This window comes from Mauremys reevesii, linkage group 3 (assembly GCF_016161935.1).
Source record: "Mauremys reevesii isolate NIE-2019 linkage group 3, ASM1616193v1, whole genome shotgun sequence".
NCBI lineage: Eukaryota > Metazoa > Chordata > Testudines > Geoemydidae > Mauremys > Mauremys reevesii.
Genome location: NC_052625.1, coordinates 148,414,014 through 148,486,102, shown reverse-complemented (window position 1 = coordinate 148,486,102; position 72,089 = coordinate 148,414,014). Strand labels below are relative to the sequence as shown.

General features: G+C 41.8%; 1 protein-coding gene across 2 annotated transcripts; it reads left to right on the top strand.

The window, feature by feature from the left end:
- The first annotated feature begins 14,594 nt into the window (after window positions 1-14,594).
- Window positions 14,595-66,950, top strand: SH3BGRL2 (SH3 domain binding glutamate rich protein like 2). 2 transcript variants are annotated; one of them, XM_039528520.1, is made up of 6 exons: window positions 14,595-15,080; window positions 16,276-16,380; window positions 16,690-16,770; window positions 39,968-40,153; window positions 63,373-63,453; window positions 64,990-66,950. In XM_039528520.1, exons 1-6 carry the CDS (start codon window positions 15,036-15,038, stop codon window positions 65,002-65,004), a joined length of 513 nt encoding a protein of 170 aa, XP_039384454.1. In that variant the 5' UTR covers window positions 14,595-15,035; the 3' UTR covers window positions 65,005-66,950. The 2 variants fall into 2 exon arrangements, with proteins under 2 accessions (XP_039384454.1, XP_039384455.1); XM_039528521.1 differs by lacking the exon at window positions 16,690-16,770 and having other exon boundaries at window positions 14,624-15,080; window positions 64,990-66,949.
- The last annotated feature ends 5,139 nt before the right edge of the window (window positions 66,951-72,089 follow it).

Genomic DNA, 72,089 nt, shown 5'->3' with positions numbered 1-72,089 from the left:
TTATGCAGGGGATGAGCAAACAAATGGGTTCAGGAGGCCTAGAGCCTGGGGAGAGAAGGAGACTGCCACCCGGATGTTGGGTGGCAGGGGGGACACAGGCCCACCCACTCAACTGCGTTCCAGCCCGGCTCCTCAGGGTACTCGGCGAGCGGTAGGCTTGGCAGCTCCTCTGGGTAGCTTGCCACAGGCAGGCTTAACAGCTTCTCTGGGGTTTGGTCGGCATCAAGCCTCGGCTGGTCTGGCCATTCCTCGGGTTGATCGCAGACTGCAGAAGTCTCCCCACTGGGAGCTAGGCCACAGGCGTCTGGCTTCTCTGGTGGCTGGGCCTCTAGTGAGCTCTGGGGTTGGGCTTTTGTACTTCCTGTCCTGTGCCCTGACCTCTGAGGGGTGGGCGCAAGCTCCACTGGCTCCGCCCACTTTGGTGTCCGGAGGGGATCATCCCTCTCTGGGGCGGCGGAGAACCAGACCACCTCCCTACAGGTGGTGATGGGGAACATACGATTACTTGATAGTATCCCCTTACATTTGATCTTCTTTCATGAAGCTAGCTGGCTATTGCCTTTCCAGAAGACTGTGTTTCCTGTCTTCCATCTTGTGGCTCTAACCAAAAGAAAAGTAATTCATTGATCTGGTTCTCACAAAAAAGTTCATTCATGGGCAGTTACTCTAAGCCAAATCATATTGCGCTCCTGGAGAAACAGATGGAGGTTTTGGGGAGTTGGAATTCTGCTTAGAAGTACAACTTCCATATTACAGTTTTTCAGATAGGTCACTTAAGAACCAGTTTAGGAAATAATTTTGTATATCAATGAATGTTACCAATATTATTTAGAACACATACATCTCTCTCTTCCAAAATACCACTAACTGGAACATACGTGGGTGCTCCAACTGTCCCCACAAACTGCTCCGCTCGCTGCTGTGCTCTACAATATAGCTTCAGGCTCCCCCACTAGTTAGCACAGCACTCAGTGCTCTCAGCTCAGCAATTATAGCTCTTTAGTGATTTCAGCTCATAGTAGGGGAGCCCCAGTGCTGGTGCACCATTAGCCCAAAGTGAGTTCAGCTCAGTAACCTGTAACTAGATTCTTAAGGGAATAAAAAATTAGCTCTGATATTCAACAGTGGAGAGAGGAGGAGGTGCAATTGGTGCTTCTGGCTTACACAAGGGGCCCACACCACCAGGTACAGATACCTGTCCTCAGCCTCTTTCCATTCACTGGGTTTTGGAACCCATGTCCCTTGTCTAGCGAGTGCTACTTAGTTGATGGTGAGACTCTCTGTCACAAAACAGTTTCATAGTTCCTCAGTTACATAATCAGGGTGACAACACTTTATTCCTCCTGCCCCAATAACAAGAAATTTGGGGATCCCACAGCTGTGAAAGTAACCATTTTAGGCTGCCGTGGGCTATGCTAGGCGGGGTGGGTGTGCCTATGCAAACACGATCAGCCTCTAAAATTCTTTTCCACACTCACCATAATTCACCACCAGATGTCAGGGTAGAGCTCATCCTGACTCTGCTTACATGTGCATATGATGTGTTTATGAGAATAAACTTGTCCTTTCTCCATTGGGAGCGTGGAAGCTAGGAGAGGTATGAAGAATGGAAAAAATCATTTTACACTTCCTCATATACTGGCGCTTGTCTGCATCCCAAAAAATGTCAAGTATTGGGAATGCATCAGGAAAAAAACTTTTCAGCATGGGTCAAAAACTAATTTTCAATTTAGTATTTCATGCTTTTTAAGTTGTCAACTAACCAACACAGAAAATGACTTCCATCACATCTCACATAGTATCTGTAACAAAAACCATAGGGCCAGATATTACCCTGGATTGAAGTCAAAGAGAGCCACATATCTGTCACCAAGGGTGGAATTTGGCCTTTGGTAACTGAAATGGTTCCAATTTCCACCTCTCCAACTTTTGTCCTATGAGGGAAAATTGAAAAAATTGGGTTTGTTTAGTCTGGAAAAGAGAAGACTGAGAGGGGACATAACAGTTTTCAAGTATGTAAAAGGTTGTTACAAGGAGGAGGAAGAAAAAATGTTTTTCTTAACCTCTGAGGATAGGACAAGAAGCAATGGGCTTAAATTGCAAGGGAAGTTTAGGTTGGACATTAGGAAAAACTTGCTAACTGTCAGGGTGGTAAGCACTAGAATACATTGCATAGGGAGGTTGTGGAATCTCCATTACTGGAGATTTTTAAGAGCAGGTTACACAAACACCTGCCAGGAATGGTCTAGATAATACTTAGACCTAACACAAGTGCAAGGGACTGTTAGATAACCTCTCAAGGTCTCTTCCAGTTCTATGATTCTATGATTATTGCTATTTTCTAAGACAAAAGACTCCATAACATATTTTTTCATGGCTTATCCTTCTCTTGATCAATTAATGGCTGAATAAAGTAAGTTATGATTCAGTGGAGCTACATATTAGGTATATTGCTCTTATAATTTTAATTTGTCTGGCTTTTGCATTTATTTCTACTTTCTACACAACCACTCATATCTATATTGAGTAACCATGTGATTTTTTTTTTGCTTAACAAAAGTCCATCTTCACTCATTTCTCCCCCTCAAAAACACAGATACCGTCTTGTTACCCACATTTGTGACATCATGTATACATTTGTCTGGCAAACTCTTTTTTGGGAGGGAGATCATTTTCTTCTATCTGCCCTATATATAAAGCACCTAAGAAACTTCTGAACTCTGTAATAATAATAAATAATGTAGACTTATCAGATTCCTTGGCATGAGCATTTTACAAAAGTTGCCAATATTTATTCAGCTAAGTTTCTTGTTCTGTATAAGATGACTCACTTGTCCACATTATACATATGTTATTGCTGACTCACTTCTTATGTGACTCATGGAAGAAATTAGTCTTCTGTAGTGGCTTGACAGCAGAATTGGGAGGGCATTCCATGTGCAGAGGGAAGCATGGAAAAAAGATGGCTGGGAGAGAAGCGGACAAATGGAGTATCAAAACATGCATCATTTGCAGAGTGGAAAGGGGCTGGGGAGATATGATTTAGTAAGAATAGATTTTAGCATGACTTCTAGCTGGATGACTGTGGTATCTTGAAACAAGATGTTAGTTCATAATTTAGAGTTCATTTGGGCCTGTAAATGGGGGGATGATATTGTTCTGATTCTCCACTGTTAACTTTATTCATCATTCCTTCTCCAGTGACATTGCTTAATAAGAGCTGCAGAAGTGAGGAGTTTCCACCAAACAGTCTTTATTATTAAAAGAACTTGATTTTGCAGTAATCATCACAAATAACTTCAGTGCCAGAGAAGTGTCAGTGACACAGGGAGTAGTGGCACTGCATGAGGGTAGAATCTGAAGACTGAATTGTATGGGCTAAACTGGGAGTTGGGCATTTTGTATAGTGTGCAGCTGAAAATATAGAACCCATTGAATATCTTTAAAAAAACACAAAAATAAGAGGGTAGGCTTTGAGGAGCAGGTATCTGTGTAAGCGCTGCAGTGGATTTTTAAACAGAAGAGTGCAAATTGAACTCCTAAGCTTCAGCAGTATGTACATTTAAGGAAGTATGAATAATTAAAAGCATGCAATGTCTGAATAATGCTTTCCTTTCCAGTTTCATTTATTACAAATCAAATGCCGGGGATTTGTCAGACTGTGAACATATTTGGAAAATGTTTTCATTGTTGTCTTTTTTAAAAGTCCTTAGTATGAAGAGTTTACAGATTGGGAAAAGGCAACCATGGCTACCCACTGCTAACCATAGCTTCAGCTAAAGGGCAGCAGCTGGAAAGGGCAAAATTTTTATATTAAGTGGTGGGTCCAGATAGACCAGTTCTCTTCCAGATTCTTTTAATTTAATGGTAAACACTAAATTTTATAATTACAGGAGGACACTGAGTGGTGGTCATTAATGGCCATAAATAAGATTGTTCACCGCAGTTGGTCTATGGCTTTGTGCACATTAATAGCCAGTAACGCATATTGTGGGGGTGTTATTACTTAAGTATACTTTTAAAAAATGCATAAGCTCTTGTATTGGTGTAAGTACAACAACACTCTTCTCTAAGCCAATCAGAGAACATTTATTCTGTAATAGCAGAGTAAACAATTACCACTGAATTTCATTGACATCCCTCATGTTAAATGGACACCCATCAGTTGTGCGGCACAATAGAAATAAAATGAATGGAATGAAACATTGTCATGGGATCTGGGACACCTGCTTTAAAAACAAATGCTAAAATTACTTTTGATAAGTGTTTTGGCATTATCGAGAGATGTACTGTACTTATTTAGATTTGAACACAGTAGCTTAAAAGAAGGCCTATCCCTGGCTCCATGTGCTTTTGCCATCAGTTAAAAACATAATACAAATTATAGCAAAACCAAAACATCAGCACCTTTCTCCCCTTCCCCACATGCTGCCAGTCTCCCTCAAAATTATTCCATCTCCAACTGCCTCAGCCCTTCACAACTGCTTCCTCAAATGTCTTGTCTTTTGCAGTAGGCCCAGGTGATAGACAGGTTCAGGGTATTTCAGACCAAAGCAGGGGAAATTTTATCTTGGGACAATGGACATTATCGCTAACACTGGACTGTGGGAAAGGTTATGAAGTGTTTGGAACGTAACTCTCTGGTTATAGTCTGAGCTGCCCTGAAGAACAGAATCCTCGATGAAGCTGAGTTTGCTATTGGAGGATTCCAGTGTATTATATAAAAACTTCAGTGCTTTCTTGCAAATTGTAGGATGATCTTGAATGATGAGTTGTTTGACCTGTTGTGTGTGCAACAATGAAGTTGGGATATTGTGCACAATACATGGCTGCACCATTTAATAAGTGAACCCTGAGTCTCCTGAAGAGATTAAACTTAAATCTTAAAATATACTGTGTCTTCTGGGAAGTGTATTCACCGTCAGCTCCAAAATCTGCATCTTATCCACTTCTAATAATGTGCACTCTCTCTTTCTAGCTAATATTATCTAGGTGCCATTATTAGATAATTGAATGAATGTAATAATTTACCATACATCATCCCCAACCCTCTTAATATGGTTTAGTGCCTTTAGTTTATCCCTCCATTTTCTTGGATTGAGAGGCGGGGAGTAGTCCTCCATATCCCTGCTGGAGCCATACAGGTCCTTTTTCTTTGTTTCTTATCTATTTCACTCTGTGAGGTCCAGCATTGTAGCCATATTTCCACCCAAAGAAGACTGGTCAGGATGCTCACCGCCCATTAAGGCCCCTCTTAAATGTACAAATACTATTTCTGCGGGTTAATGCAAGCCACTCCTTTCCAACCAAGGTGGAGCGCACAGCCTCCTTTTTATAGTCATCCATCTTACTCAGCCCTAGGATAGAGGTTTGATTTCTGCAGGTTTTTGGTTTATTATTTCTTCACAAAGATCAGACAAACATAAGATTTGGAAAGAAGAGGTGCAACAATTAGAGGTGTCAAGAAAACAAAATATGAAAGCAATATACAAAAAAGGGTTACATTGTATGGAAACAGATTAGGCCAACAAAACTGGTGGTAAAAAAGGATGTCAATGAATTGACAACAAATGCCAAAGAGGTGCTGGTATTATAGATGGGGCATTTTGACAAAGTGCTGAATCCTGTCTTTCATCCAGATGCAAGCATTCTAGACATTCTAGATGAACAGGGAAGCTTGCAAGGCAGAATGGATATCAGCACTGAACCACCGTCTGAAGAAAAAATAGAAAGAGCAGGGAAGTGGTAAAAAATTGGGAAAGCTGAAGGATTAGACAATATAACAGCTGAGCTGCTAAAAGTCTCCAGGACAAGTGCTATCAAAGTAACAGGAAAAAATATACAAGAAGATATGTCAAGAGGAGGTATCAAATGACTGGCTAAAGGCAATAGTTGTACCAATCTTGAAGAAAGGAAACCATGCTGATCCAAATAATTATAGAGGTATAAGCTTATTGCCAGTATGATGAAAGTAATTGTCAGCAGATTAAGGTCAGTTTTAGAGGAAGAGTGCAACTTCTGACCAGGCCAAAGTCGCATTTATCAGATATGCACATTCTGACAGTTAATGGAGAAAAAAGCAAGAATGGGGATTAAAGATATTTACTGTTTTCATTGACTTTATGAAGGCATTTGATTCGGTTTGGAGGGAAGCATTATGGAAAGAAGCAAAATCATATGGCTTTCCAGATAAGATAATTGTAATTACAAAAGTTATGTACAAAGATTCCTGCAACTGCCATAAAAACTGGTGGAAAATAAAGCAACTGTTTCAAGTCAAAGTTTTGTGAAAGACCAGGGGACATGGAATCGCCATCACTTTTAATCATGTTCTGAAACTGGACCTTAAGAATGTTAGACAAGTTGGAAGGTGTGACATTGGATGATCTAGAATTAGGCTCCTTGGTTTATGCAGATAACATTGTACAGCTAGGACGCACATTTGAATTAATGATGATAGTATTCACTAGCTTGGGAAATTGGTGTTGTCTATTTGGATTTCAATAAATGCCAAGAAGATGAAGTGGTTGCATCTTGGAAAAGAGACAATAGGTAAAGTATTGAAATGCAGCAGCAAGGAAGTTGTGAGGAAGGGATAGCTCAGTGGTTTGAGCATAGGCCTACTAATCCTTCAGGAGGCCATTTAAGGATCAAGGGCAAAAATCTGCCTGGGGATTAGTCCTACCTTGAGCAGGGGGTTGGACTAGATGACCTCTTGAGGTCCCTTCCAACCCTGATATTCTGTGATTCTAAATTGTAAAACAAGCAGACTCTTACATGTACCTAGGAAGTTTCAGCAGTGCCAACAATTGCTTCAAGAAAAAGGTTAAAAGGAGATACACCTTAGCCACCAGTGCTGCACAGAAACTGATGAAATTATAGACTGATAAAAACGTTACATTTGGCACCAAAATGAAAATTTATCAAAACAGTGTACTAACAGTATTGCTGTATGGTCTGGAAGCAGTTGCATTACATGAAATAGACATCAGAATGCTGGAGTCAGTAGAGATGAGAGTTCCTCAAAAATGGCAGGCATAAGGTGGAATGATTTTAAAACAAATGAAGAAGTTAGGAGAGTGGGATGTGAAATCAAGATATAGGATTGGCTACAACAAAAAAGATTAAGATGGTGAAGACACTGCAGACAAACAGATGATAGGATGCCAAAGAAAATAATGCAAACACAGCTAAGGCCAATCAGACTAGTGACTGACCACTGATTAGATGGCAGGACACCATATGCAGGACATGACCAGGCTGGGTTTAAGGGAAGAACAAGCTATGGACAGGAACGAAAGGTGACGGTGTTCTGCTCCAGGTTTCTGCAAAGATGTTTTGGGATGAAGAGAGAGAGATTTCTTCATTTCCCCTTCTCTACAGCATTGGCCTGTACAAACAATCTTCAATTTCAACTGGAATTGGCTCATCAGCTACACATCTGCACACACACTTCTACCATCCTGTTTCCCAGCTATTTATTTTTATGCCCTCTATTACATATGTAGCAGCATAGTTTTGTTTAATCTTCCATAAAGTACTGGTGTAACAATGAATTATTTTTACCATTAAACCTTTTTTAAAAAAATCATAGTTTACATTTTCAACTTGTCTCAGAATGCAAGTGTTTCAGGCTTCCCTGTAAACATGAAAAACTGCTCATAAATCATTTGAACAATATTTTCTTTTATGGCAAGTTTCTTACATTCAACCAAATGTTTCTGCCATTTGGTTTCCAAGCATCTAAAGTTGTACAATGGAAATGGAATGAGAGTCTGGCTACAGGAGTGGCTTCAGAACCTGACTTTAAGGGCTAGTCCTGTAAAGGGTCTGCATTTATATGATTTCTTGGCAGGGCCGGTGCAAGCACTAGGCAAACTAGGCGGCCGCCTAGGGTGCTGAGATTTGGGGGGCGCGAAAAGCAGTGCCTAAAAATAGGACCAGACAGCAATCAAGACGCAGGCTGCAGATCGCAGACTATAGGGAGGTGATAAGAATCACGCTCCCAATGAATTGCTCTCTGACTCCTGCCATTTAGAAAGCCAGCGAAATCTTTTGATTGTGAATCGATAATTGTACAGATTGCTGTGTTGGTAGGTACATTATTACAGTACTAGCTCCTCCATCTTGTAGATTGCACAGCAGCAGCCAGACGGAGAGTGGAGCAGCTTGCGGTGGGAAGTGTAAGACCCCCCGCTGGGGCTGAGGTGTGCTGTCAGTGTGGTGCAAGCAGGGCCAGCTTGCACATGGCATGCTCCTTGGAGAGCTGGCTGTAGGTTTTCCGGGGCAGAGGCTCTGCTCCCTGGGGAGAGAAGAGAGGGAGGCCAAGGCTGGCAGCTCTGCGGGCTCTGTTGCGTGGATGGGGTGGGTAAGCCGCTTTAACCCACCTCCCTGCGCCCCAGCCTTCTACCCTCCCAACCCTGCTTTGGTGTGAGGGCCGCGCACTCTCTGCCTTCACAGTCCTGCCTGCCCCACGCCCCCCTGCTGGAGCGAGAGCCCAGCATTCAACTCCCCAGCCCGGGCGCAGGACAGACTCGTGAAGGCCAGGGCCGGCTCTAGGTTTTCTGCTGCTCCAAGCAAAAAAAAAGCCGCCCCCACCCCAGCTTTTCTTTTGGCTTTTACACATGTTTGCACTTTGCAGTTTTGTTTTGACTGTTTAAAATTTAAAAAAATTGAAAACATTTATAGTTAGTGAAATAAAACAATTTCCTACTAGTGTAATTTTAACATTTAATTTTAACAAAAACCTCCCACCTGGCCCAACTCTTACCTTGTTGTGGATCTGGCCCGAAGTGAATTCATCTCCCAACACCACCGCTCCCAGGGCCAGGGGTTGGGGCTGCTACTGGATCCCAGCCCCGCTCATCCTTGGTCTTCGCCTTGGCCCTGGCATGAGCTGGTCTCAGCCCGGGCTGCCGCTCTGCTCCCCTTTCCCTTCCCCTGGCAGGAGGTGGCGCAGAGGGGAGGAGGAGGAGGCAGCGGCGGGGACAAGCCGAGGAGGAGCGGCCTGCCCGGGCGCCATGTTCCCCCCCGTCCTCTGCAGCTGGAGCAGGGCTGTGCTACCGGCTCCCGCCTGGGGAGTGGGGGTAGCCGCTGACTGTGGGAGAGCAGCGGGGACAAGCTGAGGAGGAGCGGCCCATCCTCTGCAGCCAGAGAAGGGCCGCGCTACCGGCTCCTGCCGCTCTTCCGTGGTCAGCGCCTCCCCCCCCCCACCCCGGCAGGAGCCAGTAGTGCAGCCCTGCCCCAGCTGCAGAGGACGGGCCGCTCCTCAGCTTGCAGCGGTGGGGACAAGCTGAGGAGGAGCAGCCCATCCTCTGCAGCCGGGGCAGGGCCATGCTACCGGCTCCCGCCTGAGGGGTCGGGGGTGGCCGCTGCCTGCGGGAGAGCGACGGGGACACGTTCCCCACTTAGCCGGCTCCCTGCCCTGCCGCACTGGGTGGCAGAACAATGGGCTGGTTACCACCCCCTGGGGCAGTCAGGATCCAGCCCAGGATGCTGCTTCAGGTATGAGCTGGGGCAACAGCATTATGTCGCCCCATATATTTTGCCACCCTAGGCACCTGCTTGTTTAGCTGGTGCCTAGAGCCACCCCTGGTGAAGGCAAAGCAGGCGACATGCTCCCATTGCCCTGTTGCAAGTGCACTTGGCCCGCTGCTGCTGCATGCCAGGGACTGGAGAGGATAGTGCCCATTTCACCTTAAGACTCTTTGAATCCTACCTCGCCCACCGCCTCCCTCCACACCCAAACCTGGTCTGCTTCCCTTTCCCTCCCCAGCCAAACCCGAACCCCCTCTGACTGAACCCGGTCTGCCTCCCTTCCCCGTGGAAAAATAAATTCTAAATTATAACGTGTTACTCTGTGACAGGGTATTGTGTATAATGTATGTGATTTATTTTAAGATCCATGCTATGTTGTGCAAAGTGAATACAATAACAATGTCAGCACTGTCAGGTTATTCATTTATTTTCATTAAATATGTAGACTAAATAATTAAATTAATAAATTTTCAAGCTGAACATGTATTAATTATAATGAACAATGCCACATTATGTAGTATTCATTTTTTAAAGTTTTTAATAAGTGATACTGGGGAGGGGGGCGCGCAAGGTGGAAGTTTCGCCTAGGGCGCAAAATATCCTTGCACCGGCCCTGTTTCTTGGTATAAAATTTCATGTCTGCTAGATTTTTCTCTCTAGAGAATTCATAGTATCTCTGTATAGTGTACACACAGGCTAAATACAGATCTACAAGATTATGTGTCTGTAATTTCTCAGTATAAAATTTCTTATACTTAACCATTGGGAGTTGAATGTTCTTGGTCCCTTGCAGGATTGGATGTTTCATATGCATGGACTTTAAAGAGAAATGAAAAGCAATCTGGATTTGCAATAGTTTTCAACCTATGGCTTGTAAAATTTTATACTGAGAAATTATAGACACAAGCCCTGTGAGTGGGCCCAAGCTAATAGAAACTGATTGCAAAAATCGAGAATGTGACAATAGAAACACATTGAAATGAGGCATGCTCTTGATCAGAAGAGAGCAAAACATGGGAGAGATATTCCAGTGTGTATATTACAAAACTTTCAGGGCTAGTGATGCAGATGGATAATAAGAGAGAGAATAAAGGGGGATGAACTGGCAGGAATCGTCTGATCTCTTGTCAAAAGTATTTGTGGCAGAGCAGACATACGATCACTGTTCCAGTTCATTGCCTGCCTGCAGTCAATTCTGATCACATCCCTCACTTCTTTTCTACAGCTGCATCCAAGTCCTAAGAACAATGTTATTTTTATCTGAAGTTGTACATGAAACACAGATTTCTTTTTAGCTTTCTCTCATTGCTGTAGGCACACATCAAAGTATTCATTTTAAATGGAAGATAAAGGCAGCATTTGTTTAACATCAGAAGATGGGCCCAGACAAAATCTCCATGTCTAACTCCCGCTCAGATCTTGGGGTTGCCCAAACTTACTTGGACAACCCCAACGTCTTACTCTATTTACAGTAAGACGTTAAAAACAAATCTATGCAATTTAAACCAGCTCACAATACAATACCATGATTTATAATTAATATCCCTAAAAATAGAAAGAAAATGCTGACTATAAAAACCAAAATAATGTCAGCAATAATCCAGATGCACTTTCAGAATATTTGAATACAGCATTTAAAAGGTTTTAAGAGCCTTAAAGTACTCAAGAATATTTTATGTGGAAAGTCCTCTAATTTCTTAGTAATGTTGCCTGAGGCTACCTAAACAAATAGAACAAGCTTTTCTCTTCCCGTGGCTTCTCTTCCCATGTGAGTTTATTGCATCTCTGTAATGCAATGAAGCAACATGAACTCTTTGATATATTTTAAAGGACAGACATGAAACTGGAGGAAAAAATAATGGATATGAGATATTGGCTTTGGAACTTAGCAAATAATAGAAGAAACCTTAGTATAAAAGAAAAATCTTACAGTATTTGTGCTGCCAGACTTTAGTAGCATGTTAGCATTTTAAAATTTTCTATTTCCTTACTGCATTCTTTCCAAATATAGAATAGTTTAATTGGATTCAATTCCTGGCTCTGTTATACAATCTGACTGAGCACATATTAGGACTGTTTGTGAGAGGCGCTGAGTGACCTCAGGTTCAGTTTACTCAAATCAGAGTTAAGAGCACTCATCACCCCACAGAATTGGACTCTTAATCTCTTTGTACCTCAGTTTCCCTATCTGTAAAATGAGATTAATAATACTTCTCTCCCTCACAGCAGCGTTGGAAGGCTAGAGTCACTAATATTTGTAAAACATTATGAGACCTTCAAATGGAAGATGCTGTACTCAGTAGGCCTGATTTGGCCTGTTGTACTTTACCAATAAATATTTAGTATGGCCAGACTAGGAATATCAGGATAAAATACTAACTAGAGAACATTTAGGTGAGATAGTCAGCTAAATAATTCCCCAAAGTGAAATCTAGTAGATTGTAGAATCAGGTGAGAAGTCATAGAAGTTCCACCCTTAAAACCAGTCTGGAACACCACTGGAAGACAGAATGTAGGAAACAATCCTGCATTGAAAGGAGAGTGGACTAAGCTATGTAAAGGAGAATGTCCATCAAATTCTTATGACCACCACCCTGCCATCAAGAAATTTTAACAAATTATTCCTGGTTATACAACAACTAACCATAATTAAAGTTTTGGCTCCTTTGGGCCCTCTGCTGGCTCTTCAACAGTAACTGTTGTGTGATGGGTTTCAGAGTAGCAGCCATGTTAGTCTGTATCCGCAAAAAGAACAGGAGTACTTGTGGCACCTTAGAGACTAACAAATTTATTTGAGCATAAGCTTTCGTGGGCTACAGCCCAGTTCATCAGATGCATAGAATGGAACATATAGTAAGAAGATATATATACATACAAAGAACATGAAAAGGTGGAAGTTGCCATACCAACTCTAAGAAACTAATTAATTAAGATGAGCTATTAGGAGGAAAAAAAACTTTTGTAGTGATAATCAAGACAGCCCATTCCAGACAGTTGACAAGAAGGTGTGAGGTTACTTAACATGGGGAAATAGATTTCATTTGTGTAATGACCCAGCCATTCCCAGTCTCTATTCAAGCCCAAGTTAATGGTATCGAGTTTGCAAATTAATTCTAGTTCAGCAGTTTCTCGTTGGAGTCTGTTTTTGAAGTTTTCTGTTTCAAAATTGCCACCTTTAAGTCTGTTACTGAGTGACCAGAGAGGTTGAAGTGTTCTCCTACTGGTTTTTTAATGTTATGATTCCTGATGTCAGATTCTTTTGTGTAGCATCTGTCCGGTGTGGCCAATGTACATGGCAGAGGGGCATTGCTAGCACATGATGGCATATATCACATTGGTAGATGTGCAGGCAAACAAGCCCCTGACGGTGTGGCTGATGTGATTAGGTCCTATGATAGTGTCACTTGAATAGATAGGTGGACAGAGTTGGCATTGGGCTTTGTTGCAAGGATAGGTTCCTGGGTTAGTGTTTTTGTTCTGTGGTTGCTGGTGAGTATTTGCTTCAGGTTGTGGGGCTGTCTGTAAGTGAGGACTGGCCTGTCTTCCAAGATCTGTGAGATTGAGGGATCATCTTTCAGGATAGCTTGCAGATCTTTGATGATGCACTGGAGAGGTTTTAGTTGGGGGCTGAAGGTGACGGCTAGTGGCGTTCTGTTATTTTCTTTGTTGGGCCTGTCCTGTTCTAACATGGTATTAAAATGAATGCAATAGCGTTAGGCCCACTCCTGCAAAGTGTTAAAGTCATACCTTAGTTTACCCACATGAGCAGTCCCACTGATTTCAATAAAGTGAGGCATAATTCTTAAATCTTTGCAGAAGATGGGTGTATTAGTAGTTTATAAGATTGTGCTTTAATCTGCAGGATATTGATGGTCTGTTCCAGAGCTTATTTTGAGGTCAGTGAGAATGTTGTCATGATTTTTTATATTATTTTTATTTTAAATCTTGCAGCCAAACAATGTCTCAGGATCTCAGTGTATATAATAAATAATAAAATATGAAAATAGCTTTAAAAATATGCTTGATGTTCAAAGTTCTTTGGCTGCCAGCAAAGGAAAGTCCAAAGGTCACATGCTACTCTTCCTATGCCAATGCAACGTTACTGAAGTCAGTGGCATTATGTGAGCATAATCGAGAACAACACTAGCCAGTTCAGCAGCCGGGATAGAACATGTGGTGGGGAGAGGTTAATTAGAGGGGTGATTGGCCACCTGGCTGGGTCTGGGGACCTAAGAGGATGAGGGTAACAATGACAGTAACATGTGACTAGCTAGAGGCACAATCTGTAGGTTTCAAGGGTTATTTTTTTTTAAATGTAAAGAACGTTATTGAGGATGGATCAATGCCTATTAGCCACCTACAGTAGAACTGACTGTAGACATCTGTTTACCCTAATCAGCTCACAGAGAAAATCTGCCACATACCTGCCAACATTTGAAAGCTATAAATATGTACAGCTGGGTGAAGACTGGGACCCACTTTAACTCAACTGAAATATATTGGGTAAGGATGGCTTTCTGAAAGGGCTGGGGGGCCTGATTTTCTTCTGCCTCAGACCTTGTGTTGTCATTTTCATCTGTGTGAAGCAAGTGCAAAAAATGCCACCAGATCACAATGGTGGTCTTTGACATGCCCTTTGTGCAGATGGGTACACACTGGGCCAGGCAGTAGAAAATAAAGCTGAGAGTGAGGGGAATAGTCAATACTCTGCTGAAAAATAGGGGTTGTCACTTCTAAATAGCATCAGTTGGCATTTAGGCAATGCTCAATGTGAAAGACGCCCTTATTACGGATGTACTTTAATAATGCTGCAGGTTAAAACAAGCGGTTAGGCACTGTGGCCTGTATCTTCAAAAATTGGTCCTTACTTGTCTCTGTTCCACTGTTGATTTGCTAGGGTATCTAGATCCTTGGCCATAAATAACCGGGGTGACCAGCATGCCTGGCACACTGTGGTACTGAGCCCCCCAACTCAGACCCAAGTCAACGGGAGCTGCGGGTGTGCTACATAATCTCTGGGAATCAGGCCTCCTATAAGTGTCCCCGGCTCTGGGAGCCACCAGAATTTGAAGAAAGCCAGAATTAGACGCTACTAGTAAGTAGGTTGTTCCCCATTAATCTACTTGACCTGTCCCCCCCTGCGCACACAGCTGGGAGGTGCAAGTTGCCCCCTGGCAGTGGAAACACATCCACCAGCTGGCAGAGCCGCAGCACTACAATTCCCAGCAATCATTGCGCACCCTCCCTGTCCCCCCCCCTTCTGCTTTCATCTCCTGCCGCCCGCTAAGCTCCGGGTGTCCAGGCGAAGCGGGAGTCCCCAGGCGAACGCTGTGCTGGAGCTGCTGGGGTGTCTGGGCTCCAGCGCGGTGAGCAAGGCGGGCTAGGTCCTGCAAGCAGCCCCCCAGCTCGCAGCAGCGGCTTTCAGCTGCAGGAGTGGAAGCGCCCTTAAGCCTTCCACGCCGCCCCTTGGCTGGAGAGAAGCGGCGAATGAAGTGAGGATGGTTATCCGGGTGTTCATCGCATCCTCCTCTGGCTCGGTGGCGGTGAGTGATGCGGGGCGTGGGAGGCGCACCTGGAGGTGTACGGGGGCAGGCGGTAGCTGAGGCCAGCTGGCTGCTTGGGATCCCCAGCCACCCACGCTGCTATCGCTAAAGCTGGCTGAGGGGTGGCTTTTCCCCGCTGCAAACATTTGGCGCAGGAGAGAAACACACAACTCTGCCGCTCATCAAGTGTTTGGAAATTCCAAGGAATCACTTGGATTTGGGTGCTGCTGATTGCTTAGGGTTAGGGGACCTACATTTCAGATAGTAGTTCGTGGTGAACAGGGTGCCTTTGTTGATGAGATTTGGTGGGGTGGAGTAAGAAAAGAGGTCTCAAATTTGAACTATAAATTCCTTGTTTATTTGCGAAACTACAGGTATCTGAGGAACTGCCTCATAAAGAATTATTGTTCTTTTTAACCTCTGAGGATAGGACAAGAAGCAATGGGCTTAAATTGCAGCAAAGGGTGGTTTAGGTTGGTCATTAGGGAAAAACTTCCTGTCAGGGTGTTTAAGCACTGAAATAAATTGGAGTAGAAGACCTCTGAAGGTCCCTTCTAGTCCTGCCATTCTATGATTCCTGTAATTTAGTTTAAAAGCAAGCAGAGCAGGATATCTGCTTGGTGGTTTTTTTTTTTTTTAATAAAGTGCATTTCCTAGTTTTATTATAAGAGTATTGCTGTGATTGTTTCCTCTTTTCTAGCACAAGTTCTTATCATGATAGAGCCCTGCCTGTTGTTCCACCATTTCCATGCTAAATTTGATTTAGACTAGAATGGGTTAGCATTAACTGTAGCATTGCTTCCAACATTATTATACTTGATTGTAGTCAGTCTTCATCTAGCACTGGCATACAAAAACTTTACTGTGAGAGAAAATTTATTTATGCTGTCCCACTTGTTTTTTGTTTTGTTTTTAAAAATCAGCCTGCCTGCTTTAAAATAAAAGGTATTTAAAATGTCCAGGGGGGGTCTGGGGCCCTGCGTGTGTGCTTGGAAAAAATTAAAATAACTAAAGAAAGTATAACAAAATTGCTGAGCTGACACTTAAAAAAATTATCTTAACTCTTCCTTAAGTTACTGATGAGATTTCTTGAGTAAGGTAGCCTAGTTTTACTACTGTTAGTCATGTCCCATGGATGGAAAAGGGGAGTCCTGCAACAGCATTGCTTTAGTCTGAAATATGTATTTTTCCTCAGGGCACTGTAACAAACAAAATAAATTCTACTGATCATTACAAATTACTGGAGGCTTTTAAAAAAAAAATCCACAGACCAACCTCAGGACAAAGGCATATCTGCAAGGTAACAAGTATTTTGAAGTGGGCACAACTCTTTCCTTGAATTAAATTTTGAAGGGCATTAATCATTATGTCCTTTGATAGTAGCTGAAGTCCTTAGTTTTCTCTTGGTTAATTAATTATGCATGTGACCTATAAATATCTATATTCCTATTTAAAGTGACAGCTTATATTTCCATGAAGACAATGTGAATGTAAATGCCCATCTGAATGTGTTCTTTAATGAGAAACATCAGAGGGCTTCAGATATAATTGGTATACTTTATGCTTGAGCAGTGCTATTACTGGCATTCTTATTTTTTTTTGTTTGTAGAGAGACTGTGGACTTTGTTCCCAACTGAAGATTTGTGTTTTCTCTTCCTTTGGTCTTTTATTGTGCACTGTTTGTGTTCAGGTCAGTGGCATGGTGACAGGTTTGTCGTCTGATACAGTTTGGCATGAAGTGCTTAGAATGCTTAGTAGTTGCATACTTACAGCTAATAAAAAACTAATTATCCATTTCAGTAGCGTATTTAGCAAATACAGAATCTCTTGAGAACATTGACAGTACATGTTCACTGAGCATTCATAATAGAAACACTCCCTCCCATTAACTGGCAGTCAGTTCATATTGTAGTTTGTCTCATATTTATTTCAAACAATAATGACCTATTTGAGTTTTTTTGCGGGGGAGGGGGGTGCTAGAGGAGGAGAAGCTTGATCCAGTAATCACCAGTAAGAATAGTTAAGAATAAGAATGGCTAAAGGTCCATCTAGTCCAGTATCCTGTCTTCTGGCATTGGCCACTGTTAAGTGCTTCAGAGGCAATGAACAGAACAGGTAATCATCAAGTGATCCATCCTCTGTCACCTATTCCCAGCTACCTGACTGACAAACAAGTTAACTTTTACACCAAGATCAGCACCAATTAGATATTCTCAACCATTACCCTGCCATCCCAGTTCTGGGGTTGAAGTGTAGTTTAATTTTCATGTCAATTCATCCACTGGCTTTTCTGCTTTGGCTGCCATCAGTAGGGCCAATTGTGATGGTGACTTAGATGACATGTATCAGAGGGGTAGCCGTGTTAGTCTGGATCTGTAAAAGCAACAAAGAATCCTGTGGCACCTTATAGACTTGCATCCGAAGAAGTGGGTATTCACCCACGAAAGCTCATGCTGCAAAACGTCTGTTAGTCTATAAGGTGCCACAGGATTCTTAGATGACATGGAGCATTAGTACTGGACTGAGACTGCCAATTCACTTCATATAGGCTATTGAACAGCCATCTGATAGGAAAGACTTTCATTTGTTACTATCCTTGGCCAGAATAGAACAGGTGACCTAGAGGGGAAAGGCAGTGCAACCCATTACCAATTCCCTGCATTAGTAATGCTCTAAAACAGTGAAGTTTTAAAACCTATTTCTTGATGTTTGAGAAGACCATTGTAGAATCAGGTATCAGAGAAGGGAAAGACCAGCTAGGTCATGTCCATCATCTTCCAAATTCATGGAAGGCCGAGCCTGCATCTTCTCCTGTGCAATTCCGGACACGGCATTATCTCCCTGTTTGCCAGGGGCATTAGAAAATAATGAAACAGCACATCTCCAGAACCGCACACCAACAGGTCTGGAAGGAACTGACAGTTTGGTTTCCACTCCTTATGACAGCTTGGGTGAAGTTGTAGGACATCCATACGTGTAGGACTGTTCTCTCAAGTGCATTTGCTAGTGCTTTGTTCAATCAAGTTTTAAATGTCTTAGGCAATGCTTCTTCCGCCATTTTCCCTAGGAAATTATTACTGCCCTTCTGTTCTGCTGTGGATGTACTACCTTCTCTTTCTGTTCCATTGTTTGTAGATAAACTAGTTCTATTTAGTATTAAATCACGCTAGTATGTCATTCATTGGAATGTTGATTAGCAAGAAAAGACTCAGATGGCTTGGACATATCAAGTGAATGCTGGATTACAGCATCCCAAAACGTGTGCTATACTCTGAAGCTCGAAGTATTTAAAATAGATGCAGACCACGGTGCAGATTTCAGGATGCTTGCAAAGATGATTTAGTATCCTTTGGATGATTGGGAAAGTAGTGAAGAATGTCACTCTGGCGAGCAGCGTCAGCTTGTATGTAGATAGATGGAGCAAGGCATTGTGAAGCAGACTGGATTGGGGTTTGTGATGACTGGCGTCAGAGGAGGAAAGAATCTGCTGCTCGGATTGAGAGCATTGTTAGTGTGTGGGTGTGCCCTATCTGTGGATGGGACTGTCACTCATGCAGCGGACTCAGCAGCCATCAAAGAACTCATTGGCGCATACACCATGCTCTGTAAAGAGCTATGGTGCCATTCATAGAATCTTAGAATATCAGGGTTGGAAGGGACCTCAGGAGGTCATCTAGTCCAACCCCCTACTCAGAGCAGGACCAATTCCCAACTAAATCATTCCAGCCAGGGCTTTGTCAAGCCTGACCTTAAAAACCTCTAAGGAAGGCGATTCCACCACCTCCCTAGGTAACCCATTCCAGTGCTTCACCACCCTCCTAGTGAAAAAGTTTTTCCTAATATCCAACCTAAACCTCCCCCACTGCAACTTGAGACCGTTACTCCTTGTTCTGTCATCAGGTACCACTGAGAACAGTCTAGATCAGAGGTCAGCAACCTTTCAGAAGTGGTGTGCCGAGTCTTCATTTATTCACTCTAATTTAAGGTTTCGCGTGCCAGTAATACATTTTAACCTTTTTAGAAGGTCTCTTTCATAAGTCTATAATACATAACTAAACTATTGTTGTATGTAAAGTAAATAAGGTTTTAAAAATGTTTAAGAAGCTTCATTTACAATTAAATTAAAATGCAGAGCCCCCCTGGAGCGGTGGCCAGGACTCAGGCAGTGTGAGTGCCACTGAAAATCAGCTCGGGTGCCGCCTTCGGCACGCATGCCATAAGTTGCCTACCCCTGGTCTAGATCCATCCTCTTTGGAACCCCCTTTCAGGTAGTTGAAAGCAGCTATCAAATCCCCTCTCATTCTTCTCTTCTGCAGACTAAACAATCCCAGTTCCCTCAGCCTCTCCCCATAGGTCATGTGCTCCAGCCCCCTAATAATTTTTGCTGCCCTCCGCTGGACTCTTTCCAATTTTTCCACATCCTTCTTGTAGTGTGGGGCCCAAAACTGGACACAGTACTCCAAATGAGGCCTCACCAATGTCGAATAGAGGGGAATGATCACGTCTCTCGATCTGCTGGCGGTGCCCCTACTTATACAGCCCAAAATGCCATTAGCCTTCTTGGCAACAAGGGCACACTGTTGACTCATATCCAGCTCCTTGTCCACTGTAACCCCTAGGTCCTTTTCTGCAGAATTGCTTCCTAGCTATTCGGTCACTAGTCTGTAACAGTGAATGGGCTTCTTCTGTCCTAAGTGCAGGACTGTGCACTTGTCCTTGTTGAACCTCATCAGGTTTCTTTTGGCCCAGTCCTCTAATTTGTCTAGGTCCCTCTGTATCCTAACCCTACCCTCCAGCGTATTTACCACTCCTCCCAGTTTAGTGTCATCTGCAAACTTGCTGAGAGTGCAGTCCACACCATCCTCCAGATCATTAATGAAGATATTGAACAAAACCGGCCCCAGGACCGACCCTTGGGGCACTCCGCTTTAAACCGGCTGCCAACTAGACATGGAGCTGTTGATCACTACCCGTTGAGCCCGACGATCTAGCCACCTTTCTATCCACCTTTATAGTCCAATCATCCGGCCCATACTTCTTTAACTTGTTGGCAAGAATACTGTGGGAGACTGTATCAAAAGCTTTGCTAAAGTCAAGGAATAACACATCCACTGCTTTCCCCTCATCCACAGACCCAGTTATCTCCTCATAGAAGGCAATTAGGTTAGTCAGGCATGACTTGCCCTTGGTGAAGCCATTCTGACTGTTCCTGATCACTTTCCACTCCTCTAAGTGCTTCAGAATTGATTCCTTGAGGACCTGCTCCATGATTTTTCCGGGGACTGAGGTGAGGCTGACTGACCTGTAGTTCCCTGGATCCTCCTTCCCTTTTTTAAAGATGAGCATTACATTAGCCTTTTTCCAGTCATCCAGGATCTCCCCTGATCACCATGAGTTTTCAAAGATAATCATTGATTGAGTTCTATTTACAATGTGAGCAAATTAAGATTAGTTTTGTTATATCTGAAATTTTCATAATGCATATCTGAAACAGGAGTGTCAACAAAAGGAAATATGCAAGCATAAGAAGTTACAAAGAAATATTGCTAGACATTGAGACTGAAATCAGTCACTAACTTAATTCTAAGGTACTTCTAAGGAATGTACTCTCTCTTCCTTGACTGGCACTTAATTTGGAGCAAAGATGCTACATACAAATAAAATGTAATGTGAATGTCTCCATGCCTGTAGTACTGACTAGGGGATGGGCAGTTTTTGAAAATGCAAAACATTATGACTACCTGGTATTTGCAGATATACAAATAAAATAGTTTTTTCACAGTTATGCAAAATCCAAGGGCTAAGTGTCTGAATTCTGATATACTAACATTTTTAAATGTGTGTGATTTGTTTAAGAAATGTATACCTTTACTACCTGTTCCTTAACAGTGCACTGCTTCGTACCAGAGGCAAAATTCTGAGCTCTGTAAATTAGGAATAACTCCACTGATGTCAAATAGATTTACAGGCTATCAGAATCTGGCCCATTGTAGTTATATTTATTACATTTAGGTCAATGTTCTGTAACAAGGTGTGTGGTATGACTGTTTTTGTTTTTCATTTCTTAACCTCACTACTGGTATTTTGGTTAAATTACTAGTTTGTTTAAAAAAAAAGATTTCAGTGAGCCTCCAATATTGGGCTTGGTTTCTTTGTTATCTACTCAGCAATGTGTTGCCAATACTCTAAAAGGGAGATTTAACAAACCTTCTTCCTCTTTAGCATGTGATAAGTCTGGTGTGAATGTGCTTGCATGGAAGGCAGGGTGAAGGACAGGGGAATCAATCATCTTATTTTCATTTAAACGAACCCCCTGTATGCTAACCATGAGTGGTGACATTGCTTGGCAAGTATAATGGTCCAAGTTTACTCTGGTGTAATTCCTTTGAAATCTCCAGAATTATACCCAGGTTGAATTAAGTGCAATGAGCTGGAAATGTCCCTGAAAAATATAGTAACCATTGCTAGCACAGTGTTCCCTTTGTTTAGGTGTATCCTCACTGTTTTGTTTTGGTTTTTTTTTTTCTTGTTTTTAAATCCCTGACATTTAATGCAATCTGACCTATGCCAAAGAAAAGAAAAATGGTCTGTCTATAAATATATGTAGGAGTTGGGTAGGGATGGTAAAATGGTATCCAGCGAGAGGTTGCGCACCAGAAGCAGCACAGAATCCAAAGACTTCTCGAGCACATCACTGTTTCTAGCCCTGCGTATGGTTGATGAACTGTAATAGCTCTGATGGCTTTATTTTATTATAAAACCTGTAGATGCAAATGCTTCATGAATTTAAAAATATCCAGTAAAACAGCTTTACTTGGAATGTAAATATTCCTTTCAGTGTTTGCACCACACAGTCCCGTATCAGTGCTTGTGGGCATTATAGGAAACCCTAAGGCCTTGTCCAGACTAAAATAAAAGTTTTAATAAATACCCTAGTGCAGACAGGGCAAGTTGTAGTTTAACACGTTTTAGCTGGTGCAGTTGAAACCCGGTGGGAAACGTCATAAAGACAGCCTAGCAGGTTTTTGCTGGCCCTGCCACCTCTTGCTGCTTCACCCTATACTTCTGTCCCTTCAGGGGAAGATGTCCTGAACTCGGTGTGCTAATTTACAGGCCTGAGGCAGCGAGTTTTACCTTTGTGTGTATTTTTATCAACAGATGAAAAGATGATGGTTGCTATTGTAAAAAAAAGTTTTTTATTTTTCCCTAGCAGTGGTTTAGTGTCTGTGTGTCAGAAAACACCTGTTCTGACTTTTCACCAAATAATTCCAGGGGACTAGAGTTTGAGCTTTCTTTTGCTTTACTTTTATGGAAAACCTATATTTTTGTTCACGTGTTGCTTGTAGTACAATGGAAATTAGTTGAAGATGTAAATAGTCTAACATTCTTCACAGCTTTAGTTCCTTGGACTAATCAGGAGCCTGGTTCCCTCTGTGTCTGGGATGCCCACTGACAACATGCACAGAGGAGTTGCAAGATTGGGCCTCAAGTTGGTAGGGTTTCATTAAACAGATTCCAAAATATTGGAGGAAGTTTTAACAATTATTTAAACCAATGTAATTCTCCTCTATGGTAACAATTTATTGCTATGGAGCCATGTTCTCTCTCTCTACTTCTTTTTAAATTAAGCAGAATGATATTGAAGTGAAATTATTGAAATAATGGAATCCAGAGATTTATTCCACCTACTGTGTAATCCAACATTTAAAAATAACTTCTCACTTTGGAATTTTGTATGCTTTCATGTGTTGTGAAAACCACTGTGTTGAAAATTAATTGTATCTGCTAAATTACAAGCTCCATTCAGCCACATGGTCTAGCAACGCTGCGGGGGAAATGGAATGACACCAACATGAAAAAAGAATAGGCTTTGATAACAGTGATTAGAAGCTGGACTTTGATTTTTTTTTTAACCAATTAAGATATTTTTTTTAACTAGGAAACCTGATAATACTGTAATTACTACAGTACTATCGTGTTTTTTTTCTTTTGTAAAGACTGGTCTGGAGAGAGTGCTGTTTCAGCTTGTTGCAGTTGTACATGCAAGTTTTAAATGCAGATTAACTGGAATTTTTTTCCGTTTCCTGAGTTGGATTTTTTAACAAAGTGGATATTTTAGTATTTTACAATGAAATTTGACCCAACTTGCTCCAAATGATTTAGACAATATGTGTTTCTTCATAAAACACAATAATCTCTCCATATTAAGGTTGAAGTTAGTTTCTCATGATAAACCTGTAAAAGCAGTAAAGAGTCCTTTGGCACCTTATAGACTAACAGACATATTGGAGTATGAGCTTTCGTGGGTGTATACCCACTTCGTCAGCCATATACGTCTGCTAGTCTATAAGGTGCCACAGGACTCTTTGCTGCTTTTACAGATCCAGACTAACACGGCTACCCCTCTGATAGATGATAAACCTGGATTTTCACCTCCTCCCTAATTTCTCCAAAATATTGTACCCACATTTTTTTAAACACAGAATAGTTTTTCTTGAAAAATTATGCAAATAGTCTGAGAGGTTTTACTATTTACTTTCCAGAGATGATATTAATGCTTTTGTGCATCTTTATATATGCTAGAAACAGAATTAGTCAAAATAAAACATGATTTATTCTTTAGTGCTTGATAAGATTTCATTGGTTACCCTAATAATTTGGAGACATCTACAATTTATTACACAAATACAACTGATCCTAAAAAACAATTGTGATATAAAGTATATAGAGAGACAAGGTAGGTGAGGTAATACCTTTTATTGGACTAACTTCTATTGATGGGGGAGACAAGCTTCTCACCAACAGAAGTTGGTCCAATAAAAGATATTACCTCACCCATCTAGCAAATAACAGTTCTGCAATATTAAAATCAGGAAGAGACAATTTACACAAATCACTCCACTGACTTACGATTAAGCTCCCAGAATATTGGGAGCATTCTGATCTTATAGTTGAACCAGTAAAGTTCATATGCATTAAACATTTTAATTTAAGGGCATCTTTCTATTAATGTTAGCAGGCTTTGGGTCAGCCGGTAAGGGTGTGTCAGCACTGCAGCTGGTCCATGCCTTTGGGCTCAGGCTATGGGGCTGTTTCATTGCTGTGTAGCTTCCGGGCTGTAGAACCCAGGCTTCAGCCCGAGCCCAGAAGTCTATATAGCAATGAAACATCCCCGCAATCTGAATTTACGAGCCTAAGTCAGCGGGCACAGGCTAGCTCTGGCTTTTTCTTTGCTGTGTAGACATACCCTAAGTTACGTACCCTAAGCTTAACTATTGCCACATTTTGATAACTTAATATTAAATTGTACCTCTCCAATGTTTGTTCAGTTTCAGTATTACTTCCTGTCAGAATCTTTTATTTAAAAAAAGTGGATAAACTCCTGTGGGTAACTAAAGAACACAGCCCAATCTACATGAGAATATATAATCTATGATCTTTGCTTATCCTTGTAAGCAAAGGTCAGTAAAAGTAACAGTAGTAGCTGTAATAATGCTTCCAGGAGGCACTGTTCTGTTCTGATCATGTTCCCAAAAGTCCTATTGAACATCTGTTTTGCTGTGACTTCTAGTGTGCTAAACTGCTTTATGTTCAGATATGACTCCAATCTCTGGCAATTGTACAACAATATGTGCTTTCAAGGTTATCCCTTTTCTCTGAATTCACTCACTCTGGCATGATTGTGAAATGATAAAGAACAATTTATACATTTTTAAAGATTATGTTTCTTTAGCCGGTAGGACTAACAGTTCCCTGAGACAATGGCCTAGCCCATGAATAGACCTTTTTTCACTAGTGGTCACCTTGGCCCCTTTATCGGCCAGCTGTGTCATACAAGTCTAGACACTTGCTTCATTCTTTATTGTCACTGCTGGCACTGTTTGTAGAATATCCTTAATCTCTTAAATCACCATGTCTGCTAACTGAATTTGATTTCAATCAGTAACACAAAATAGGATTAAAACAGTTAAGGTTACTGACATATAGCATCCACAATGCAAATGTGAAAAATTTAAGGAAAAGCAAAATTAAGGTATTCAAATCACATTTGTTTTGGAAATTGAAATATAATCCATAACACATTTCATGTTAGAAAGCAGCTGCGTAATCCAACTAAAACCCAAAGAGATAAGAGAACCTGGAGCTATGTTTGTATTCAGCATCAAGTTTACTTACTTTAGTGACAGAAACTTAGGCCTTGATCCTGAAAGACTTTAGTGCTGCTTTGTGTGGGTACAAGAGTCTATCCACATGCAGCTTACTGCAGACTTTGGTTTTACTCCTATTACCCCTGCAAAGCCAACACAACCAAGAGAGTGAGTTGAATTCCATTCTATTTCATGGATCAATAAGATTGTGTGAAAGTTCTTATCAGCTACACCTAGGCAATCCTGTTTAAAGGCATTGAGTGGCTCAGAGGATCCATTAGCCAAAGTGCCTGTTTGGGCAAAGCATTCTAAGCAGCACAAAACTTCAGCATGTTTCTTTTACCTAGTTTCAGTATTTTAATCATTGAAACAAATTATTCTAAAACAAATTGTAGGCATGAATTACATTGAATGCAGAATGCAGACATTTTGTTAAAGGAAAATATCAAGTTAACGTCAGACCTTTTGGACTGCAATGTTTTACTGTGTTAAGTATCCACATCAGATTTTATCTTGATTTCCTCCTTACTGCAGCAAGGTCTTGACAGTCATGTTAGCAAAAGATGGTGTAATAGCTGCTGAACCAGATACAGTAAGGCCCCGATCCAGAGATCCTTGATGAATTCAGTGGGCTTTGGAATCAGGCCCCAATTGACTAAATACAATGTTCACAGTATTGCATTGCAGCTTTCTGTGCCTAGTAATTAAACCTTAAGGGTATCTTATTTGTGTGTGTGTGTGTGTGTGTTTGGCAGTGAGGGTGGTGGTGGGGAGTTGAAAACTTGAGTGTTCTTCAAAAAAACAAAATATCTTCAGTTTGTATTTTTGCTAATGTTTTATATTGCTATTCCTAAATGTAAAACTTGTGCCATGTTCTAGGCTCCAGCCTGAAAGCACCCTATTGATGTAATGTAATGCCTCTGGGGTCAGTAGTGGGGATTGAATCCGATAGAAAAGTTGAACCCTGTCCTGTCTGAGCTAAAACACTCCGCTCTGTTAGGTAAAAAGGATGTAGGATTAACTGCAGACCCACATCACTTTTCTTTATTCAGATTTATAAAATGACAGGAGGTGACAGTCCCGGCACTCCAGGTGGCATTTGCATTCATTCGTCTCCTATTTTATTGCATTGCTGTTTTGATATAAGCACAGAAAAGAAACCATTGCGGAGTCCATCGTAAAGCCATGCAAATTCCTGATGCTCTTATTACGTTTGAGCCTGCAGTGACAAAGGCACTCTACCTATTTTTGCTTCTACTGCATTTCTTAGGTAAGGAAAGCATGTCTGATTCAAGGCAATGTCTATACCCACACTGGGGCTTTTATGTGACAGAAGTGTAATTTTACCAAAGCCAGTTGCATTGACTCCCAGTCCCCTGTTGTAAGTGCAAGACAACACCACTCACCTATGTGCATTTTAGGGAAAAAAAGACATGAGAAGCTAAAAAACACCCCCACCCCAGCAGTATTACATAACCATTCACTACTTAGCTAAACCAATGGTTACTTGCCATAGCAACTGTTGCACTACGTATGCCACAGGAGAGATGCACTCTTCTCAAAACAGACATCCAAATAGCTTGAAACACCTTGGACGTTTCAGAGTTTAAGGAAAAATATGATGGTCCACTTTCCACTATCTAATCTTTAATACAGAGGTGTGACCCAAGGAGACCCCCATATGGTATGGGGCAGTAGTCTTTCCAGTTTTGTATTAAATAGGCGTTTGACTCCCAGAAAGCTGCTGTGGTGTCACTTAGCCAGGCAGTTTGCCGTAGCATAGTGCGTACAGTTAGCTCTCTTCCTTAGCGATTTCTAATGGGCTTATTACTCCAGGATCTAAGATTTTATTTTATTTTATTTTATTTTTTTAACAGCTCAGGTTATTGGGGAAGGGACAGCTCAATGGTTTGAACATTGGCCTGCTAAACCCAGAGTTATGAGTTCAATCCCTGAGGGGGCCATTTAGGGATCTGGGACAAAAATGTGTCTGGGGATTGGTCCTGCTTTGAGCAGGGAGTTGGACTAGATGACCTCCTGAGGTCCCTTCCAACCTTGATATTCTATGATTCTCTGTGTTTGAATTGCTTTCAATAGAAAGTACAGTAACTCCTCACTTAACATTGTAGTTATGTTCCTGAAAAATGCAACTTTAAGCAAAACAGTGTTAAGCAAATCCAATTTCCCCATAAGATTTAATGTAAATGAGGGGGTTAGGTTCCAGGGAAATTGTTTTCACCAGACAAAAGACATATATACTGTATGTATATTTACACACACAGTAAAAGTTTTAAACAAACAATTTAATACTGGTACACAGCGATGATGATTGTGAAGCTGGGTTGAGGTGGAGGAGTCAGAGGGTGGGATATTTTGCAGGGAATGCCTTAGTTCATCATTTAGCAGTAACATTTGTCTGAGCCCTCAAGGGTTAACTTGTTGTTAATGTAGCCTTACTCTACAAGACAGCAGGCATGGAGGGAGGGGAGAGAGCATTGCAGACAGAGACACACACCGTGTGTGTGAGAGTGAGAGATGCACATTTCCCCATTAAGTAGCTGACCCCAGTTTTAAGTACACTGTCTTATGAATTAGATCAGCTTGCTGAGACCACAGCTACTGCCTGGAAGCTCCCTCTGTCCTGAACCCTGTCGTGTGTACCCCCTGCTCTATGGAAATGGGGTAAGCGGGGTGCAGGAGCGGGAGAAGGGGGACACCCTGACATTAGCCCCCCACTTCCCTCCTCCCCCTGTACAGCAAGAAGGAGGCTCTCAGGAGCAGCTCCAACAGAGGGCAGGAGCAGCACATGGCAGTGGGGAGAGGGACAGCTGAATGTCGGCAATTGCTAGCCTGCTTGGCAGCTGCAGCACAGGGAACTTAAAAGAGTGGGGAGCTGATAGGGGGCAGGGGTGGCTCCAGGCCCCAGCACTCCAGGCCCCAAGGGCGCTCTGCCGGTCGCCGGGAGGGTGGCAGGCGGCTCCGGTGGACCTCCTGCAGGCGTGCCCTCGGGAGGTCCACCAAAGCCGCAGGACCACCGGAGCTGCGGGACCAGCGGACCCTCTGCAGGCACGCCTGCGGGAGGTCCACCGGAGCTGCCTGCCGCCCTCCCGGCGACCGGCAGAGCGCCCCCTGCGGCATGCCGCCCTGCTTGGGGCGGTGAAATGTCTAGAGCCGCCCCTGATAGGGGGGCTGCCAGTCCACCTTGGTTCGAAGCCCCCACCAGCTAGCTCCAATGGGCTGCTCTTCCTGCAAGCAGTGAACAAAGCAGGCGGCTGCCAAACGATGTTAGAAGGGAGCATTGCACAACTTCAAACGAGCATGTTCCCTAATTGGTCAGCAATGAAACAACATTAACCAGGACGACTTTAAGTTAGGAGTTACTGTACTCTAAGGAAGAGGCACATGTGATGGTTTGGAGAACCTGTCTATGTACAACTTATGAATTCTGGTTGATTTTATGAAATTGCTGTATCAGTGAGTGCCTCAGTGTATGTGAAATCCGCTGTCTGCTCTCAGACCTGGTATCATGCCTCTCTCAGACAATGGACATTCATTAACCTGCATGCTCCCATTCAGATGAAAGCGCATTAGGACACTGGGATGGCTGAAGGCTAGGAGAACCAGTTCTCGCTGCAGATAAGGGCAGAGAGGGAGAGGAAGAGGAGCAGTGGAATTTCCCCAGAAAGGGAACAAAGAGAATGAGGTGTTGGTTAAAAACAGAGAGGGAGTCAGAGAGGGACAGAACGGTCAGGCTTTAGGAGCCAAGGAGGACCTGCTGACTGCAGACCAGCCAGCACTGAAGGAAAGCTGACTGCGAAGAGATCCTCCATGATTTGGAGGATAAGCCATGAGCTGGAGGAGCATGGTCCTGAAGGGGGGATGCAGGCTCCAAGAGGGAGTTTGGGTGCAGGAGGGGACTCAGGGCTGGGGCAGGTGGTTAGGATGTGCGGGGGATTAGGGCTCTGGTTGAGGGTATGGGCTCTGGGGTGGGGCCAGGGATGAGGGGTGTGGGGTGCAGTAGGTGGATCCAGGCTGGGGCAGGGAGTTGGGGTGCAGGACGGGGTGCGGGCTCTGGGCAGCGCTTACCTCTGTGGGCTCCCAGGAAGTGGCGAGATGCCCCTCCTGGCCAATGGGCACTGCCGAGCCAACGCTCAGGGTGAGGGCAGCACGCGGAGCTCCCATGGCCATCCCTACACCTAGGAGACGGAGGAACATGCTGGCAACTTTCTGGGAGCTGTGCAGAGCTGAGTAGGGAACATACCAGTCCTGTGCCAACTGGACTTGTAATGGCCTGGTTGCTGTCAGGGTCCCTTTTTGACCAGGGGTTCTGGGAGAAAATTGGACACCTGGCAACCCTAGTTCTGGGAAGGGATGTGCTTGAGCTATTGGGGTTTGGGGGAGATTCAGCACTAGTCCTTAGGACCTAGGGCAGATGGCTATGGGGTCCCAATTCCAGAAGGGGTATCAGACAGAGAGGCCATGCCCAGGAAGTGTGCCAGAGATGTCATAGCCATAGTCCTTGCTGGAGCCTACTCAGATGAAGGAAAGCTTGAAAGCACAAAGGCTCAGCATCTGGGTCCAAACACAGCAGTCTGGTGAGCATCCACCAGGAGGAGCTTAACTGGAGCTGTAACAGTGCATTTGAAGCCAAATCTGTGCATACAGGTTGCTGAGAAGATAAAAGTATGGAGGCAAGGCTACAGTTTGTTCAAGAAATCAAAGCAGCTGAGAAGACTGAATGCATCTTTGTGCCCAGCACCTGTCATTTGCCTAGCTATGCTAGTATTGGGAAAATGTGCATACTATTTTGCAACTCCAGGGATTAATAAAAGTGTATGTTTCCAAACCCTGATGACAGCTAAATTATTTACATTATTTCCAGTGTTGGAGACTAATGTTTCATTTGTAATCTAGCAGACGGTTAAGTAATTTTCAAGAAAATGGCTGAAAAGCAGGTATTATTTTCTTGTATTGGAGACATACAAGATTTCTCAACTTGCCAGAGGATAATCTGAATCCTTTATTTAGTACTCTACATTTAACTCCCTCTGATACCACTCTCCTTTGTTAAAATGTCGTATTTTTAACAAGCATTTTGCATGTTGACAAAAAAAATGTCATCTAGCAAAGTCTACCTTCCCCATCAAAATGTATTTTGTACATATACTGTACAACCACAACCCTTAATTCAGTTACTCCTAACTGACAGGAAGGTTTTTCTTCTGATTAATGTAATTTGTTCTCTAATCTACATGCAGCATAATATTTACTAATGAGTATTATCCTTCTATTTTGTTGTTTTATATTTCAATGAATACAGTTCTTCTCCAGTAAAGTCACCATTCAATAAGGTAACTGAATGTTTCGTAAGTTGGGGAACTGAAAACTAAATCCCTGATCCTGCAATGATAGGACCGATCCCTGAATATTCCTGGCAAACTTCACAGGATTACATGGGCGCAACCTGTCCTCCTTGTGAGGGCTCGATCCTGCTCTAGTTTAAGTCAGTGGGTGTGTTGCCATTACATTAATGAGCAGGATTATGCTCAGACCAATAGCTCTGCTAACGTAAGGGCTGCAAGATAAAACCACCGTTACATGATTTAGATGATATTAAAGAGTAGAATCTTTTACAAGTTTGTGGGTTTTTTTGTTTGTTTGTTTCCCCCTTAAATGTGAGGTTGTTAAATAAACTAAGCACTTTACCATCCTGGTTATTAAGGGGCCAATGCTAAAATCTGCACTCAGAGCTCGTACTATTGGTCAATGGGAGCTTTGCCTTAGTCAAGGTCTTAGCATAGGGCCTGAAGAGCTTTTCATGAAGCAGGAGAAGGGATGCCATTTATTTTTTATCATCTGTTAAAATTCTTTATTGTGTGGGGGCAGTAACTTTAACAAATGTTTCCTTTTAGTACAGGACAGTCCCTCTTTTTTTATAGCAAGATATTTAACTCTTTCCACTCCTTTACTTTCAAAAAGCTCTCCTAGTCTCCACTTTTTCTTCCCATGCAGCCCCACCTACACCTATTCATTGTTGGCAGGTATGTTTGAAGCCACCAAAGAATTCTACCCTGAAAAAATAAACTGTGTGAAGACAGTGAGCCTGATTATTACACTGGCACATGTGGTACTGGATACAGATCCAATATGTTTAAATTTGCAATTTGTCTTGACAGTTATGTTTCTGTTTTGTAATTTTTCTCAAGATGTGGGCACAAGTATCAATTACTCAGCGTTTGCTAACCTGTAGCTAGTTGAAGCAGATTTGGTAGCAGCTTTTAAAAAGCAAGGAGCTGCTACTTCCTAGTGTCTTCACAACTTTTTAAAAATTAAAACAATTGCTGGTGCTCTCAAAACAAACAGTGAATGTGCTGCAAGCCCTGGAATTTATTCATCAGTTACACTGTAAAACTGCAAGCACAGACCACACTTAACAAAATTCATGGCCAGAGTGTGTGTCAGCAAAACATTGCTACAGAATCATTTGACTGATAAAGCACATAGTATTAGCTCAGAATGCTTGCTCTGAATAAAGCACCTTCCCTCACCCCTGAATATTTACTGCAAATGAGACATGGGAATAGGTTTCTCTGCACTGTTTCTTCCCCCCTCGTGTAATTTAAGGCAGTAAAACCAAGTGGTGTAGGAGCATACTAAGTACTATCATAGAAGGAAGATATTGACAAGTAACAGTCCCTGTGAAATGTTAAGTAAACATGATGATTTAGTCCTGCCTGTTACATATTTGCTCCAACTCAGAATCCAGGTGGTACAACATGGCATAAAACCACCTTTGCCCCACCCCTTCCCGTAGTGCTGCCCCTTCTGTGCTTTGTTTCTCAGGTGGTGCGGCCCAGAATCTAGCCAAGTCTCACTGGAGCGCTATACATTTTCAAAGCAATGGCTGGTTGAGGAGAGTACTGGAGCCCGAATGGCGCTCCAGACAGCTTTGTTCCCTAGCAGAGTGGCAGATTTTCAGAGCAGCATTAATGCCTGCCTCAAGGCTCTGAGCCATTCCTCCCGTGATCTATAGCCTGATTTATAGTTTCTTTGTGAGATTACTACTAAATTGTCTGTGATTATGAATAACAAGCATTTAATAGCATACTCAGTAGCCAGTATCGTACAGTGCCACACGTTGAAGTCTCAGGGAAACAAAGGGAAACCAGTTGCGAGGGTTGTGGTGGATGCTCCATCACTAGAAATTTTTAAATCAAAACTGGCTGTTTTTCTGAAAATGATGCTCTAGCTCTAGCAGGAATAAACTCCGGGCTTTCCTATGGCCAGCATTATGCAGGTCAGACTAAATTATCACAATGGCTTTATTAATCTATGAATTCATACAGTCTACATATAAAAAGGAAGTAAGAAAATTGTCTTCTGTAAAAGTAAATAACCAAAGTCCAAGAGGAATATTTATCAGCATGTGCAATGAGCATATAAACAATAAGCACAGTAGAACAATGGTTCTCAAACTGTGGTCTGGTGAGTGTTTGCTGCTCATACAATGCAGTTTCTCTTTCCTGTCTTCAGCTGCTACGTGTAGTTTCATTGGAAGACAGCACTGTGTACGTTTGTGCATCATAGATCATTAAAAAACCCACAGAACCAACATGATGGTGGCTTCCATTTGCTCTGACCCTTTTAGTTTATATTGCATCTCCCTCCTCTCTCCCACTCTTCATATGTCTTACCTGTTAGGACTTGACTTTGTTTGCTCTCTATAAAGTCCATGGCAAAATTCATTGATTTCAGTAGTACAAGACTGGGCCCTTAAGTTGTAAATTCATTGCATCTGTAACAGTTTTTTGTTTGTTTGTGGGGTTTTGTGTGTGGGAGGGTAACAGTGCTTAGCACAATGCACTTCCAATTGTAACTGGGTCTTTTGTACTGGATTACAGATAGTAATTATTGTTTGCAGTGCTATTGTAGCTATGTTGGTCCCAGGATATTAGAGAGACAATGCGAGTCAGTTAATATATTTTTATTGGACCCACTTCTGTTGGTGAAGGAGATGAGCTTTCAAGCTACACAAAGAAGAACCGTGTCTCGTTCAAAAGCATGTCTCCTTCACCAACAGAAGTTGGCCTAATAAGAGAGAGTACCTCACCCACCTTGTCTCACAGATTCAGTAGAACCTCAGAGTTACGAACACCTCAGGAATGGAGGTTGTTTGTAACTCTGAAAAGTTCATAACTCTGAACAAAATGGTATGGTTGTTCTTTCAAAAGTTTATAACTGAACATTGACTTAATACAGCTTTGAAACTTTACTATGCAGAAGAAGAATGCTGCTTTGAACCATCTTAAGTGAAACAAGCACAGAAACAGTTTCCTTACCTTGTCAAATCCTTGTTTTAAAACGTTCATTTGTTTTAGTAGTTTACATTTAACACAGTGCTGTACTGTATTTGCTTTTTTAATTTTTGGCTCTGCTGCTACTTGTTTGTGCACTTCCAGTTCCAAATGAGGTGTGTGATTGACCAGTCAGTTGGTAACTCTGGTATTCATAACTCTGTGGTTCTACTGTAATAATAATCCTTTCCTAACAGTACTTTTTCACGTGACCGATTATTGTGCTTGGCTAGGAATGCTATTCATTTGTCTATGGGTGGGGAGGCAGTGTTTGCACTTGTGAATGAGGGTGGTGCATGTCTGCAAGATAATTTCTTATTAATAAGAATTAATTAACTCTGTGGGACAATGACCATAAATAACTGTATTAATTGCATATTTAGATGTATATCCAAAATTGGATTTACATACTTGACTTCTACAGACAAATTGTACCACTTTAACTCTACAAGTATAGTTTAAAGCAATGCAATTCTCTTATTGAGAGCTCAGTAATATTAGTATAAATGTGCTTACACTTGTATGGGAAATAACTATTGGGGCTGGCTGGAAAACAATATTTCTGTTTTGATACTTGTTTTCATTCCAAAGTGGAATATATGATAGAAGAGAATGAGAAGACGAGTGGTTAGGGCACTCACCTGGGCTGGGGGAGACCCAGGTTCAAATCCCTCTTCTGCCTTTTTTAGCAAAGGGACCTGAACCTGGGTCTCCCACATCGTAGTTGAGTGCCCTAATCGCTGTGTCGTACAGTCTCTCTCTCCCTCTCATTGGAGCTGTTCCATTTTGTATAACAAAATATTCATTGGACCAGAGAGAGACCAACCCTATAGCCCAGTAGTTAGGACAATTCATATATGGGAAGTGAGAGACCCAGGATCAAGTCCCTGGAGTTAGGCAAAGCCAGGTTCAAATGGCTGCTCTGCCTAATTTAGGGGACTTGATCCTAGGTCTCCCGCATCCGAAGTAAGTGCCCTAACTATCAGGCTACTGGCTAATCTGGGGTCTCTCTGTCTCTCCTGCAAGTGCCTGAAACCCAGTCAGGCCTGCAGTGTGTATACCAACCACTTACCACAAGGTAGGGTATCTGGGTCCTTGTCTAAGAATGGAAGAACTGGGAGATTCCACCCTGAGACCAGTAAGGGCAAAATATCTGAGGAGGGAGGGTTGCACTCAGAGAGACCAGATGGAGAACAGAGGCGCAGCTAGCCCTGTAACCACTACTCCCTACCAAAGAACAAATGCTATATGAAATGACGTGTCCACACTATCTGTGCTCCTTCAGACACCCCCAGTTCAGAAATGGCTAGAGTTCACCAGATCACTTTGATTCCTTTCTAAGTATGAGGCCAAATCCTGCTCATCTTAGTCATGAGTCCCACTGAAGTTAATCTAGTGTCTGTTTTTAGAGATGGAAGTAAACAGTTATTTAAGTTCATGAACTAGTCTGTCTGCCCACCTCATGGGTGGTGATGAAATAATACAGAAATCCTAGGAGAGACAGTTCAGAAAATAATCTAGTGGCTCCAGAGGGACTGAATGGCTCTTGGGTACAATTTACTGCAGGTGGTTATCATTTTAATAGCATTTCGATCAACAGTCACACCTTATAATGCACACTACAAAATCTGTTTTTCTGTTTTTCCCCTCAAAGGTAAATTGCTCACATTTAAGAGATTTACAAAACATTTACCTATCTTTTGTAAAAACACTGTCTGAACACTAACATGGTAACGGAAGATGCTGATTTAATAATTTTATATCCACATGTTGCTGACATTTTTACTTTGGAAGAGTGGGGGGGAAAAGCTTATGTAAAGAAGGTGATCAGTTACCTATCCTACCTTCTGGAGACAAACATACAATATCTGTGTCAAGACAGATAAACTTAGACTTCCATTTGAACACAAAAACGGTAGTCCTCACATATCCATTATTTCCATGAAGACTTTTATTGTGCGTGCAAAATAAAAGAGTATGGTATTCATTATGGTCCCCTGAAGATGGTAGTTCCCTTGGGTCAAGCTGATGAAACAGTTGTTATATCTGCCTGAAAAACATGACAGCATAGGTTTCTAGTCATAGTGCCAATTCTTTAAGTTTCACTTGCACTCAGATTTCTAAAGACATTGATCCTATGTTTATAGGACAAAAAGGTATGTTATCTAGCTAATTTCTTCATAAATCCCAAACTCTTCTACATTTCCTTCTGTCGATAATACAAATTGTCTAAAATTAAATGTAAAGATTACATATTACAATATTTCTCTCTTCGAGCAATATAAAAGAGGTCCCTAGAATCCTGTGGCACTCCAGGGCTAATTTTTATATTGTCCTTAGTTAGAGCCCATAGCATTGCTGCAGCAAGTGCTATGAAATTGGGCAAATTAATTTATCTTTGATAAGAGTCTTAGAATCAGAATGAATACACTATGCCAGTGATCTATAACATGGTTTAAAACAAGGGTAGGCAACCTATGGCACGGGTGCCGAAGGCGGCACACGAGCTGATTTTCAGTGGCACTTACACTGCCCAGGTCCTGCCATCAGTCCAGGGAGCTCTGCATTTTAATTTAATTTTAAATGAAGCTTCTTAAACATTGTAAAAGCCTTATTTACTTTACATACAACAATAGTTTAGTTATATATTATAGACTTACAGAAAGAGACCTAAAAACATTAAAATGTATGACTGGCACGTGAAACCTTAAATTAGAGTGAATAAATGAAGATTCGGCACAGCACTTCTGAAAGGTTGCCGACTCCTGGTTTAAAAGGTACTAATAGTAGTATGCAATGGCCGTTAATTCTGCTTGACAATCTGTGTTGTTCCATCATATGCCCTAGGGAATATCAGATAACTTTTGATGGTACACCTACTGAAATGAAAAAGTGTATCTTTGTCTGTTTGTATCAGAAATGTAAATTAATACATCGCATTTGTCAAATTCTAAATATTCCAAGTTTGTTACACATGTTAACTGTATCAATCCTTGCAACATCTCTGCAGAACATGCAAGTATTAATGTTGTCATGACATCTCAAAAGCAGAATGTCTTGTTGGATGCATCTGCATGGTCTCAATGTTTTCTGTGTTATAAAGAAACCTGGTTTGTTCTTGGAACTTTGGCTAAACAAGTGGGCAGCGCAGAGCAGAGTTGAGTATATTTTAAGAATCTTTTAAGTTCAAGAATGAGTAAATTTTAGTGTCTTTCAGTTCTTCCTGAGGGAAAAATTGCATTAATATTTCTCTCTGAGTCTAATCACCTATATAGCATGGGGATAGTAATTCTGATCTACCCCAGGGAGGTGTCATGACATTAAATTAACTAACTTTGTGTGCAGCATATTGAGGTCCTTGGATCAAAGATGGTGCAGAAGTGTGAAGCTTTATCATCCTGATGTTGTATGATCACAAGCTAGGCTCATCAAGTCTGACAGCTGTCAATACTACTCTAGCACGCTGCACTGAGAGAGGTCTCAGGATGCACCAGGCTATTGGGGGAAACCTCTACATGTATTCCCTGCTAACCCAGTTAACTCTCCTTTATCCTACAAAATCAGGATAAGGAAAGGAGGTAAGTTCTCTGCCTCCTGGAAATCTGGAGGTGGGAACAAGCCATCCATTCCACTGAAGACAATAGGAGCCAAGTCACTAGGCCATCTTTCTCCATTCCCACTTCAGTAAACATAGGGGAGAGCAAAGCAGAGGATAGGGTGGACTTATTGGAAATGACAAGTTCCTGTGAGGACGGGGATGACCTAGCTTGGTTCTTGTTGGGTTTTGCTGAGTCATTGGGTGAATCTGACCGTGTTTTGGGTTAACAAAACTTTCACACGGATCTAAACAGCTTGTACGTATTCATTTTGTTAGACCCTCTTTGAAGTATCTTTTAGAAACAGTTCAGGTGATTTAGCAGTGGAATAAATCACTTCTCATTTGCTGGAATAAATCAATAAAAAACATGAACAAGAAATAAGAATCTTGACATTTCAGTTCCCCGTTGCAAAAGCCCCATCTATCAGATGAGCAATTTTACCAACAGATGAGTGACAAACTACATAATTACAGCAGTTCTGTGAATATTTACATGACACACTGTTGCTGTTTTGTAACTCTGATAGGGAGACCAGCTCCAAAATTTTTGTGACTTGCAGTATGGATTAACAATAAAACCAAAGACAAAGTGCATATGTTCTAAATGATCAGCATGTAGATAATATAGGAGTCAAGCACTGAGCTCTAAAGATTAATACCGTATTAAATTGTGATGACTTTGATTAGGATCATGCTATATGAAAGGTAAAGAAATCCAAGAATTTTCACTTTGTGTGGTCAATATAGCAGTTGAGGATCTAATTAAATCTAAGTTGCAATTGTCAGTAGTCTGAGAGCGAGTGTCCAAGACTAGTGGAAATTGTCAGGCAGAATGAACATTGTGGAATGGGAAGGAATTTTATTTTTAAAAATCTTTCATTGCACATGTAGAACTTGCAAGGAAAACCCTCCTGCAATAATCATCCTGGCCTGCACATCTTTACTTGAACAAATATTTAATAAAATGGCCAGTATTAAGAAAATCTCAATCTCCATTTCAGATTGAAGTTGTCTCTCATCTTCCATTGTAAGTTACTGAGGATAAGAACTGTTTCTCTCACTTCTCCAGTCACAATATGATTCCTTTATGAGTTTAACGTCATAGTACAAGAAGTCATTTTACATTCAGCATTGGGCTTTGATTAGCAGAAAAACGGTGGTAATTATGGTAATTGAGCTACTACTGGTAATCCTTGTATTTTCTGCATACAGTTTTAGAAGATAAGTTTGGTATGAGAGTGATTGATCTTTCATAATGTGCATTGTATCAAAAATCAGTATGGCATACGTAAAAGAAGGAACCAACCACTGAAAGAAACACAAATTTATTGAATAACTGGTTAAGTTACAAGGAATACACATTTAGGAGCCAATCAGTTTCCTTCTGCAGCAGAGCACACAAATGTTCAGACATTTTAGAACTACATTGTTTTCCAGAAATTGGACCAAACCCTCTTGGAGATATCCATGGTCTTTGTTTCAAAGAGGACATAATTATTTTGCCACTGGAAGTCATCTGAATATGAATTTTTACTGTAATCTGTAATAAATTTCACAGGAGATTATTTTTGTGATCTGATATATCAAATGGATCCAATATGAAGAGTGGTGTGACAAATACAGCTAGTACATGCACTTGAAAAACTAATGGTTTTTAAATACTGTCTGGGTCCTGTTATACCCAAAGGTAACATTCATCCACGTGTAATTTAAACCAACCGGCAAGTGGATAGATCTTGCTTCACAGTATTTTTATACTGTAAAATTCTTAAATATAAGTTTATCTCCAGACAGTATGGCTGGGAAACATGTTTGAGTAGTCATAGAGAAAACAGTGTGTAGCCCCTTGTAGGTGGAATGTGCCTTAGTAGAAGGATCTTGGACGTGTTGGAAATAGCGTGCAGCTGGTTGTAATGCAGAACTGATCCTGGCCGAATTAGTAAGCCTGAGGCTTTCCCTCAATCTCGAAGACTCTATGGCTATGTCTTAACTGCAAAAAGGTGTGTTTTTACAGTTATCCCTTTTATACAAAATGCCTAGTGAAGACAGGGCACAGGCAGTTTTTTAACCCCAATGTAACTAGTCAATGTAAACACTGGGAGGGGGGTACGGTGGTATAGAGTTGACTTTGACTAGCTACATCAGGGTAAAAACTACCTGTGTGCTGTTTCTGCTAGGAATTTATGTCAAGATAACAATCTCTATTAACCCCCCCTTCAAAACAAGCCCCCCACAAAGCACCTCCCCCCTTTTTTTCAGTGAAGACAAAGCTGGTGTGAGACAAGACCATCCCCATCTCAAAGCATGTGCACATGTTCTGTATGAACCTAAGAAATGAATAAACTCTGTTCAGGAAACCTACAGCCACATTTTAAAAGGCATGTAGACACTTTGGAAAATCTTACTAGGTGCCTATCTGCATCTTCAGATGGCTAAATACCTTTAAAATGTAGCCAGTAATGCATGGCGAATCTGCAAACCAGCTACCCTTTTATCTTTGACTTATTTGGAGTACCTGCGAGGTGTTCCTCTATCACAGGCATCTTTAAAAAAAAAAAAAAAAAAAACTAACCCCCCCGCCCCCCCCAAACCCAAATAGCGAACCACCTAGAAATGAGGCAGAAGTTTGTAGCCTTTTGTAACTTGTACATAAAGAAACTGCAGTGTTAAGTCACATAATTTTAATTTAGAAATATTTGACTTTCTTATTGAACTTTTTGATCTTTGAGTAAAAAATAGACAAGCATATTCAGGCTGTGATGTATTTTCTCTCTCTCTCTTTCTCAGATAAAGAAGAGGCAGCAAGATGTGGTACGATTTCTGGAAGCCAACAGGATAGATTTTGAAGAAGTGGATATCACAATGTCAGAGGAAAAAAGACAATGGATGTATAAAAATATTCCTGAGGAAAGACAGCCTGCACAGGGCAATCCGCTGCCACCCCAGATATTTAATGATGATCAGTACTGTGGAGTAAGTAGCTTTGAGGTCCAGACTGGTTACATTAAGTTAGTGTTGACCATTGAAATACAAAGTCATTAGTATCAAACTAGTGCAAAAAAAGTGGAGAGTTGGGGCTTGTGTGTGTGTATATGTATATGTGTGTGTGTGTGTGTGTATATATATATATATATGGCAGCTCTTCATTTCTTGCCTCTTCAATTCCTTGACCACTGCATCCTTTGGGTGGTGTGGTGTGCATATTGGCTAATTGGGAGATCAGTAGGTTTGACTGTTGGATGACATGTCCCCAGAGACGTAACTGGAGGCACACAGGGGGAGTGTTTGTGGGTTGATGCAGCAGGGGGGTGGATGACTGAAACATCTGGGAGTTATGTTGGAGTGGATGCCTGTTTTATAGGGTGCAGTGGGTTAAGGCAGGTGGCTGTCTGGTGGAGGTGGGTAACAAGCAGGTCTGTACAGTATCTGGGAGATGATTCAACCCTTAATCTAAGAGATGGGGTGGTGGAAAGGTTTGTTGCAGTTAATAGACGGGTGAGCTTCATTGTATGGGGAAGAAGGGTAACAGCAGTTGCTCTTCAGCCATACCATGTGTGGCTCGTTGTCTGTTCCTAATTATTTGCAGTGGGGTAGCTCTAATCCTAGCTGTGTGAATTGTGTCCAAGTAGTGCGGTGTGCAACAGGTCCATTGGAAGGGATAAGCATGTATTTTTCACATGTTCCTAGGACATGAGGGGATACTTGTGGAAGCTCTACTGTACATAAGTGAGAGGGCCACAAGTGTACAAAATTTGGTTAATTTGGGGAAGGGATCTGAAATTTTTGGAGATGCCAATTTGTGCATCTTTTTTTGAGTTCCTTTTATTAGTGCATTTAAGCGTGTTTGGAATTAGCTAGTTATTATAAAACATAAGTTGTGTTTAACTAGATGGAAAGAGTCTCCCATGTATCACGGAAATCATCTTGTTACTATATCTGTGCAGTTGATATCTGTTTTGGTTGAGCAGACCTAATTCTGTTACTGTTGCTAGACTGCACAATCTGTGTGAACAGCTTTAAAGAGCGGCTTTACTTTGAAAAGAGACTTGGACTATGTCTTTGCTGATAAAAAGATGTTTGCACCATAAGATCACTAACACACATTAGCAATGCTGCTGTAAAAACACAATGGAGACAAGCCACTTTAGTTTTATGGGGAGGTAAAGTAGGCAAGATCAAGGGGTGGGGGGGAAGGGAGGTGTATAGTGCTGACCTTGCTTAGCAACCTCCCAGTAAACACTATAAGGGTATGTCTTCACTACCCGCCGTATTGGCGGGTAGCAATTGATTTCTCGGGGATTGATATATCGCGTCTCATCTAGACGCGATATATCGATCCCCGAATGAGCTCCTGTTGACTCCGGAACTCCACCAACCCGAATGGCGGTACGGAGTCGACATGGGGAGCCGCGGACGTCAATCCCGCGCCGTGAGGACGGTAGGTAATTCGATCTAAGATACTTCGACTTCAGCTACGTTATTCACGTAGCTGAAGTTGCGTATCTTAGATCGATTTCCCCCCGTAGTGTAGACCAGCCCTAAGTGTCTTGTCTCCACTTGGGATTTTATAGTGAGCTAGCTGTTGTGTGTTTAGTTTTCTTGCTGTCAAAAGACACACACTTTAATGTAAGTGAAGACAAAACCTTAGTGAAAAGGGCAGTATAGGGTTCAGTGTTTTTTGTGTCAGTGATTTCTAAATCCAATGTGCTCAGCTTACAAAGGTCTGCTTGTTTTTCCAACTGCCAGGTCTGCAAACTCAACATGGCATCAAGAAGCTAACCTGGGTATTTTTATCTCTAGCTTAGGCATTATCACCAGCAATAAAAACTATATAGGCCAGATCTGCTTGTGGCCAGCTGTGCAACCCTCTTATCTGGTTCCTTGGATTGTCTCTTCTTTATGCATTTGGGTGAGAGGAAAAAAGCTAACCAGATGCAGGTTTTTTAGATTGATTCACTAGGGTTGCACAGGTGGGCACGGTCCTACAGTTGGACCCAGCTGCTCATGTATAAGCCACTATAGACACAAGGTCACTTGCACAGAAGTGTAGGTTCTATAGTGATAACTGGTAAAAAGTAATGCGGGCTTTCCCCCCCACCCCCCGCCCCTTGGTAAAAATCAGCAGATACGACTATGAATACACATTGGAACTAGACCTGCTAAGTAGGAAGGTGGCTTTTGAAGTAGTCACTTTTCAGAGTATAATTGCTCTGTAAAGGGAATATTTATTCAGTGTTTACATTAGATAGCTTGGAGATTAAAGTGGCTGAAGCAAACCAATGAATGATCTCTTCTGGTATGCATCCGACGAAGTGGGTATTCACCCACGAAAGCTCAAGCTCATGCTCCAATACGTTTGTTATAAGGTGCCACAGAATTCTTTGCCGCTCCTCTGGTATGCTGTCTCTAACCATGCCTATATGCTGAATGGTTCACAAAATGCAAAACAAATATAACACACCTAATTGCACAGTATAATACCGTACCACCACCTGCTGATTAGCTCCTGCCCTGAAGCATGAAGACTCCAAGCCCTTGTAATTGTGTCTGAGCTAGTTTAACTGCAGATGTCCTCATAGATCTGCCTAGTGCTATTTCAGTCTTTCTGCAATCTCTGCCTCACAATTGCTCAGTACTGAGCTCCTTTAGTGGGATGTTGCAATAATAACAGTGCCTATAGTCTGAAAGTAAAATTCTCAGACTGACGGCAGCCATAAACCCACATCAACATGAATCATTTAACTAACAGTCCAATTTTGGTGCCAGTGCTTCTTAATACTTTAGTCATTTGTATGCCATTGGAATGTGTTGCCTCGTTCCAGGGACATTATTATAGCATCATAAATGTGTGTGTCACTTGAATCAAAAAAGAGACATGAGGACCAGCTCCTTTCATTTACACTGGTTTAAATGTGTAACTACTTCAGTGTAGTTACTCTACCTTACACCATGTAAATGAGAGAAGTTGGCACATGGTCCCTGCCCAAAGGAGTTTACAATCTGTTTAATAAAGAAAGGTAAAAACAGAGACATCTGAGAGGAGAAAGAGGTGAGTAGAGCACCACAGTTGCAATAATATACAGCTGTTTTTCCCAGATGGGGTGCTTGGTATCAGTGGGAGAACTTCAGAGCTAGAAAGATCATTTTTAATTTCAGCTCAGTGCTTAGGTAGGTGAGTGAACAGGATTCAGTTGACTGGAAATGACCTACCCAGTCAAAAGCCTTTTGTGTTCAGGATTACTCATTTGTCTGATGCAGCACTAGCGCTCATGCTTTAAATAAGACTTTCATTGATCTGATTAGGTGTTTTGATTTAAAAAAACAAAACAAAAACATTTTAAAATAGGGAATTCCACTGTGTTTGGTTACCTAAATAGCAGGCTTTGAACTCTTCTCGTTCTGCCTGTCTCCTCCCCGCCCTCCAACCATTCTAGGGGGAAAGTTTAAGTAACTAAAAACACGTTTTTAAAGCGATTCTAAAAACTTTTTTGCATTTAACAAAAATCAGTTGCAGAGACAAGTCTCTAAATTGGTCAATATAGAAGTTTTAGAACAAGGATTATAATACTTAAAACTTCAATGGTGCTTCATATTTTAATCCCTGATTAAAACAGACCAGCGTTGCTTTTATTTGAGCAATAAAATGTTCCTGCTAAGTAGGCCAGGCCTTAGTTGCCAGTGTTTTAGCTCCTGAAATACTGATCTGTATAATTACATTATTCTTACCATTGGCTGTCAGCATGCTACTTGGCTGTCCTTGATTTATCAGCACGCACCTGTACAACAGATGTCACAATTTTTTCTGGGCTGTCTTTCTGCCTGCTCAAGGAGCAAATGTTCTGATGATCCAAGTGAAGGCAAGAGGATTCCGTAAATCTACTTGTTCAGTATGTCACATTTTAAGGTTATGCCTGTAACGTTTCCAAACATTACTGAGCTCCAGTGGAGTAAGAAGACAGTGCAGGAAGATAATAAATCTCCTGAAGAAAATGTTGTTTTAACAGCAAGATAAAAATTCAGAAAGTTGAATATAGTGTTCGTGAGCTCCAAAACAAAATTAATTGATTACAGGAAACTATGATTCTGTCATTCATAGTGCATATCACTATTATACACACACGGAATGCTGTGGTGTGGTAGTATAAAAGTGAAACCACTTTATAGTTATGATTGCTGGTAAGCCTTTATTGTATCCACACTATCAGGTATTCGGGTATGGTAGAAATTTAAATAATAACTGTTCAGGGCTTATAGCCATAAAAACCTCCAGAAATGACCTAAAATTACACTTCTATATCTAAAAATGTCCTGACTTTAAAATCAGACACCAGGCCCTCTTAGGGCTAGAATTTTGGATTGTACTGGGAAGCTGGACATCTTCCCTTTCCCAATGAAATAAAACTCCATTTTCTAACTGCAGGGCTGCAAATCAAAACTTTGAAGTAATGACATTTTAACGTACAGTACAGAAAACCTGTTACTGGTGCAGGAATGAATCTTGCTTGTCGTATGTCTCAAGTGGAAGCATCTTTTCTTTTTTCCTGGGGGGTGTGGGAGCTGAGGAGGAAATGTTTCTATGGCAGGTTGTTCCTTTTAAAAAAAAAACAAACAAACAAAAACCAGAGTTTTTTCTTGGAAGCTGCTGAGGAAGGTTAATATGGAGTAAGTCCTGAGGAAATGATTGCCAGGCAAAGAGCAATGGAGGCAATCATAAGTGCATGATAAAGATTCATAGAAGTGTAGGGCTTGATGGGACCTTGAAAGGTCATCAGATCCAGCCTCCTGTCCTGAGGCCAAGTAAACCTAGGTCATTCCCGACTGGTGTGTGTTCAACTTGTTCTTAAAAACCGCCAATGATGCAGATTCCACTGTCTCCCTTGGAAGCCTATTCCAGAGCTTAACTACCCTTAGGGTATGTCTACACTACCAGAGTAGTTCGATTTAACTTAACTCGAATTTGTGGAATCGACCTTACAAAGTCAAACATGTGTATCCACACTAAGGACAGTAATTCGACTTTGTGAGTCCACACTAACGGGGCAAGCGTCGACATTGGAAGCGGTGCACTGTGGGCAGCTATCCCACAGTTCCCGCAGTCCCCGCTGCCCATTGGAATTCTGGGGCGAGCCCCCAATGCCTGCTGGGGGGAAAAAATGTGTCGAAGGTGGTTTTGGGTAACTGTCGTCATTCAACCGTCACTCCCGCCCTCCCTCCCTGAAAGCGCCGGCGGGAAATCTGTTTGCGCGCTTTTCTGGTCAGTGACTGCGCGGACGCCACAGCACTGCGAGCATGGAGCCCGCTGCGATCATCGCTGCACTTATGGCCATTGTCAACTCCTCGCACCTTATCGTCCACCTCTTCCACTGTCAGATGCTGAGAAATCGGGCGAGGAGGCTCCAGCAGCGCGGTGAGGACATGAATGGGGAGAGTGGCACAGACCTCTCACAGAGCACGGGACCCCACACCGTGGACATCATGGTGGCAATGGGTCATGTTCATGCTGTGGAACGGCGATTCTGGGCCCAGGAAACAAGCACGGACTGGTGGGACCGCATAGTGCTGCAGGTCTGGGATGAATCACAGTGGCTGTGAAACTTCCGCATGCGTAAGGGCACTTTCCTTGAACTCTGTGAGTTGCTGTCCCCTGCCCTGAAGCGCAAGGACACCCGGATGCGAGCAGCCCTGACTGTGCAGAAGCGAGTGGCCATAGCCCTCAGGAAACTTGCAACGCCAGACAGCTACCGGTCAGTAGTGAACCACTTTGGCGTGGGCAAATCTACCATGGGGGTTGCTGTGATGCAAGTAGCCCACGCAATCGTTGAGCTCCTGCTCTCAAAGGTAGTGACCCTGGGAAAGGTCCAGGTCATCATAGATGGCTTCGCCGCGATGGGATTCCCAGACTGCGGTGGGGCTATAGATGGAACTCACATCCCTATCCTGGCACCAGCCCACCAGGCCAGCCAGTATATTAACAGAAAGGGCTACTTTTCAATGGTGCTGCAAGCACTGGTGGACCATAGGGGACGCTTTACCAACATCAATGTCGGGTGGCCGGGCAACGTTCATGACGCGCGTGTTTTCAGGAACTCTGGTCTGTTTAGATGCCTGCAGGAAGGTAGTTTCTTCCTGGACCACAAAATAACTGTTGGGGATGTGCAGATGCCTATAGTGATCCTCGGGGACCCAGCCTACCCGCTAATGCCCTGGCTTATGAAGCCCTATACAGGTGCATTGGACAGTGACAAGGAACTCTTCAACTACTGGCTGAGCAAGTGCAGAATGGTGGTGGAGTGTGCTTTTGGACGTCTCCAGGGGAGATGGAGGAGCTTACTGACTCACTCGGATCTCAGTGAAACCAATATCCCCATTGTTATTGCAGCTTGCTGTGTGCTCCACAATCTCTGTGAGAGCAAGGGGGAGACCTTTATGGCGGGATGGGAGGTTGAGGCAAATCGCCTGGCTGATGATTATGCTCAGCCAGACAGCCATGCAATTAGAAGAGCCCAGCAGGAAGCGCTGTGCATCTGGGAGGCTTTGAAAGCTAGGTTCCTCAGCGAGCAGCATGACCTGTGACTGTTCAGTTTCTTTACAGAGAAGCTGAACCTGCCCGTGTTTCTTTACCCAGTTACTGTTGACTATCCTCTGCAGTTACATACCCCGTTCACCCCATTTTCCCCTTCCAACACACGTTTAAAAATAAAATACATGGAACATTGTTAATTAACAACGTTTTCTCTATTAATGACTTCGCGTTAAAGGGTTGAAACTGGGACGCAGACTGTGGTGGGTAGGGTGTGCAGTGATGTAAAGACCGCTTCTAAACTCGAGGAATGACAGGCTCCTGCTCCTAGAGCGGTCTGCAGTGCCGGACTGGTTGTTTCAATGAAGCCTGCCATCCCTCCTTTTCGGGACTCTGTGTGCGAGGGCTATGTGACCTTTTGATGGGGGAGGACGGTTACAGATTCCCCTGCTGTGTGGCTCTGTGGCCCAGGACAAGGACCGCTGCATGAGATCTGTAACCGCCCTCCCCCACCACAAAGTCTCGTACCCACCCACCCAGAACATGAAAACCACCTCCCACACTGACCAGGGTGCCTACTGACTGCACTGTGTGTGTGACCTGCTGCTGATCCTGCCCCCATGTCTGAACCCTGGTAAAGGTGACTGTCCTATGCAATTACCAACCCCCTTCTCCCCCCCACTTCAAACACAGTCTTCTGTACAAGAACATGACAGAAACAGCAATTAACAGCAAAGTATTTTTAATAATCAACTAGACAGTTAGGGGATGAAACTGGGATGGGGGCTTGGATGAGGCAGGAAGGAAAGGACTTCTCAAAATTTAGGGAATGAGAGCCTTCCTGTAATTGAGCACTCTGCAGGGGTGGAGTGACAGTTTTCACGGCCCCTGGCGCCCCTCCTTCTTGTTACTTTGGGTGAGAAGGGTATGGGACTTTGTGGCGGGGGAGGGCGGTTGCAGATACACTGCAGGGGGGCTCTGTCCTCCTGCCTGCGGTCCTGCAGAACATCCACAAGGCGCCGGAGCGTGTCCGTTTGCTCCCTCATTAGTCCAAGCAGCGTTTGAGTCGCCTGCTGGTCCTCTTGACGCCACCTGTCCTCCCGTTCGCTGTGTGAGCGCTGGTACTGAGAGAGATTCTCCCTCCACTGGCTCTGCTGGGCCGCCTCAGATTGGGAGCAGCCCATAAGTTCAGCGAACATCTCGTCCCGTATCCTTTTCTTTCACCGCCTAATCTGCGCCAGCCTCCGTGAGGGGGATGCTGGGGCAGGTCGGGAGACAGTCGCAGCTGTGTGATGGGAAAAAGGGAGTGAATTCCTTACAAAGATACATTTTTGCGAACAAAGAACATAGTCTAGTCTGTCTCTGTGAACAAGACCATGCACAGCACCTATCTCATGCGCACTCAGGACAAGTTCGAATTTTCGGCCTTCACATTCATTGCTTGGGGTCTTGCACTGGAGATCAGACAAGTGGGGCAGGACAGCAGAATCCGTGGAGCAGGCAGGCATGGTAAGCCATAGACTTTTGGCTGCTTAAAACTTAATGTATAGCAGTGCCCTCCTGCTGCAGGCAATCCGGAAAGCATGAACTCTGCCCCTGTTCCACCCCCTCATGGCTGTCCCCAGGAAAGATCCCTGTATGCTGCCCCTCTGCAGCCTCCACCACGTGGCTGTAAACCGACGCTTATTGTTATGCAAAGGAAGAGTGAAGCATTCCCAATACTAACATTACCCTAATTCAATGCAGGAGTCGCCGAGCGAGATCACCCTAAGGAGGATCACTGACAGCAATAGAGAGCGCATGCTGCGTGAAAGCCAGCACAAACCAGGGGCCTATGCTGCCATGCTCGTGGAGGCAGTGCTCCCAGAGTACCTGATGATAGCCTGGCGCGGAAATGTGTCCTACCACGGAGCACCCGATAAGGCAGCTCTCCCCAGGAACCTCATGCGTAGGCTTTTCGATTACCTCCAGGAGAGCTTCGTGGAGATCTCCCAAGAGGATTTCTGTTCTATCCCCATATATATACCTTCTTTTCACATAGTTCAGATTCCTGTTCCATTAAAAATAAATGTTTACATGTTTAAAGCACTTACCAACTGATCCTTCCCCTGATTCAGGGTCCGGGTTAACGGCCGGGGAGGGTTGGTAGGGGATCTCCGTGAGGGTGATGAAGAGATCCTGGCTGTCGGGGAAATCAGCGTTGTAAGCGCTGTCGACTGCCTCGTCCTCCTCATCTCCTTCCTCATCTTCCCCGTCTATGAACATCGCCAAGGAACCGGCCGTCGACACTATCCCATCGTCAGAGTCCACGCACACTGGTGGGGCAGTGGTGGCAGACCCACCGAGAATGGCATGCAGTGCCTCGTAGAAGTGGCATGTCTGGGGCTGGGATCCGGAGCATCCGTTTGCCGCTTTGATTTTTTGGTAGCCTTGTCTCAGGTCCTTGATTTTCACGCGGTACTGCGTTGTATCCTGGCTGTATCCTCGGTCTGCCATGGCTTTGGAGACCTTCTCGTAGGTCTTTGCATTCCGTTTTTTGGAGCGCAGCTCCGAAAGCACAGACTCATCGCCCCACACAGCGATCAGATGCAAGACTTCCCGATCAGTCCATGCTGGGGCCCTCTTTCTATTCTGAGATTGCATGGACTCCTCTGCTGGAGAGCTCTGCATCGCTGCCAGTGCTGCTGAGCTCGCCACGATGTCCAAACAGGAAATGAGATTCAAACTGGCCAGACAGGAAAAGGAATTCAAATTTTCCCGGGGCTTTTCCTGTGTGGCTGGTCAGAGCATCCGAGCTCGGACTGCTGTCCAGAGCGTCAACAGAGTGGTGCACTGTGGGATAGCTCCCGGAGCTATTAGCGTCGAATTCCATCCACACCTAGCCTAATTCAACATGGCCATGTCGAATTTAGCACTACTCCCCTCGTCGGGGAGGAGTACAGAAATCGAACTAAAGAGACCTCTGTTGAACTAAATAGCTTCGTTGTGTGGACGGGTGCAGGGTTAATTCGAATTAACGCTGCTAAATTCGACATAAACTCCTAGGGTAGACCAGGCCTTAGAGTTAGAAAGTTTTTGTCTAATATCTAACCAAAATCTTTCTTGCTGCAAATTAAGCCCATTACTTTTTGTCCTATTGTCAATGGATGGTTTTTTTGTTTTTGTTTTTTTATCACCTGGCTCTTCAGTTTATCACATAAATTTCAGCTAGACCTGGGCAGAAATTTTTCATCAAAATGTTTGTTTCAACAAAATGCTACTTTTGTTGAAATTAGAAACATTTTGAAAAGTGTCAATTTTGACTAACATCTGGTGAATTTCTTTTTTCAAAATGAAAGAGATTTCATCTTGGAAAGACTTCATTTTGGGGATTTCCAATATTTTTTGTTTTGAAATTTTAAAAAATATTTTCTTTTTTTATGCTACTGCTGTAACTGACAGCTGAAATATTCAATTTTTATTTTAAATATCATTAGGACCAAAAACAAATTTCAAAATGTCATAATTCACCACAAACCAGAAATTCAGAGTTTTGACCATCTCTAGAATCAGTTCCATCAGGCTGTGTACATTTATACTAGAGAGAGAAATAAGAGTATTTGCCAAAATACAGTATTTGCCAAAGGAGAAACCAGTCAGGACACAATCACTGTGGCACTAATCTTCCTAGCTCATTATTAACTTGAAAATCTCATTATGGTATGTTTGAATGAACTTAGAAAGGTTCATACGTTTAAGACAGATTTATAGATAAATTCTGTCTGTCAGCATTGTGTTTTTCTTCCTTATTTAGAAGTATTTCAATAATCAAATCAATAAACCGGCGTTGGTGTTACATGTCAGAGGTGGAAAGAGGACTTGGGAAAACTTCAAGGATCCCCCTCAGAGTTTTTGCCCTTTTCTCTCCACAGGGACTGAGATTAGTGGACTTGCATAGGAGACAGGGTATGAGATTGTCAAAGCCTACAGAGCTAGAAGATCTGCAAGGAAAGCAAGCTCCATCCCTTTAGAGCTCAGGGCATCCAAGGAGAAGGATTGTCTTTGCATATACGTCTATGCACCACCCTCTCACTAGTCAGCACAAGTAAGAGCAGCAGAATCTGGCCCTGAATAAATCCCTTATAATAGCTAACACACTGCAGTGGAGTATCAAAAATCAAGGTTTTGATTCGCATGCTCTCAATGGAGAATTGAGAAGTTAAATGATGTCTACCTTTCAGACCAAAGAGAATAACTTAATTTGACTAAATGCTGCTTATAGGAAAGGCCAAACTGATACTGTCCTTATCGTGCAGAGAAATTTAACTTGTAAAGCCAAAAAGAATTAGGCCACCACACACACCGCTGAATAACTTCTTTCAAAAAGTATATACGCAACACAAAGCCAGTACTGCTGCCACTGAAGGCTTCATTGTCAAGGTTGCTTATCTATTCCTCCATACCCCTGCATCCCTGAACTCCACTGAGAGATGTACTTGACATCCCCCATGCTCTAGATAGGCTTTTAGTAGTGATAAAACAAATCTAATTATGAAATCACCAGGATCACATGAGTCTGAGATTTTTGAAATCATTTACTACCGTCTATATTGAATGTCTTTTCTTAAATGAACAATTAAGACTCAAAGAAAAATTATTACAACAATCTGCAACCCTCCTCACTTTTTTTTGTCCTATACCTGGGGAGGAGATAATGGGCCACTTCACCTTGAATGGTCTCTGAGAATATGGGAGAGACAAGGTGAATGAGGTAATGTCTCTCTCACCAACAGAAGTTGGTCCAATAACAGATAAGCTTTCAAATTTACGCTGAATATCAGAATATCCCAGAGCCCAGTGGTTAAGGCACTCACCTGAGAGGTGGCTGCTCCCTGTTGTGAGGCAGCTGCTCCTCCTGCCTGGTATGTTGTGTAAGCTCACCTATAGGGGCCTGACCTGGTAGGCGAGCTCTGAGCTCACCCTACCAGATTGGGCCCTGCAGATGAGTTAGGCATGGGAATGCCTATCTTTTCCCTATTTGTGAATTCCTTTGGGGCTTAGGCATCTAATCGTCTGACATGGGGCTGCATTCACAAACATGGGTACCTAGGGAACTTTTTACTGCAAAAACTGCCAAGCAAGTTTAGGCGCCTACAGGGTTGAGCAGCAGCTGAGGCGGGCGTTTTCTGACTCCTAGTGGGGGCTGATTCTGGGATTTAGGCACCCAAATTGGCAGTTAGGTGCTTAAATCCTTTTGTGAATCTAGCGCATAGTCCCTCTGTGTCTCAGTTCCCTGTAAAATGAGGATATTACCACTTCCCTAACTCACAGGGGTGATGTGAGGATAAATGTATCCAAGATTGTGAGGTGCTCAGATACTATGGTAATAAGGGCCATGTAAATATCTTAGAGCCCTGGCTTATCAGGCAGTGTAAGGAAAAGATGGCAGAACAGTAATACCACTAGCATTTGAAAGGGCTACATGTATGCTGCACAAAGCAGCTGCTCCCCAGCTCTGCCTCTTCTCCATGCTGGCAGGATACCATTCACCCCAAAGCTCCTGGAGCTCCAAAAATGGGGGTGAGTGCAGAGAGAGCAGCTGTGGGCTCCACCGAGCTGTCACATTCCTTCCCTCTGCTACTCCCTCAGCCCATGATTGCTTTCAGAGACCTTCAGCCCCATGTTTCCCCTTTCTGTCTCATGGAGAGGAGCACAGTGAGCTATTTGACAACCAACATATCTGTTCTTAAAGTAGAGAGAATCTTTCAACAAATTAGTTAAACAGAAAAATGCTACAAAAATAATCTGAGGACTTTTCCTTCCCCAGAGCACTACTTATTGAGATCAGTATTGTATTAATGTGGATGTTTATACAGGAAATACATTCCAATTTAATGCCATTATTTGTGGGGGGAGGGAGAAGGGAGGGGTTGTTTTATAAACAGTAGTGAATCATATGGTTTGAAGATGAAAATGGCATGTGCTTACTCTATAGACTCTGCTATATTTTTTGCAATCTAGCTCAGTTTGCTATTGCTCAGTTCCATCATTTCCCTTCCTTCAGCAAAAGCACAAAATCAAGGAATGAGTTTGTTCCTCCTGCTCCTTAGCTTTTTATACCTGGTAAACCAGCTTCTTCTGGCAAAAGAATTGAGTCCCTACAGAAGTAACTTTACATTCTGTTGAATTAAAAAAACAGAAGCAGGAGAAACGCTTGTGTACTGCTCTTATATTTAGATGAGGGCACTGTGCTATGTGAAATAATTTAGGATCTTTATTTTAAAATATAGTTATAAAAGATCATTTGAAGTAGTACATTTCAAAATACATTTTGCATAATTTGTTAGATTGTTAATCTAGATTTTGTCTTGTTCAGATTATTTTTTATGTTTAACACAAGTACATCATTTTAAGCACAAAAGTCCAGAACTGTAAATGGATATTCAGTACCCAATTACAAGCAGTTTACTGCATTTTCCAAATAGGAGCCCCAAATTCTCTTTTCTTAAATGGAAAATAAATTCTAGTCAGTATCCCTAGGGCAGAGGTTCCCAAAGTGTGGTATGTGTAGGTTTGATGTGAAGTGCATTGATGGAATTACAGTTTTTAAGAAGGTGGCACATAAATCAATAGAGTTTGGGAATCGCTGCCCTAGAGGATGCTTTAAAAAGACCATACATCTTAAAAACAAACAAACAAAAAACCTTGAAGGGTTATGACTACTTCAGTGGCATAGTATTCTCTTAGGGGAGTACAGTATAGTGCTAGAATGGATGAGCCCATTGACTATATGACAGTTGCAATTGAGGGCACTCAGTACTGCACAAGATTTGGTCCTAATAGAGTACTAGTATAATACCTAGAGGAAACCATGGCAGTCATTGATCAGTTTCCAGAAAACACTCTCAGAGTGATGGAATTATTAGAAGATGGTACACTGAATGCCCTACATATTTCAGTACAGTATAATTCCATTTCTGTTTACTTTAATGTAAAGACAAGAAGGGGAAAAAGTATTTTCTAAGGGTTATCCTAGACCAAAGAGATCTACTCTGTTTAAAAATTATGAAGGAGTTAATACAGTTTTGGGTACTATTCCTGCCCCTCATTTCCTTAGCCAGTTTTTGTGGTTTTATAATCACATTTTTCTATTCTTTAAATACTTTCCCTGTGTCTGTGTGAAAGAGCCACACAAACAGAGAAGAGATTATCCAGGGAAACTGTCAGTCATAAAGTAAACAAACTGGAAAAAAATTCCCTTTTCCTTTTTATAGTGCTCTGAAGTAACTTACACCAATATTGGGTAAAATGTTCTAAGAAAAAGTCTGGATTTTGTTGGTGGTGGTCGTTTTTTTTGTTTTTTGTTTTTTTAATTCATCTCTTTTAAAGTTACAGCTAGTGTATTCAAATTATATACTTTTAGGGAAGTTGTCATCATTTCAAATGTGTGCAGACATGCTAGTACTATATGGGTAACATATCTTTAACAGCAGTCTTGGGTAAGTGGAAGGTTACCATAGTTCATCATTCATCACCTATCTTTAAAACAAGACAACCGCCACCTTCCCAAAAGACACAGGGTTTGCACTTGTAATTTTAATTCAGTAATGATCTTGTCAAAACAAATTCTCCCTACAGTGGCAGCAGGATGCATTGGAGAGCACAGAGAGCTGGGAGTCAAGAGACCCATGGTATTCCTGGCACTTCCACTGATGCAGGCCCTGATCCCGCAATACAGTCTGCATCAGTGGCCTCCTGAGCAGCCACGTTGAAGTCACGGAGGGGGCACTGTGCTGAATCCATTGCAAGATTGGGGCCTTATTGTTTGATTTTGCACAGCCTCTTTGTGCTTTAGATCCTCATATTATAGATGGGGAATAATGATACTTCTTCGCTGGTCATTAAGTGCTGTGATATTTGAAGGCTGCTAGATAATGTTTTGTTGTTGCTGAATATATTATTGGTGGACATCAGTAAGGCCTGGTCTACACTACAGCTTACTTATCAGAGGGGTAGCCATGTTAGTCTGGATCTGTAAAAAGCAACAGAGTCCTGTGGCACCTTATGGACTAACAGATGTATTGGAGCATAAGCTTTCGTGGGTGAATACCCACTTCGTCAGACGCATGCTCCAATACATCTGTTAGTCTATAAGGTGCCACAGGACTACAGCTTACGTTGACCTAACTCTGTAAGTGTCTACACTAAAATGTCACTCCCGCCAATGAACTTACCCACTACACCAATTTAATAAATCCATCTCCAGGAGAGGCGTAGTGTCAATGCCGATGTAGTTATGTCAACGCAGTGTCAGTGTAGACGTGTTGCTTACGTCAACTGTTGCTGCCTTTCAGAAGCTGTCCCACAATGCCCCACACTGACAGTTAAATTGGTGCAAGTGCTCCTGGTGAGGACAGGCACCCCAACACAAGCAGAGCATGGATGTGCAAAAGCCATTTAATTACTGCAGTGGCCGTACATTGCTGTAACTTATGTCGACATAATTTTGTAGTGTAGACGTACCCTAAGTTAGAGTGTGTTATCTATTGTCCATGTAGCAGAGTTACTTCTAACATCTATCCCCAATCATTTAATAAAGGCTTTGTTTTTGGAAGCTTACCAACTAAGGAGATTAGTGAAAAATGTCTAACCTTTGTGTGAGTAGTAGATTGCTTATGTTACGTTATCTCTTAAGAATCCTAGCCTAGAGGTCTTATTGGAAGGTTGGCTAATTGGAGACTTGTTTTTAGACTGCTCTGTGTTGTACAGACAGAATCTTTTATTTTTTTTATATCAACTCAGTCTCCTGAGAGAGCTGTGCTGAATAAGAGCTTTCCATTGTAACCCTAATCAGATCAATGTGTATGTGTCATCTGTCCCACAGAACTGAATTGCTCTTTCAGTCAGGATGCTGATGTCTCATTCTCAGTGACATACAGTATTAACTCAGTGAGAAGCAGACTGCTGATTTGGTTTATTTCAATTAAGAGTTTCGTGCCCCCCCCCCCCCTTTGCCTTTTACTATTTGTGTAAGATCAGTTGCCTTGTCCCTTTTGTTAGAGTTCTGATATGACAATCATATTTAATGCGAATAAATGGTTGCCAAAATGAGACTGTTTATAAAATAAGGCATTGGAATAGGTTTCCCTTTTAAGTCCTCTTATAATTATGCTTACGCTATTTTTTTAAGTCTCTCTATTATAATACACGGGGAAGCTAGATTTTGTTGTTGTTGTTTAACTTTTCTTGCATCCTGATAAGTAAAGCTAAACACCTGATAACTGCTGCAGATTTGTTCATCAAATGATAAGTGGGCTGCTTTTGTTCACTACAAAGAAAAAAACAAAATCCTTTTTGTTTTAAAAGAAATATATTGGGGAAAAATTATTTACAACTACAATTTACAGCCTCTGCCCCTTATAACACATTTATTGTTAATAAGCAGACCTATATTTAATTGGTATTCATAAGTGGAACCTACTGAAAATGTTTGCTTTGATCTGGTGCCCATAAAATGTGTGAATGGTCTTCTGTAACTTGTCTTTTGCTGCATAGCATCTATTTTTAACAACACTGAACTGCTTTTTCCTTAGCTTACTTTCATCTCATTCAGGGCCGCCCAGAGGATTCAGGGGGCCTGGGGCAGGGCTGGGTCTTCGGCGGCAATTCAGCGGCGGGTCCCTCTCGGAGGGAAGGACCCGCCGCCGAAGAATGAAGCGGTGGCGGTAGAGCTGCCGCCGCTCGCGGCTTTTTTCTCTTTTTCTTCTTTTTTTCCCCGCGCTTGTACGCATCGGACGGTGCTTGAAGGCTTCGGCAGCACTTCAGCGGCAGGTCCTTCACTTTCTCCGAGTCTTTTGCTGCACTGAAGGACCCGTCGCTGAAGACCCAGAGCGAGAGAAGGGCCTGCTGCCGAAGTGCCGCCAAACACCCAGAGCAGCTCGCGGGGTCCCTGTGGCGCCTGGGGCAAATTGCCCCACTTTCCCCCCCTCTGGGCGGCCCTGATCTCATTATTCTTTTATCCCCTTTAAACCATCCTAAACAATCACTCTTTCCTCTGACCTGCCATCTTCAGTTACTTGTAGACCGTTTTCCTAGCCTCCTTAGATGTTACATGTATTTTGTTTAAGTCTTTCTTAATAAGTCAGTCTGCCCAGTTCATTGATCATTCTTGTTGGTCTTCTCTGTTCACTGAGTTTTATTGACATTTGCCTGCCACTGAAGTCTCCAGAATTTTCTGCATTAACAGGACATAATTAGTAACTTTGTAAAATACTAATGAACATAAATACGTTGAAAGGGATATTATCAATGCTATATTTATACATGCAATGCATACAGTGTGGTCCTCTCAGTGTTATCTAGACCAGTGGTCTCCAAACTTTTTTGATCGCGCATCCCATCAGTAAAAATTTTTTTGAGCATACACCCCCTACTCCCAGCCAAACTGTCAAAGCAAAAAAAAAAAAAAGCCGAACTGCCGAAGGGCGGCAGAAAAAAGTGGCAGTGCTCCTCCTGTCGCACACCCCAAAGGATCCTCTTGTTTGGTTTAAAAAAAAAACAGAAAAATCTTAAGAATTTATGGTGGCTTTTTGTAATTTCTTAAATTTATCTAATTAATTTTAATCAAAATTGAATAAAAAACTATCATACCGATGTTTGAGGATTAGATGCTGATCCCCTTACTCAGCTCTTATGTTTTGTAGCATCACTGATTGCAATGGGACTGTTCTTAGAGTAAGGTGATAAGCAACGAGAGTGAGGGTGTCAAAATTAGGACATACTAGCTTTTGTTTTAACCATACCATTAACAAAAGGACAACAGCACAGATTTATGATCAATAGTTTACTTCTGAAATTCACCATTTTGTACTATCAAGTAGAATTGTATCCTTAGAAGCGGTGTTCCTTTCTCAGGTATTTCCTTTGTGAGGTTTGAATCTAAATATACTGCATAATGTGGCAATGGATTGTCAGCACTGCAGAAATGTAGTCCAAATGTAGCCGAACTGTTGAGGGTGAGTCGGGGAAAGCTGCTCGGACTCCTGGCCGAACTGCCGGAGGGGAGGGGAGGGGGAAGGGGCGCTGCTCCGGCGGCACTCCTCCTGCCGTGCACCCCAAAGGATCCTCTTGCGCACCCCTTGGGGTGCGCGCACCCCACTTTGGAGACCACTGATCTACATAGGATTATCCCTTCCCTGGTCTGTTATGTGATATCTTTATGTAAGCAGTCCAAAACTGCATTGGTATTCTCATATTAGTAATGCTAATATTGTAGAGGCACTTATGACATGCCTTGTATTATTTTTGTGCGTGTGTTTTTGTATATATCAAAATATATAAAAACAGACACAAAATAATGATTATGGGGTTGTATTTATTTAGGCAGGTCAAATTTTGTCAACCTTGATAATAATCCTTTTAAATGTATTTGTGGTCAGCAGTAGTTTGCAAAGTTACCACTTGCATACAATTAAATAGAACTGGTCATAACTCAAAATCTGACACTTCAAAATTTCTTTCATCCTGAATTAGAATGAAAAATCAGATTTAAAACTTTCCTGCATTTTCCAACAAAACTTGTCTTTCCGAATTTTTTTGACCAGCTCTATTATTAAGCAATGACGATTTCTTCAACTCAGTATAAATGTGTCATAGCATCTTTATAGCTTTTAACATAGTTATATAGTGAGAAGCATGTTGTTGGCTAATTATTTTTCATTCTTCAAAGTGTTCTGCCCTGTGTTAGATGGATAACTAGTTAACTATGTAAGCTGATTTTATTCTCTTTCAAACATCTGCTAGTTTGGTCTTGCCCACTGTTTTTAACCTGGAAAATAATTTTCAGAACCAAAATGGGTAATTCCAAATTCTTCTGCAGGGCAAGGGGTGGCAACATATTAAATCAGCCCTGGGTCATTTTTATAATAACTAGCACTTAAAGAATGCTTTTTGATATGAAGGTATCAAAGCACTTTACAAAAGTTAAGTGACTTTCCCAAGGTTACACAGCAAGTTAGTCAGAGGTGGGAGTAAACCTCTGTTGTTCTGAATTCCATTCACAGTCTCTGTCTCCTGGATCACGCAACACTTTCCTGCTGAAGGAGGAGGAAAGCAAGACGAGTAATATAACACAATAGTGGTCTCAAAGCCAGTCCTGGAAATGTTTTCTACTGAAGTAATAGGGATGTGGATATTGGTTATAAGACACCTTTTTAAAAAAACAAAACAAAATACTTATAGTTTATTGGTTTAATACAGCCAAGCTGAACCTATAGCTGATCTGTTTATATAGATTCTCCAGTCAAGCTCTCAGAACTCAGTGGCTTAAATCCATATGTGAAACAATTTATTTTCCCTTTGGATGTTTAAATCTAAACACATCCCTTGGCCTGCGCCACTTCCTGCAGCCCCCATTGGCCTGGAACAGCGAACTGCAGCCAGTGAGAGCTGTGATTGGCCAAACCTGCAGACGCTGCAGGTAAACAAACTGTCCCGGCCTGCCAGCAGATTTCCCTGATGAGCCGCCTGCTAAAGGTTTCTGATCCCTGATATACAGTACTCCTTTGCTGTCTTTTAGTACTTTAAATCCTCCGGAGGGTGAAAGCAAACAACTGTCCTAGATAACTTCACATTAGCCAAACGTAAATGAAATTGTACATCACAAATAAAGAAAAACATTGAATCGAGAGATGGGTAGAAATAAAGAAGCATGCTTACATGGATCCCAAATAAATGGAAAGTGTCATTAGACATAAAGGTTAGTTATAGAATATTGAATTACCTCGGCCTACAGCATTGCAGAAAACATTCTTTACCCCAGCCCAAAGCTTTCCACCTACACCAGTCATGTGTTCTAGTCTCTTTATCCAGAGAGCATCTGGATAAAATTCTGCACTTTCACACCGCTGTACAATTACCATTAAGGGGGGAGGCATAGCTCAGTGGTTTGAGCATTGGCCTGCTAAACCCAGGGTTGTGAGTTCAATCCTTGAGGGGGCCACTTAGGGATCTGGGGCAAAAATTGGTCCTGCTAGTGAAGGCAGGGGGCTGGACTCAATGACTTTTCAAGGTCCCTTCCAGTTCTAGGAGATTGGCATATCTCCAATTATTACCTATTACCTTTCAGTGGTGTTATGTTCTCTCTATATAAACAGTAGTTATATGTTCAGTCAGAATACATTTTTATTTTAGATGAAGGGAAAGAACAAACAAGAAATGACAGAAGTAAAGCCTTCATGAGATAACACATTACGTTTCCTCTAAAATGTTTCCCCAAATCTATCTCACAAAATGGCAGCTGTCCTTTGAAGACAGCAGACTCCTAGACGCCTACAGATTTGGTAGGGAAAAAAAATAGAAACAAGTTATACAGTGGCCTTAGCTGATCTATAATTCAGGATGAAGCTAGCTAATTGTTATGGACCTGATTTAACCCTCCACCCCAATTTAAATTCCTTGAAAAATAATTGAATTTTGCATGCCCTCCTCCCAGGGAATCTGTATGGGAAGTTTTGTAAAAAACAGAAATGGAATTTTAAAGTTAGCGTGTCTTGAAAATTGAGGTGAAGTTTTCTTTTGGGAGAAATGTGACACATAGTTTGGCTCATAATGGTTGCAATCCAGCAAAAGCATTCAAGCACATGCTTAACTCTAAGCACCCAAGAAGGCCTTTTGAAATAAATTGGACTACGAATGTGTTTAAATCTAAGCACGTTCTTGAGTGTTTTGCTGCATCAGGGCCAGTATCTCCAGACGATGACCTAAAAACTCCAGATTTGTTTTGTTGGCCTTGCTGTGAAAATACTTAAGTTTTTTGTTTGACCTTTGTTTGCTTTATTTTTGGGGAGTGTTGGGGGGAAACTGGGGAAGATACATTAACAGCTACTATGGTGAAGCAAGGAAGGGGTTAACTGGATGCTCTTAAATATAGAATTATAAAAAGCCAGTGGAATGCTGTCAGAAGGGTTCTGAAGGAGTCTTCTTCAGCAATTAGCCAAATGGTCAGCTGTAGTGATCATTTGCCATTTGGTCCATTTCTGTGCAGCCGCAAGGGTTTGACGGGCCAAGAGTCCAATGTCGGAACAGACTTGATGCACCCATGTAATAGGGGGTCTGCCTCTGGGCCACATCTACTCCTTGATTGGGGGAAGAGAAGTGATGAATATGGTGCTCAAGTGAGAGAACTGAGGATGAGTATGTTGCGTGGCTGAGATGTGGGTATATGGAGACATGGATGCTGTTCATGTTAGCATTCGGTGTTAGAGGTGGGCTAGTAGATTTTTTTTACCTGGGCTGAGAAGTTTTTGGAGAATCCTTCAAAGCTGAGCTAAGTAAATAATGCAGTGTGTATTTGTGATCATTCAGTATCATAAAGGGATTCACCCCAAACCCTACTGTTTATACTTTTGATTTTTGGAGTAACTGGTAGCTAAGAAATATGAGAATTAATAGTAAATTCTACTTAGCACATGCATTGTGCTTTATTTTTGAAAAATGATGTATAGACATTAGGTATTCTACTAACCTTTTGTCCAACTCATAAGTAATTAGATAAACATTGGTATTCCCATTTTCTAGATTTTAGGTGGGAGGGAAGAAAGCTATATAAGATATTAAGTTGATTGCCCTTGGTCACACTGCAGCTCCGGAACAGAGCCACAGAACTTCCTGACTCCCAGTCTTATGCCAAATCTGTTAGCTCTTGCCCTCACCTTAAAATCTGTGGGTGGTCTAGCTATGTGGTGGATAGACGAGTGGAGAGCTGTACATTCATCAGGAGCTTGAGAAGTGCTTGGCCTTTGACCTACTAAAAAATTAATTCAACTTAATAGGTTAAAGAGTTATACACCACGTGTTGATTTGTGTCACACTCATCACTTCAATTTTCATAAATCTGCAGAACCATTTTAGATCAGCACAGTTTTCTTTGTAAGTCTGCTTTAAATCCCCTGTCTCTTTACTTATTGCTAGGGTTACCAACATTGTATTTAAAAAATAAGGGACTGTTTCCTTAGCAACCCCGCTCCGCTCCTGCTCCTGATGTTATCATTATTATTAATAATAATTAGTACTCACCCACGTTTGCCAGGGGTATTTCTTGCTGCTTTTTGCAGCACTCAGCAACTCCAGATCTTGTACAGAAATGAAAAAATAAGGGACATCCCTTGTAATAAGGGACTGTTGGCAACCCTACTTATTGTTCTTCAGATCTGTCTTTGTTCTATTGCATAAGCAAGATATTTAACCTAAACAAGATCAAAGGCACCACAAGACAGTTCATGAATGGTTCCCCTGTAGTATTAACTTGTACATAGTCAGGGAAAACCATAATGACCTAAGGAATAGATCTGTGCTATAGTAGAAACTTGTTCACTGGCCAAGTCTGAAAATGTTATCACTTATTTTTCTAAAAGGATACAGTAATTTCATACTGTCTAAATTACTGGCTAATGATTGCTGGTTTCAGGGGCGGCTCTACGTTTTTGGCCGCCCCAAGCAGTCATGCGCGGGAGGCGCCCCGGAGCCGCGGGAGCAGCGGACCTCCCGCGGGCATGACTGCAGAGGGACCGCTGGTCGCGCGTGGCTCGGCTGGACCCCCCGCGGGTCCGGCGGCTCCGCTTGAGCTGCCGTAGTCATGCCTGCGGGAGGTCCAGCCGAGCCGCGGGACGAGCGCCCCCTCCGCAGTCATGCCTGCGGTAGGTCCGGTCGTCCCGGGGCTCCGGTGGACCTCCTGCAGGCATGACTGCGGCAGGTCCGCCGGCCCAGCCTGCCGCCCCCTAGATTTGGCCGCCCTAGGCACCAGCTTGTTTTGCTGGTGCCTAGAGCCGCCCCTGGCTGGTTTCAAACGGTAGAGTGTTTAAGAATCTGTTCCATGAGAATAGGATTGTTCAAGGAGTTGAGCTGATAAATATGAAACTCAGCAAGGGCCAATTTTTAAAAGGTATTTAGGTGCCTCAAGATGCAGATTGAAAATCCCACTAGAAACCTATCTGCATCTTTAGGTGCTTATATATCTTTAAAAAATCTGGCCCCAAGAACTTTTCAGACATTTCTTGTATATGCAAATAGTGATTTTAAAAAACAAACAAATATAAGGAAGTACTTCTTCACACAACACAGAGTCAGCCGGTGGACCTCATTGCCAGGGGATGTTTGAAGTCCAAAAGCATAAATTATAAATGGGTTCAAAAAAGAATTAGATCCTTTCATGGAGGATAGGTCCATCCAATGGCTATTAGCCAAGATAGTCAGGGACACAACCCCATGTTCCATGTGTCCCTAAACCTCCAAATGCCAGAAATTGGGACTGAACTACAGGAATGGATCACTCAAAATTGCCCTTTTCTGTTCATTCCCTCTGAAACATCTAGTACTGTCCACTGTCAGAGGCAGGATACTGCACTAGATGGATCATTTGTTTGGCCATACAGATGCGGAGGCTTTACTTGATATCTGAAGGAAATGGAAAACTACAGAGAACCTAAATGAGAAATTGAACTCTTCCACTGGTTCTGGAATTCTAATTACATTTAGAATAACTGTCAGGGTTATACAGCAGAACATGAGCAAGTATTTGACTGTTTTCCCCAGCATAGCTACATATCAATCAGAACTTTGATAGCATAAAATATAAAAATATAATGTGGAAAAACACCTTTTGAAATGTTAATCTTTTCTCCTCTCTTTTCTCTAGGATTATGATTGCTTTTTTGAAGCAAAGGAAAGCAACACGGTCTTCTCCTTTCTAGGGCTGAAACCTAGCTTGGCATCAAAGGTGAATATTGCATTTACAGACCTTTATGACTCCTCTTGCGATTTTCAGCTTGAATTTGCTTTGAGAGAAGTTGAGAGGTCAGCATGTTCATGCTGATGCTCCTCTCTCTCTCTCTATCCTTGCCAATATTACACTAGTGAGCTATGTGAAATTGGAACAATAAACAGAAAAGCATTTTAGACCAAACAAAATCTTACCTGTTTTAATTTCTGATATATAATAGAAGCTATAGTTATCGTCTGCCAATTACACATTAAGGGCAAAATGCTGCTGTGTTACGCCAGTCTAAATCCAAAGTGACTCCATTGATTTCAGAGGGGCTGTTCAGGGTTTACACTGGTGTATTAGCAGAACTTGCCCCTTAATGACATAAGTGCAGCTAAGGATGCAAAAACATCTTTGTTTTGCTTTGGAAATAGTAGTCTGGGAAAACAGCTAACATTGGTCAACATTTGGTCAGTAGGTGTTTAAAAAAATCACTTAACTGATTCAGGATGTTGGTGAAGCCACTTGATTGTAGCAATTCCTTATGGGACAGTTAAAACTTGGAGGAAGTATGTATGTAGCAGGAAGTGCATAGGACGCATGGCACCAGTCACTTGCAGTTAGCATCTCTATTGAGTAGACAATATAATTCCTGATATAGTACTGCTTTACCTGTCATGATCCTGGACTGTCTCATTGTCTCACTGTATGAGGATCCTTTGTGCAATGGGCCAAACAGCTGGCCAAGTTTTTTTCCTCCTCGGATCCTTTGAATTTATTCTCCTCTTGCCACAAGTGCTATGTCAGGGCCAAATCCTGGCCCAGGGTTTTCTATGAATAAATAAATCTCCATAAAGAAGGATTCCCTTCTTCTAGAGACTTGTTATTCCTGAATACTGTGCAGGCGGTGAGGAAGTGCAGAAGGAGATTCCTCTGGCAGCCACCTCTTTGGTTTTCCTTACTCCCTATCTTCAAGCCAGAGTCCCAGGAAAAAGATTCCCTTCTGGCCCCCAAATCAGAAACAGCAGCTGCTCATTGCTGTGTTATTGGAAAGCACCCTGTTGCAGGCCTGGAGAAGAGTGTGCATGTGAATTCCCCCAGAACAGTACGTGAATGATCTAGTTTTAAAACATGAGGCAAGAAGTGCAGCTGGCCATCAACTAAACTTTGAAACTGACCAGACAGGCTGGCAGGCATACAAAGTAACCGAACATTAATGTTATGGTGTTGCTAGGTTCTTGCAGTTATACAGTGATCTTGGGTGTTACTTGTAATAAAAGTGGGTAACGATTCCAGATAGAAATGTGATCTTCCAGTTGTTGGTGTTCCTTAGATATTGCATGGGAATGTTCAGGTACTGTATTTGGTGTGGAAAATTTCAGTTGTAATTGCAAATTCACAGTCCTCTAACTTTATATTTGGAAGGTATATTTGTTCATCCAGTTATACTTGTATGAACGAATATGAGTTCAAGCTGTAATAAGTATCCCCAGATCCAAAGAAGAATAAAGAACTACAGTTAGTTGATTTTGTCCCCCATCTTTTAAACAGGAGTCAGAACCCTAGAAAAATTCTTTGAAGATTCAGCAAGCACATCTGAATGAAAAACCTTGTTCGGCACATGACTGCTTTCCTAATGGCTCACTGTGATTAAAAAGCCAATGCGAATCATCAATATTTTGCTTGCCATGGAAGAGGTGCTTTCCAAAGATGTGAAATTAATGTGTACACAAAATGGGATAAAGGGTGAGATGATACTCCTTTTTTTAAAAAAATGCCCACTCTTAATGTTTCACATTTGTCTATGGATTACATTTTCACTGGCTTTGGTATTCTAGCAAATAATCTATTTAACTCTGAAGATGGGTGGATGTTGAGGAATGGAAGCGTAAAATCTGTATGGTCATGGAAGGGGATCTGGCAAGTATGTGAATCCTTTAAATCTTCAGCTACTGCAGTCTGGATAAAATTAGTTTATCATGACAGTTATAGTTTTGATGGTTAATGGAAAGCGGTGCTAGTTACGATACAGAAGATGAAAAACAGCATGAACTTGGTCTATGCCAAAAACTGCAGATTTCTGCTCAGTATATTTACTGTGCTGTCTATGCTAGAACATGTTTATTGCAATATATGTGGGCTACTAAGCTCTTTCATAAAACATTCACATTACGATTGGCCGTTAAAAAAACAGTGGTTAATGGGAAGGGGACAGAACTCAAAACTGATGCTGTCTTGACATCCATAGGTGGTCCCCCACACACACTGCAATAAAATTGTTCTGTTGATGTGTTTGAAAACAGTTATTTTGTTGGCAAGTACACTTTAACATGCGAGGTGTGTGTTAAACTTGTGCGTATTGCAGTTGAAAAGACATCATACAAAGCCATTACGTAATATCTGTTATTTGGGTATGACTTTCCACCTCAAATTTTAGAGCTCATCATTTGTCTGCTTTAAAAGATTTCCAAAGTTATGGGTCTAATTCTGCTTCCCTTAATCACTTTGAATAGAATTCAACTCCACCATTAGCCCCATTGATGTTGGTAGAACTACTTCTAGAGGTAGGGCTCGATCTTGCAAATAACTTAAACACAGCGGTTGTCCCCATGACTTGAAGGTGAAATCTGTTAAAGACAATGGGATTGCTCACATGTTTAAAGTAAAGCTGGTCTATAAATGCTTTGCTGGATAAGGCCACAGTATCTGACCCCTTGCAGGATCAAAGAAGCATCAGTTACTATTCAGTGTGAATAAGGGAAGCAGAAACTGCCCCTGGGGATTACCCTGATGTAGCAGAGCCCAGTCTGCTATGATTTAACCATTTTTAAAAAATTGAAATTGAGAGTAGACCACTTAGCAAATGGATTGTCTGTAATCTAGTCTAATTGCATTTAGCAATGGGAATCCCTTTGCCCTGTTAAAATAACAGCTATTGAACTTCATAAATGTAGCTTCTGCTTAACCACGGGAACTTTCTTCCAAAACAATTTGATGGTCATTTGACTGTGCTAGTCCAGTAAGTATTCTGGCTTCGCTGGGCAAATGGCACATGGCCGCTAAGTGTGGGGGACAGCTTTCCTGCAGTCACCGGAATGCCCCGGGCTATATTTGGTGGTGGCTAAGACACCTGTCAGATACCTGTGGCTGGAAGACTGTTTTTGCTTGTAAGCATGGAAGTGAGCACAAAGGTGACCCACTCTCCATATAGTTACTATCCTATATGTAACAATTTCCATATGCTACTATAACAAGTACAGTAGTTTGTGAAATTGGAAGACTGCTGGCTCAGGTCAGGTGTGAATAAAGAGGCACAGAGATAATTCTGCAGGACTGACATCCATAGCTCTGTCAACTGTTACTGCTTTTTTGAAGAGAGGTGATTTCCCTTCACTTAATTAGCATTGTCTCAATTTCCACGTACTCCACTCAAAACTCTGCGGCTGTGTTTGTATTAAAAAGAAAATGCTAAAAAAAAATTTTGTGAACAGAATTCTGCTTTTGATCTTCTCATGCTGCTCCTATTGAGGTAAAAGGAGCCATATGCATACACTGAGCGGAATTTGGTTCTGTCATTATATTTTCATCAGCCCCTCTCCTGGGGGTGCTGTAGCCAATGTTTTCAAATAGAAATATATTTTTTTTAAATAGTAATATGTTGCCTATGATAAAAGTTGTGTTCATAGTTTTATAATCACATATTTTATGGGGTCTTAACTTCACTGTAGAAATGGATTTGGCAAATCGGATCTGAGCCAGAGATCCATTTTGTTAAAGTTAACAAATTCTGGACAACTGTTCTTACTCTGAGTGCAAGAAAGTTTCATCCCCTTGCAATGTTAAGTAAATGAAATTTACATAGTTACACAGTAAACTAGAGAGAAGCCATCCTGGATTAAGCATATACTTGATTCGTTGTACATTCAGAGAATTACCTAAGGTCCCAATTCTGAGGAAGTTTATGCATATGGATTAACATCATTGGGTGAAATCCCAGCCCCATTAAAGTCAATGGCAAAACTTCTATTGATTTCACTGAGGTCAGAATTTCACTCATTGAGTTTAACAGAACTCCTCCTGTGTTTAAATGTCCACAGGTTTTAGGTCTGAAATTACAATTGAACAGAAAACCAGTACCATTACTGTTAGGTAAAAGGGCTTTTTTTAAAAAGATTAGTTGTGGACAGTATTTATCTGGAAGACAAGAATAACTCCAAAAATGTCCATTTTGCTTGCACAGATTGGCATTATAAACCCGTTTAGAGAAATAATTTTCTTTTGATCTTTTTAAAAACTGTAAGTTGCTTGAATTTGAGTTTTTTCATTGTTACCATGCTTCCATGCTTACAATTACAATTTTAATTATTAGGTAGCCTTTTAGTTTGTTACAAAAATTGACCTGGATTTCTTTTTAACCAGTTTTATAGTTATGAAATTTGTTAAAAAACTAATTAGTTTTAACTGGAAAGCTTTGTTGAAGGTAGATGCAGTAGCTGAAACAAATGCCAAGTTATTAATTTTTTAAAATAGCACAAAAAGTTACATCAAAGAAACAATGAGCTAGAATCTGACCCAATGCCAGTAGTTACCCCAGTTTAAACACAGGCAGAAAATCAAAATCAGGTCTAATGCAAATTAAACCTCAAAACTGTGTATACAGCTAAAGCTGCCATTAAAGAAATGGGAATTTGGTTGTGCAAGGAATGTAAGATCAGGCTGTAAAGTCAAATTCTGTCCTCCGATGTGTGTGAATGAATCCTGTACACTTCAGTGAGAAACCTTGTGTATGCACCAAGACAAGAAACTGGCCCTTACAATGAACCATTAGAGATCCCTTTTGCTTTGGCTACCTTGTAAAAACTCAATGCCATCCACTTCACTAGCTATCACTTACTACAAGAACTGTAATCAAGAGAAAATGTTTGAATGGGGAGAGTGTGGACACAGCCACTGTACCAGTGGTTTTAGTAGGTATGTTTGTTGTATTGTAACAAATGAGAGGTGCCACAAAGCACTGGAGAGTGCCTTGGCTGAAGTAGGACTGTTACTACCGAAGCTTTTTTATATATATAAAATATAATATGAGAGAGAGAGAGTTTTGGTTCCAAGAATAAGAACACACACAATTTTAATAGGGTTGAATCGGTCTGATAAACTTTTCAATGTCTTGTACTTTCTTTTAATTTAAAGAGTAAAACGTTTTAAAATAACCTTGCTTTTGATGATTCAGGTCAAAGGCCAAGACTTTGAAAAATAGGTGCCTAAGTTAAGCTCCTGAATCTACTTTTAATGTAAAATAAATGACGTGATTTGCAAAAGCGCTGACCTCACCCAGCAGCTCATGTTAGAGTCACTGGGAGCTGCTAGCAGGTCATAAAATCAGATCATTTTGTTTAGGAGTCTCATTTTTTGACATGATTTTCAAAAATAGGGGCCTAAGATTTGTTAGTGCCGCTGGCCACAGAACTGCTTTAACTATTGTTTTCAGCTGGTAGTGACAGAGGTGGTTTGCTTTAACAATAAAGGAAGACTCTTAAAGATGGTTGTTAGATGTTAATTTCTAGGGGGGTTGGTTTTTCTTATTTTATCCTTGATTTACTTAGCCAGGAAGTGCCAAATCCTGCTAGTCTTATTTGCTTGACTAGTTTTTTTCATTTTATTTATATTTATTTACATGAACAATAAGGGGAGGATTTTTGTTGTTTTTTTTTTTTGTGTCTAGAATAAAAATCATAGAAATTGGAAAGAAAGAAGCCTAATAGATCAGCTAGAGCAGTGGATCTCAAACTTTTGTAGTGGTGACCCCTTTCACATAGCAAGCCTCTGAGTGCAACCCCCCCCCTTATAAATTAAAAACACTTTTTAATACATTTAACACCATAATAAATGCTGGAGGCAAAGCGGGGTTTGTGGTGGAGGTTGACAGCTCACAACCCCCCCATGTAATAACCTCGCAATCCCCTGAGGGGTCCCAACCCTCAGTTTGAGAACCCCTGAACTAGAGCATTCCCTGGCCGTGGGGATTCTACCACTGCACAAAGTCTGTAGTTCAAACTGTTCCTGTAACATTCCTTGACATCACAGATGCAGAACTGATGCTCCCTTTGATAACATAAATGTTCTACATGGGTTTGGGGAAGAGGGGAAGTACAATTTGAGCACATTCTAGACAGTCTAAAATTATTTTTTTAAATTACCTTAATTAAATTATATACACTACACCATCTCATAAATAATGGCTGAATTCAAGGAAATCATCAGGACCCGGCAGTAAAATATGCCAAAGAAATCAGTGAAATAACACAGTTAATTCACATGCAGTTCCCTTTGGCTGCAGCCTACTAGTCTGCCTGAATCAGCCCATGATGGATAGGAGCAACACAATACTGTCATAGCTTCCAGCAGAAGGATGAGGCCTGTCCTGAAAAATTCTGAGTAAATGGAGCTTTATCAATTTACACTAGCTGGGGATTTGGACTGGAACAAGTATGTTTAAATAGCAAGACTGGAAGGAGGTTATGATTCAGTGTATTCCTGTTGCCTTACGAGGTAATCACAATGCCCCAAATACCTTCAGGAACAAACCCTAGCCCCAGAGTGTTAAACAGGAGCATTAGCTTGTGGTGTTCATTTTAAGTACTGAATTCATTAGTATGAGTGCCAAGAGAGTTGGGGCAGATCCTCAGTTGGTGTCAATGGTCATAGCTCCATTGAAGCCTGTGGAACTAAGACAATTGATACCATCTGAAGATCTACACCCAAGTTCTAAATTTTCATGAGTGGTGGGGTTTTTTTTTAACATATTTAATGTGTAAAACTAGGTTTCCTTAGGCTTATCTGAAATAAATTTAATCTTCTGTTTTGACTGGGGCACTTTTTGGTGTTCCCTATAAGATATTAAGCTAAATGAGTCTAAATTGGTGTAATTTACTCTGTAAGGGGCTGACAAAAGGTGCAAGTTACATCATTTGCAGCTCCCTTAGAGCCATTCTCTACCATGCAATTTACACCCCCTTACTCTCCTCCAAAATTGCCTCATTGTCTTTGGCTTAAACATTGCCATGAACACTGTACCAATTTGTAGATTCTTCTATCCAATATAGAGAAGTATTATCCTCGGATAAGGGAAATAAGAGGTCTCAGGCACTCAGGGAAATCAAGTGTGCAAAGGAAATGCTAACCATACAGTAAAATGGGCCAGTTCCTCAACTGGTGTAAGCCAGGATAACTCCTCTGAAGTAAATGGAGCTTTATCAATTTACACTAGCTGGGGATTTGGACTGGAACAAGTATGTTTAAATAGCAAGACTGGAAGGAGGTTATGATTCAGTGTATCAGATTTGCTGTATATATCATTGGGCAGAAACAACCAGATTTTGCTGAAGGGATGGAAATTAATCTAGGTTTGCAGAGTAGCTTGACCAGATGTCCCCTCTTATTTGCACATGAAGTATCTTTTCTTCCACATAACATATGCATGCTTTCAAATCATAAACCTATTAAAATATAATTCTGTACACAGAGGTGCCATGCACTGAATTCATTTAGCTTAATCACCACATATGATTCCTCTCCAATTGCTTTCATACCCTTAATATCCTGAACATTGTGTGTGCTCTCCATGGCATATGCACAAAGAGTGTCTAATATCTTTACATGATGCCTGTAGAAAGCTTTTTCTCCAGGACAGGGCTGACAGTTACCCTCAGTGTCCTCCAGATGTTGACGATTCATTTCATCTGTTTCACTCATCAAAGATCGTCATTGAATAAAAAATAATTTTCTTCCATCAGTTGCAATATTTACACACAAATCTTTTAAATAAAAGTATCAGGTAGCAAAATACTCAATTCATCTCAAAGTTTGTACTCATTTTTAACTGGCTTCCCCAGTTCCTATAAAGGTGGTGAGGGGTGTTTCCTGGACTGCAACTTTAGAAAATAAAGCTAAGATAAGTCAGTGAAAGGACTCTTGATGTTAACTTCATGGGCATTTGATTAGACCCATAGTGAAGTTAGATTTTCATTTACTTATGTTTGTCATACACGTATATAACAGTAAGAAACACCTGTGACTTATTTAGTGTTATGGCTCTTAGCTTTATTATAAGCCAGTTACTTTCATAAATTGCTACCAGAGTACATAGTTCAAGTCCACAATGAATTAACGCTACACAATTTAACAGAGGTTCTATAGACCTTACTCTAAAGATTGTCATGTATTGTCATGAAATGCCATGTATTTGTGTATTTATTTCATAAACATCTACATACTAGCCAGAGCACTAAACCACTTAGCTTCTCACATGAAAGAGAGGCAGAAGTGAAGGTCAGGAGCAAAACCCTGGTGAAATGCCTTCCACCCCTCAGCTGCTGGATTGTCCCCGAAGCTAGCGTGGGGGTTCCACTCTTCATATTAGCCTCTGACCACTTGGTGCCTGATAAGCATGAAGTCCCCAACTCCCAGAACTACATCAGTTTCCATTTGAAATATTATTTCTACAATGGTAAGAGAGAGAACCTTAAACTGATGTTGTCTTTTTTAAAAGAAAGCTTAAGTTCTGCAGTAATGGTCCTTACAATTGCCATGGAAGACTTCCTTCTCTCTGCTGTGTGTACAAGTGTATTTTTCATGCCCTGCTCCAAGCTCAT

Coding starts and splice junctions, on each gene's coding strand:
- SH3BGRL2 (XM_039528520.1), top strand. CDS start 15,036: ATGGTTATCCGGGTGTTCATCGCATCCTCCTCTGGCTCGGTGGCG. Junction 15,081..16,275: donor CCTCCTCTGGCTCGGTGGCG/GTGAGTGATGCG, acceptor ATTTTTCCTCAG/GGCACTGTAACAAACAAAAT. Junction 16,381..16,689: donor GACAAAGGCATATCTGCAAG/GTAACAAGTATT, acceptor TTTTGTTTGTAG/AGAGACTGTGGACTTTGTTC.